This window comes from Chiloscyllium plagiosum, unplaced genomic scaffold (genome assembly GCF_037043375.1).
Source record: "Chiloscyllium plagiosum isolate Xiang-an unplaced genomic scaffold, Cpla_swu_hap1 HiC_scaffold_20, whole genome shotgun sequence".
Lineage (NCBI taxonomy): Eukaryota > Metazoa > Chordata > Chondrichthyes > Orectolobiformes > Hemiscylliidae > Chiloscyllium > Chiloscyllium plagiosum.
The window spans coordinates 59147866-59219954 of record NW_028270158.1 but is presented as its reverse complement, the minus strand read 5'-3'; the positions used below and the strand labels follow the sequence as shown (position 1 = coordinate 59219954).

The 72089-nt window shown below is 43.4% G+C and overlaps 2 protein-coding genes and 1 long non-coding RNA gene across 3 annotated transcripts; 2 read left to right on the top strand and 1 right to left on the bottom strand.

Moving 5' to 3' along the window:
* Positions 1-31636: 31636 nt before the first annotated feature.
* Positions 31637-52064, bottom strand: LOC148146635 (uncharacterized). The gene is made up of 3 exons (XR_015760603.1): positions 51717-52064; positions 50068-50158; positions 31637-31739 (listed from the first exon to the last, which is right to left on the bottom strand). It is a non-coding gene; the product is annotated as an uncharacterized LOC148146635 (long non-coding RNA).
* On the top strand, positions 36778-38291 carry LOC122539636 (hemoglobin subunit alpha-like). The gene is made up of 3 exons (XM_087998004.1): positions 36778-36936; positions 37429-37627; positions 37945-38291. The coding sequence occupies exons 1-3, from the start codon at positions 36833-36835 to the stop codon at positions 38068-38070; spliced, it is 429 nt and encodes a 142-aa protein (XP_087854130.1). The 5' UTR covers positions 36778-36832; the 3' UTR covers positions 38071-38291.
* Positions 52065-55811: 3747 nt separating the features above from the next.
* LOC148146634 (hemoglobin subunit beta-like) lies at positions 55812-57585 on the top strand. Its single transcript, XM_087998003.1, has 3 exons — positions 55812-55968; positions 56443-56635; positions 57220-57585. Exons 1-3 carry the CDS (start codon positions 55880-55882, stop codon positions 57346-57348), a joined length of 411 nt encoding a protein of 136 aa, XP_087854129.1. The 5' UTR covers positions 55812-55879; the 3' UTR covers positions 57349-57585.
* The last annotated feature ends 14504 nt before the right edge of the window (positions 57586-72089 follow it).

Here is a 72089-nt window from a genome sequence, read left to right as displayed (position 1 = left end):
CCATTCTCACCCGAAACCTGTGCCCTCTAGTTCCACACCAGGGAAAAACCTGTCTATTTACCCTATCTGTGCCCCTCATGATTTTATAAACCTCTATAAGGTCACCCCTTAGCCTGAGGAAAACAGCCCCAGCCTATTCAGTGTCTCTCAATAGCTCAAACTCTCCAACCCTGGCAACATCCTTGTAAATTATTTCTGACACTTTCAAGCTTAACAACATCCTTCATATACATAATTCTTGATTAGAACTGCACACAATATTCCAACAGTGGCCTAACCAATGTCCTGTACATCCACAACATGACTTCCCAACTCCTATACTCAATGCTCTGACCAATAAAGGAAAGCATAACAAAAGCAGGATTTATCCAATTAAAAGTAGGGCTTTAGATGATGTTCTTTATTAGATTAGATTACTTACAGTGTGGAAACAGGCCCTTCGGCCCAACAAGTCCACACCGCCCCGCCGAAGCGCAACCCACCCATACCCCGACATTTACCCCTTACCTAACACTACGGGCAATTTAGCATGGCCAATTCACCTGACCTGCACATCTTTGTGACTGTGGGAGGAAACCGGAGCACCCGGAGGAAACCCACGCAGACACGGGGAGAACGTGCAAACTCCACACAGTCAGTCGCCTGAGTCGGGATGTGAACCCGGGTCTCTAGCGCTGTGAGGCAGCAGTGCTAACCACTGTGCCACCGTGCCGTCATGTGAAATGTTGTGAAATGGAGAAACCTAGAGGTTCATACATATAATTCTTTGATGTTTGTGCATCAGACATCATGTAGACATAGTGATTAAGAAGGTGTTCAGCATGTTTGTCTTCATTGCTCAGAACTTTGAGTATGGGAATTGGGAATATCACATTAAGGTTGTACAGCATGTTGTGAGGCCTCTTCTGGAGTATTGTAGCCAGTTCTGGCCTCCTGTTATAGGGAGGATGTTATGAAGCTCGAGAGGTGCTCAGAATGAATTAAATAATTTACCAAAGTAATCATCTGTTTGCTTTCTCCAATGTAAAGGAAAGCATGTTATGTGTAAAGCAAAAATCATAATAACACATATTATACATGCTTTATCACAAAAACAGAGCAACTCCAATCTGATCAATCACTGCCTCACTGATCAACACAGGATCGTGAGCAAGCTGACAGAAGGGGTGGGGGGGGTGTCATCAAAGGTGCTATCAAGTGACACTTTTCAAGGAATAATCTGCTTATTAATGCTCAGTTTGGGTTATGGCTGGACTCACAGAGCTCCTGAACTCATAACATCTTTGAGCCAAGCATCAACAATAGAGCTAAATAACAGAGGTGAGAGTGACTGCCCTCAGCCTCAAAGCAGCAGTTGTCAGAATAAGGTACCAAAAACCCCGAGCAAAATTGAAGTTAATGGGAATCAGGGAAGAAATCCTCTGGGGTTTGGGGTCAGGCCTAGCTCATATTTATAGTTTATCCCTGATTGTCCTGTAGAAGGTGTGGTGAGCAGCCTTATTGAATAATGAGCTCTATGTTCACTCACAGTGCTGTCAGGAACAGAGTTCCAGAATTTCAATCCAGTGACAGTGATAGAGTAATAATTTTGTTCCAGTCAGGAATGATGTATGGCTTGGTAGGGAATCTGCATCGGTTTCTATGTCCTTTGCTATGTTCGAGGTTGTGGAAAGTGCTATCTTTGGTGGCCCGCAGAGCTACTGCAGTGCATCTTGAAGGCGCATACATTGCTACTAACGTACATCAGAACTCAGTCACAGAAGAGCGAATGAAGAAGACACTAAGGAGAGGTTTAGCTAAAGCCATTCAGCATATGTTCAAGATCTGTTGCCAAGTATGCTGATGGGACTCAGTACAACAATGAATGGATACACTGAATCAACTCCATCTGAGTTTATGGGCAATGAGATTGTCCAGGAACTTGTGACTGGTGGCGAGGAAGTGGGACCCACAAGTGAAAGAGGTAAATGAATATTAAAAAGCTGTGCATGCAGTCACAAGGACAGAGCCAAGATGTTGAGAATCAGCTGATCATACGCAATAGGGAAGTAGAGGCAAGAACATTTCCAGTGTAGGAAATAAGATTATGGTAAAGGCTACACTGTAAGGACGTTGTTTCACACTACATGGATAGTACATTGCAAAGTGATCACAATGAATGAGACTCCTATAAAGATTTGGAAGTGGAAGGCCATTGGAAGCAATGGTGTAGTCAGGCAAGCCACTGATCTATGTTTTCCAGAATACTTAGTCAAGAGAGTAGCTGAACCATGTTCACCCTGATGATAGTAACTACTTCCCCAATAACTTTTGAGGAGCTACCAACATGTGGTCATTTTGCATAAAATGGAACAACTCACTATCTGAACCAGGGTGGTACCTTGATCTGACAATGAATTACCTATGGTGACTGACTTTTCTGCTTTCTCCAGAGATGCCCCAAAAGGCAAGAGGAATTATCAGTGAAGTTGTGTTGTGTTTAAGGTTATGACATTGACGTGCAGCTTACGTGAACTGAAACTAGCAGGAACCTTTCAACACTAAAGCCAAGGATGGGCTGCATACTGAAGTCCCCAAGTGGCAAGGCCAGCAAGACCAGGAATGTTAATGGGAGTGCTCTGGATATATCCACAAGGTATTGGACTTACAAAAATGATGGCAATAAAATTGGTACACCCTCACCTCATAGTGCAGAAGAGGTTAGGGAATTCTAGAAAATGGACTAGACATGATGAAGGATAATGAATGTTTACATGATCGTGTATACTATAATCCAGTACCTGGTGTTCTAAACATCTCCAATATTGGTAGTGTTCAGGCATGACCTCAGCATTGTAGAAACATTAGTAAAATAGGAGAATGTTTAATGGTGAAGAATGATCAATGGTTGCAGTTGCCTGTCCAAGGGACAGGTCAACTGAAATGCAGTCTGGTCAATTGTGTCTTTATTAGGGAACTCAGGAGTAAATTTGAAGCAGCAGTGGGTCAAAAGTTTCAGACTTTAAGTACTCAAATTAGGTTCATGATAGACAGCTCTGTGGAGGCCAAGACCAGACCAAGGGAATTCAGAGCTTGATTATTCATGAGAGAATCATGTCTGGACCATTAATAAACTGTTCAAGATGCAGGACAATCTCCCAAATGATGTGATTAAAAATGATGTCTATGGATTATGGATACTTCAGCAGGTGAGGGAAAACCTGATGCACAATCATGAGGTTGAATAGTGCTGTGGATAACTAATTTGCAGTTGTTTAATCCAGCATGGCATAAGGAGGAAGGTCAGACTGGCTACAAGCCCGGGGTTTAACAAATGTTAAATCGTATCTAAAACTGATGTGGAATTTGTTATGCATGAGAGTATATTAGTTGGTATTAGTCCTGCTATTCCAGGATCAACACCCATTAAGAAATTAGAACAAAGAAAATTACAGCACAGAAACAGGTCCTTCAGCCCTCCAAGCCTGCACCAATCCAGACCCTCTATCTAAACCTGTCGCCTATTTTCTAACCCTTTTCTCCCTGTCCATTCATGTATCAAACAAAATACATCTTAAATGACGCTATCATGCCCACCTCTACCACCTCCTCTGGTAATGCATTCCAGGCACCCGTCACTCTCTGTGTAAAGAACTTTCCAAGCATATCTCCCTTAAACGTTTCCCCTCTCACTTTAATCTCGTGATCCCTAGTAATTGAGTCCCCCACTCTGGAAAAAGCTATCCACCTTGTCTATACCTCTCATGATTTTGTAGACCTCAATCAAGTCCCCCCTCAACCTTTGTCTTTCTAATGAAAATAATCCTAATCTACTCAACCTGTCCTCATAGCTAGCACCGTCCATACCAGGCAACATCCTTGTGAACCTCCCCTGCACCCTCTCCAGAGCGTCCATATCCTTTTGGTAATGTGGTGACCAGAATTGTATGCAGAATTCCAAATGTGGCCAAACCAAAGTCGTATACAACTGTAACATGGCCTGCCAACTCTTGTACTCAATACCCCATTTGATGAAGGATAGCATGCCGTATGCCTTCTTGACAATTCTATTGACCTGTGTAGCCACCTGCAGGGAACAATGGATCTGAACACCCAGATCTGTACATCAATTTTCTCCAGGGTTTTCCCATTTACTATTTAGTCGCTCTTGAACTGGATCTTCCAAAATGGGCGGCACTGTGACACAGTGGTTAGCACTGCTGCCTCATAGCGGCAGAGACCCGGGTTCAATCCCTGCCTCAGGCGACTGACTGTGTGGAGTTTGCACGTTCTCCCCGTGTCTGCGTGGGTTTGCTCCAGTTTCCTCCCATGTCCAAAAATGTGCAGGTCAGGTGAATTGGCCATGCTAAATTACCTGTAGTGTTAGGTGAAGGGGTAAATGTCGAGGAATGGGTCTGGGTGGTTTGCGGGTTAGTGTGGACTTGTTGGGCCAAAGGGCCTGTTTCCACACTGTAAGTAATCTATATCACAAACAATAGTGGTCCCAGCATGGATCCCTGTGGAACACCACTGGTCACAGGTCTTCATTTTGAGATGCTTCCTTCTGCTACTACTACTCTATGCCTCCTGTTGCCCAGCCAGTTCTCTATCCATCTATCTAGAACACCCTGGATCCCGTGTAATTTCACCTTCTCCATCAGCCTACCATGAGGAACCTTATCAAACACCTTACTAAAGTCCCTTCCCTCATCAATCAAATTTGTCATCTCCTCAAAGAATTCTATCAGATTTGTTAGACATGACCTGTCCTGCACAAAACCATGTTGCCTATCACTGATAAGTCTATTTTCTTCAAAATGGGAATCTTTCCTATCCCTCAGTATCTTTTCCAGCAGTTTCCCTACCACTAATGTCAAGCTCATCAGTCTATAATTACCTGGATTATCTCTGCTACTCTTCTTAAACAAGCGGACAACATTAGCAGTTCTCCAGTCCTCCGGGACCTCACCCATGTTCAAGGATGCTGCAAAGATATCTGTTAAACCTCCAGCTATTTGCTCTCTCGCTTCCCTCAATATTCTGGAATAGATCCCATCCGGACCTGGGGACTTGTCCACTGTCATGCCTTTTAGAATGCCCAACACTTCCTCCCTCCTTACACTGGCTTGATCTAGAGTAATCAAATATCTATCCCTAATCTCAACATCCATCACATTCCTCCCCTCAGTGAATACTGATGCAAAGTACTCATTAAGAATCTCACCCTCTCTCTTTGACTCCATGCATAACTCTCTTCCTTTGTCCTTGAGTGGGCCAACCTTTTCTCTGGTTACTCTCTTGCTGCTTATATATAAATAGAAGGCTTTGGATTTTCCTTAAGCCTGGTTGCTAAACATATTTCATGACCCTTTTTAGCCCTCTTACTTCATCGGTTCAGATTGGTCCTACAAATTCCAATATTCTTCCAAAGCTTTGTCAGTCTACAGTCGCCTAGACCTTATGTATGCTTCCTTTTTCCTCTTAGCTATTCTCTCAATTTCACCTGTCATCCATGGTTCCCTATTCTTGCCATTTCTAGCCCTCACTTTCACAGGAACATGTCTCTCCTGAAGTCTAATCAACCTTTCTTTTAAAGCCTTTCACATATTGAATGTGAATTTACCTTCAAATAGCTGCTCCCCATTCACATTCCCCAGCTCCTGCTGAATTTTGCTATAGTTGTCCTTCTCCAAATTTAGCACACTTCCTTCAGGACCGGTCTCATCTTTGTCCATGAGTATTCTAAAATTTATGGAATTGTAATCACTATTCCTAAAGTAATCCCCTACTGAAACTTCAACTACCTGGCCGGGCTCACTTCCCAACACCAGGTCCAGTATGGCCCCTTCCCAAGTTGGACTATGTATATACTGCTCTGGAAAGCTGTCCTGAATGCTCCTTACTAACATTGCTCCATCTCGACCTCTAACACCAAGCGAATCCCAGTCAATGCTAGGAAAACTAAAATCTCCTCTCACCACCTGTTGCTCCTTCATCTTTCCATAATCTGTTTACATATTTATATCTTTATCTCATGCTCGCTGTTGGGAGGCCTATAGCACAGCCTGAACATTGTTACCGCACCCTTCCTATTTCTGAGCTCTGTCCAAATTGCCTCATTGCTCGAGTCCTCCACAGTGCCCTCCTTTAGCACAGCTGTGATATTCGCTCTGACCAATACTGCAACTCCTCCAAGCTTTTTACCCCCTCTCTATCCCGCCTGAAGCAACAATATCCTGGGATATTTAGTTGTCAATTATACCCTTCCCTCAACCAAATCTCAGTAATAGCAGTAACATCATATTCCCAGGTACTAATCCAAGCCCTAAATTAATCTGCCTTACCTACTGCACTTCTTGCACTAAAACAAATGCACTTCAGACTACCAGTCCCTTCGCATTCATCATCTGCTCCCTGCCTACCTTTCCACTTAGTCATGGTGACATTCATTACCTAATTCTTTACAGGGTTTAGTTACTATATCCTTACACTTAACTAACCTCCTCATTTGGTTTCCATTCCCCGCCACATTAATTTAAACCCTTCCCAACAGCATTAGCAAAAGCACCCCCAAGGACATTGTTTTCAGTCTCGCCCAGGTGTAGACTGCCCAATTTATAACAGTTTCACCTCCCCCAGAACTGGTCCCAATGTTCCAAAATTCTGACCCCCTCTCTCCTGCACCATCTCTCAAGCCACGCATTCAACCTGCTTATTCTATCATTTCTACTCTGACTAACATGTGGCACTGGTGGCAATCCTGAGATTACTACCTCTGAGGTCCTACTTTTTAACGTGGTTCCTAACTCCTGAAATTCTGCCTGTGGGACCTCATCCTGTTTTTTATCTATATCATTGGTGCCTATTTGCACCACGGCAGCTGGCTATTCACCCACCCCTTCTGAATGTTCTGCAGCCAATCCAAGACATCCCTGACCCATGCACGTGGGAGGTAACACACCATTCAGGAGTCTCGTTTTTGACCACAGAACTGCCTATCTACTCCCCTTACAATTGAATCCCTTATGACTCTAACCCTTACACTCTTTTTCATGCCCTTCTGTGCAGCAGTACCAACCATGCTGCCATGAAACTGGCTACTGCTGCCCTCCCCTTGTGAATATCTCCCCCAACAGTATCCAAAATGGACACCTGCACTGCCTTCCTGCTGCTTCTCTCTAGATTATATTCTAGACAAGACAATACTGGGCAATTAGATGGGTCATTATTATGTCAGCTACCATAACATACTGCCAAAACAGAAAAGAGACCTTGTCCGATAGGTGAGCACAGTGTGGCTGGTCAACAGTACAATGGAAGCAATACGGGCTGCCAAGGAACCAACTCACCTGTATATCTGGGGACATATTCCACAATTTCTTCACAAAAGGAGCATCAATATGTAAACATATCATCTTGTCCCACTAGCAGCCACGTAGTGGATTTGTACCAAAGGTACCAGTTTGGGTGGAAAAAGTAGAATTGGTGAAAAAATACTGAACAGTATTTGAACCAGTTCCCCTTTGTAATCTAAAGATGCTAAAGGGTTTGACAATGTGGATGTAGAGTGGATATTTCCCTTGTAGGGCTATCAAGAGCAAAATATCATAGTTTTAAAATAAGAGATAGCAGATTAAAAGAAAAAGGGGCAGAGTTGTTTCTCTCAAATCATTGTGAATCTGTGAATTCATTGCCCCCAAATTTAGTGAATGACAGGACACTGAATACAGAGGAAACAGATTTTTGGTTAGCAAGAGCTTGAAGGGTTATGGAGAGTGGGCAGGAATGTGGATTTGAGGCTGAGGTGAGATCCACCGTTATCATATTAAATGATGGAATAGGCTGGATGAGTTGAATGGCCTACTGTTTGCAGAAACAAGCTTGACAATTGGCTGATGGTATCAATCAAACTGATGCTGCTCCTTGGTGTAAGAACCTATGAAATTGGAAATGGAATTTATAGATAGACAGAAACTCCAAATATAGGAACAGGACTGGGCCATTTGACCCCACAAGTTTGCTCCATTATCATGGCTCCCTGACTAATCCCATGCTCCTGTCATATCTCTTAATCCCATTAGCTGCAAGGGCTATATCTACCACTTTCTTGAAAACGCATGATATTTTGACCTCAATCACTTTCTGTGGTAGTGAATTTCCAGAGACTCATCACAGCCTAGATGAAGAAATTTCTCCTCATCTCAGTCTTAAAAGATGCACCCCTTATCGTATGACTCATCCACCATCAGGAGCATCTTTTTGCACATCATACTTCAGGTAAAGGCAAGAGATCAGAAAGGGGAATCCTTTATGGTAACCTCAGCTGGTGTAGGGCTTGAACCCACTACTGTTGATATCACTCTGTATTGCAGACCAATCGCCCTGCCAACAGAACTAACCAATCACCATGATATAGCAGTGCTTATAACCAAGCATTAAGATAGGTGGAAGAAATAATTTTAAAGAAATATTAAATAAGGAAGGAAAGGTGGCGAGGCAATGAGGACCAGTTCCAATTATCCTGCAAATAATGCTGAAGGGCAAGCTATCAGCTTGTAAAGTCACCCAAACATTGTAAACATCCCAGCTAAAACTCTATATACTAAAGCTAAAGAGATGAGAAAAAATGCTGAATGAACAAATACAAGAAATAAACAACAAAATATGTAAAGTTTATAAGTAAAATACAGAAAATAGAGTATAAGTTGGGGAGTTGCTGAGAGAATGTATGCCAGTTTTACACGCATGACATTGAGATAGACAAGTAGCTAATTTAGACAAGATAGACAAGATTTAATAAATTAACAGGACAGGAACAGGATCAAATAAAAACTAGCAATATTAAAAATTAAAATCAAAATCAATCCATCCATAGTCCTTGCATGTTCTGAGATCAAGGATATATAGGTCAGCAATTCCATGGGATTCAGAGTTTTTAGTTCCACATTAAATTATGTTGAATATTTTGTACCTTTCTTCATTTTCTGAATTATTTTAAAATATTCAACAGTTTTAACCACTTTTTGTTTTAATAAACAAATGAAATAATATAGGAACTGAAATGCATGAAATACAGCTTCATTTCTCAAAGAAAAACAAAATGTTTAACATTTTTGGAATTACAACATGGGGAGCACAATTGATTTAAGGACCCCATGTTTTTGCTGTGTCAGTGTATCTGTTGGCTTACGAGGTGTGAGATGGTGGATATCCAGTCGAGTTTTCCAGATTTGGTCGATTGCCAAGAGAAACAAACAGCTTAATATCTATTCAATTGACACAGTGAATGGTTATCCTATACAATGATCCAATAAATTTCAGCTCAACATTTACAGCTGAGTCATCTGACTCTAACAGATACAGGGTATCTCTGGAGGCTGACATGGTTTATCAGGCTCAAAGAGATGAACATACTCTTTAAAGTGTACGACATCTCATGGACACTGGATATACACAGGTCTGTGTGGAAAGATCTGAGCAAATTCACTTATCAATCACATTCACACCGTGTCAACTTGGCATCACTTGAGAACCATGTTTTAATACTTACACACAAGCTTTAACTGCAAACAAGAAACAATTTACAATGCAAGATTATTACATCTGTAGGCCTTTAACTTCAGTGTGAAACTTCGCTGTAATTTATACAGAAAGAATTGAGTAAAGTTTGTTATAAAATTTGAATATATTTCAAGGACTAAATGTTTCTACTGTAAACTAAACTTAAAAACTAATCAAATCAGAGTGCGGAGAAGGTGTTATCTCAAAATTTAGTGTTTTGGGGATAATTTTGAGTTTGGTGATAGTTTAACTGAGCAGCCTGCTTTCTATCTCTCCCCACTTTTACTTATATTGACAGGCTCTCTTCAAGGGAGGACAAAGAGTAATGGGCAGATGGTTGAGGTGATGTAGTTGGGTGGTAAGGAATAGCAATATAAACTCAACTGAAAGTAGTTGAAGGACCTGCAGGGATATAAAACTCAGAGATTGACGTGTTGAGTGAATATGCAAGTAAATAAAGCCATTTAAAGAAAACATGTTGAGTTTCAAAATCAGACTGACATCAAAAGAGCATGAAGGGACTGTCTCAGAAACGTTCCCAAGTTTTTCTTACATGTAATAAGGCTAGTCTAGGCAAATATGTTGAAGATTAAAGTTGCTAACAGGTTTGAAGAGGTTTTTGGAGTTGACTTCTCCCTAGGTCTGCAGATGTAGGGTCACATAAAGTACAAAATAACAAGAATAGACACTAAACAGAAGAACTTTTAACAATGCTGCACACCAGTTTCCATAAGAGGATATGAGGACTTGTGGAAAATATTGATTTAAGAAGCATCTGAAAAGAGGAGAGAGAAATGAAGAGCAGGTGCGTGAGCAGGAATTGGTCTGAGGAAGGTGGGTATGCATCTCAATAGGGTCTGTGGAGTTTGGATAACAGAGTGGGCAGGACTCCCTGTACTCAGGAGAAAAATAAACGGCTGGAAATGTTATACCATTCAATAATGAAGCCTTGTGGGAGAGGCCTCAGTCACCTGCTTTGGAGCAATAATAACAAGGGTTAATTTCCCACACTGGCTAAGATTATTATGAATGACACTCCTTTTACTCCTCTCCAATTGCTTGAGTTGTGGTGGCCCTAAGGCTAAACTTATCATCAGTCATTATCTCAAGTAAGGCAAAAGTGAGGACTGCAGATGCTGGAAACCAGAGTTTAGATCAGAGTGGTTCTGGAAAAGCACAGCAGGTCAGGCAGAATCTGAGGAGCAGGAAAATCGATGTTTTGGGCAAAAGCCCTTCATCAGGAATAGAAGCAGGAAGCCTCCAGAGTGGAGAGATAAATGGGTGTGAGTTGGGGGGGGGGGGGGGGGGGGGGTTGTTTGGGGAGGGTTGAGCAGATAGGTGGGAAGGGAGATTGGCAGGTAGGACTTGTCATGAGGACAGTGCTGAGCTGGAAGGTTGGGATGAGGAGATGACCTGGGGACTGCAGTGAGAGAGAGACTCATTGAGATTCTTGTGGAGAGAGGAGGACAAATTCTTCAAGGTAGGCATCCTCGCAAGAGGATTTGCAGCAAGGTTAAAATCAACTAGGCAAAAGTGAAGTCTCAAGTAAGACAACTGGCCTATGTTCCTTTGGGTCTATGCTGACTTTACCATCGTAAGCATATCAAAAAAAGGAACAATCATTACGAATACATTTTACATTCACATTGATTGGTTAATCAAGTTGGAAACTCTAACTATGACCGCAAATTTATAGGGTGCCTAAGGATAGTTTCCTTATGTCATGGAGCCATCATGGGAACAGGCTGTCGTGGGTCTGGTCATGGGTAATGAGACAAGGCTAACCAATGATCTCAGAGTAAAAGGTCCCCTTGGAAGCAGAGATTATAGCACAGTAGAATTTAATACTGGGTATAAGAATGAGAAACCTGGGTCAAAATCAACAATGTTTAACTTAGATAAAGGGTATTATAATGAAATTAGGATAAGAGTTAGTTAAAGTGGACTAAGTTGGATTAGCATGGTGGCTCGGTGGTTAGCATTATTGCCTCACAGCACCAGAAGCCTGTGTTTGATTGCACCCTGGGGTCACTGTCTGGAGTTTGAATGTTCTCCCCGTGTCTGACTGGATTTTCTCTGAGAGCTCTGGTTTCCTTCCAGGATCCAAAGATGTGCAGGCTCGGTGGATTGGCCATGCTAAATTGACCATAGTGTCAAGAGATGTGTAGGCTGAGTGAATTTGTCATGGGAAATGCAAGGTTACAAGGATAGGGTTCGGGGGGGTAATCTCGATGGGATGATCTCCAAAGGGTTGGCTTGGAGTCGACAGGGTGAATGGCCTGCTTCCACACTGTGGGGCTTCTATGTTTATGAATGACAATAAGCAAGCAGGGAAAGGCATTTACGGAGGTAATTCATGACTGTCAGTGAAAAGGCCTCCTAGTAAAGAGGAGAGATTATAAGTGAGGAATAAACCACCAGGTTCCTTTTCAGGTTGGGGGAGCTGTGACCAGTGGAATTCCCCAGGGATCAGTGTAACTGCTTACATTATATATTAATGACTTGGAGGAAGGAAATGAATATACTGCAGCCTAATTTGCAAACAGCACAAAAATAGATGAAAAGGTTAGTGCAAGAGGGATGCAGTTTACAGAGAGATAGTGATAGGTTAAGTAATAGGGCAAAAGGAGTACGATGTGGGAAAATGTGAAGTTGTTCATTTCAGAAGGGTGAACAAAAAAACAGAATATTGTTTCAATGGAGAGAAGTTGCAGAAAGATGCAGCACAATGGGACATTGGAGGTATTTGTGCATGAAATACAAAAATATAGCACAGGTAGCCAATGTTATTTCAAGGGGGTTGGAGTATAAGAGTTAGGAAACATAACTGCAACATTTCAAAGTACTGGGGAGTACTACATCTGGGTTTAAGGAAATACATTATTTCATTAGAGGCAGTTCAGAGAAGATTCATTAGGATGATCCCTGCTATGGAGAAATTTTTTTATGAGCAAAGGGTTACACAGGTCACAGCTCTCTTCATTAGAATATTGAATAATATAGTGATCTTGTTGAAACACCAAGGATTCTTAAGGGGCTTTGCAGGATATATATCAAGATTAGAGTGGTGCTGGAAAAGCACAGCCAGTCAGGTAGCATCTGAGGAGGAAGAAAATCAACGTTTCGGGCAGAAGCCCCGCAGCTCCTGCCCAAACTGTCCATTTTCCTGCTCCTCGGATGCTGCCTGACCTGCTGTGCTTTTCCAGTGCCACTCTAATCTTGACTTTGATCTCCAGCATCTGCAGTCCTCACTTTCGCCTTTGCAGGTTATATGCTGAGAGAGTGCTTCCCCTCATGGAAAAGTCTAGCACCAGAGGGCAAGGTCCCGGAATAAAGGGCACCAATTTAAAACTTAGATGAGAAGAAATGTCTTCTCTCAGAGCGCTGCGAGTCTTTGGAATTCTTTGATGAAAAGAGTTGTGGGGGCAGCATCCCTGTGATTTTTAAGGCTGAGAAAGATGCTATAGGTGAGTCAAGGATTAAGGGGAAGTGAATATGAGGAATGTCAGATCATCGACAGGTCAGTTGGACTTGTTGGGCCGAAGGGCCTGTTTCCACACTGTAATGTAATGTAATGTAATGTAATCTAATCCTATTGAATGATGAAGCAGGTTCAAGGTGCCTACTCCAGATCCCATTTCTTATGTGCTTATAGTTTCAGGTCAGGCTTCCTAATCCAAATGTTTTCAACTTAAACTTGCCCCTCACATTCAATCATGCACGTTACAGAGGTGTGGGAGTGATTCAGGGGCAAGAGAGATAATAATTGAGGACAATTAATCAATCATAATGAGATTGCAGCTGAAAAGAGATGTTATAAAATGATAACTGGGTTACTCGTATCATTCAGATAGAGAGTCTGTCACTGGTTGCTCAGACTGATGCATGTGGGATACCACTGCCACAACAGATTGGTTTCTATAGATGACTGTGAGGAAATTCGCGCGAAGATTCATATATAAAGAGTTGACTGCAATCAATTCACTGCAGGCCACCATTATGGGATCAGCATCTCAACCAGGGATTGACCTTGTCTGAAAATCTTTCCGGAGCTATTACTGAGAGCAATTAAGACACCACTGTCAGTGCCTGTCCTATGATGAGTAATAAAGATGTACTGGGGAGGAAATACGAAGCTTCAAGACAAACTTAAACAACTGGGCCTTTCACTCATGCTTTTTAAAAAGTCTGTTGCTGCATCTCCTACCTGTTTAAAGTGCAACACCAGAAATTTATGTGGTTATTTCTCATTCAATGCTGGCTTCTTGTTTTGCCCTGTAGTGATATACATTCGACAGTACTGCAGTTATACTTGGATATTTGTCTGTTACCTGCACTTTCTAGTCATATAAGTACAGAGATCGACTCTCTGGATTTTCAAAGCTATTGTTACATCTGCTGAAGCTCCTGCATCATTCTAAAATATGTTCTTCTGTAAAGCTGAAGCATATCAAGAAAATTGCCTAGATGTTTAAACTAAAGTGAATGAACCAGTTGTGTAATCTACTCTGGACTATTCTGTTTGATCAGTCCCGGGCCAGCTCATCACCTTCAATGACGCCTGTGCCACCATCCCTCTGCCACTACTTAGTCGGAGTCTCCACTGAACCTGACAACATTGAAATCGATGATGGTCAGGCGCCATCTTTGCTGCTGGGCTGATACTCCTTTGCTTCCCCCTGTGCTGGACAAACCCAATGAGTCATGTCTCTCGCTGCTGGATCCACCTCATCAATGTTGGCATGATGGACTGTGAATGTCAGGGTATTTCATTCTCATCCCTTTTTTTTGTTCTTCAACTATTATAAAGATTCCCATTTCAACCTGAGTATCATCCCAGTCCATTGTCTACTCTATTATTGAGTTTAAATCCTTAAAAAATCAATATCTCCATTTATCCTTTCCTTTGGGACTCTGGCATCAATTAGTTTAATTGGAGCTGGCTCTCATCCTTGACTGTGTCTCTCTACTGAGGCCAGCATTCTATTAAATGGTACCCGTCTTTCCCACATCAGTCCTACAGCCACAGATTTACCTTCCTAATCCTCTAATGCTTTCCATGTTTTATGAATAGGATAATAATCCAGAAATTACAATTTGGCTGCTTGCTTTTTTTTGTAATCACCATACGAAATTTCTAGACTACTCAGCTCTAAGTTCTTGGTCTCAACATGAATCTCAATAACTGGATCCTCCCAGTAACTCTTACAAGATCTTTTCAATATGGAATTAAAACTGAACATGCTGCAGATACTCAACTGGTAAGGCAGAATCTGAACAAAAAAAAATCAGGGATAACATTTCAAATCAAATGTAAGATCAATTTTAACAGAAATGAAATCAGAGATGGAAGAGGTTTACAAGTACGAAGTTTGGGAAAGGAGAGATGGAGGAAAAAACAGCTCCATTGACTTTGACTTTTCAACACAACGTCTCATTCTCATGCTAACATTCTGTTCTGGGGCTGCATAGTTCTCCAGTGAAGCCCAAATGAAGCTGGAGCATTAGCACCTCGTTTTGCACTTAGGCATTTTACTGCCTTCACACCTCAACATTAAGTTCAACAACTCCAGACATCTTCAAAAACGTTGTCTTCCACTTTAATTACTTCCCTTTACCTCCTCAACTGTTTACATAGCTTTGTTTTCAGTTGTGCTTACCTATTTTTTGTGTGGAACTGGACTGAATGTGGAATTGATGTTGGACTGGGGTGGACAAAGTTAAAATTCACACAACACCAGGCTATAGTCCAACAGGTTTATTTGGAAGCACTAGCTTTCAGAACGCTGCTCCTTCATCAGATGGTTGTGGAGAATAAGATCAGAAGACACAGATTTGGTAGCAAAAGATTACAATGTCATGCAACTGAAATGATATATTGAACAAACCTGAATTGTTGTAAAGGTTTTTGTCTTTAGAATGGGTTACAGGTTTCGGTTCATTAATATGTAAATCCCAGAACTTCTTTTAAGTCACATTCTCGAGATAACTTAAGGTTTTATTTTTTAAAAATGGTGACAGGTTAGAGTTTGTCTTTAACCCAATGTTGAGTCACACCAATTCTATTTCCAAACTGGAATTTACAAAATATTACATGGATTGACTGTCTGCATTGACTGTGTGCACATTGTGCATTTTTTGAGCAAAATAGAATGTATCTGCAAATATAATTCTGCAAATACAAGTTCACCTGTAGACTTATATGTATGCGCGTGTATGAGAGAGAGAGTGAGTGTGGGTGCATGTGCGAGAGTGTGTGTTTGCATGTATGCAAGCTGGGTAAAGTGTGTGTGTGAGTGTGATAGAGTACAAGCCCGTAAGTGGATGTGAGTGTAGGGGGTGCATGTGCACCTGCAACCCATTCTAAAAGATGAAAAACTTAACAAATTCTAGGTTTGTTCACTATATCATTTCAGTTGCATGACACTGTGATCTTTTGCTATCAATTCTGTGTATTATGGTCCTGCTCCACAACTACATGATGAACGAGCTGTGCTCCGAAAGCTAGTGCTTCCAAATAAACTGGTTGGACTATAATCTGGTATTGAGATTTTTAACTTTATTTATCTTTTGCTATTATCACCAATTATTAAATGCTACCTTTTATTGAAACACCTCTCTACTGTCATTAACATTCTCTTTGCCTTTTGCTCTGACTTTCCACCATCTATTCCACTTAATCTTTCTACTCCCTTTTTTAATACAACATGAGTTCCATGACTTTTCTGAAGAAGTCATATCAGACTTGAAACACTGGCTCTGCGCCTCTCTCAGAATCTGCTATATCTGCTGAGTTTTCCCAAAATTTTCTGTTTGTATCAAAGAGGAAAAAGAAATGTCCATGTCTTGACAGTAGGAGAGTTGACATGATAAACATTTAGACAATAGACAATAGACAATAGGTGCAGGAGTCGGCCATTTTGCCCTTTGAGCCTGCATCACCATTCAATATGATCATGGCTGATCATCCTCAATCAGTATCCTGTTCCTGCCTTATCCCCATAACCCTTGATTCCACAATCCTTGAGAGCTCTATCCAACTCTTTCTTAAATGAATCCAGAGACTGGGCTTCCACTGCCCTCTGGGGCAGAGCATTCCACACAGCCACCACTCTCTGGGTGAAGAAGTTTCTCCTCATCTCTGTCCTAAATGGTCTACCCCGTATTTTTAAGCTGTGTCCTCTGGTTCGGCACTCATCCATCAGCGGAAACATGTTTTTTTCCTGCCTCCAGAGTGTCCAATCCTTTAATAATCTTATATGTCTCAATCAGATCCCCTCTCAGCTTTCTAAACTCAAGGGTATACAAGTCCAGTCACTCCAGTCTTTCAGCGTAAGGTAGTCCCGCCATTCCAGGAATTGACCTCGTGAACCTACGCTGCACTCAATAGCCAGAATGTCTTTCCTCAAACGTAGAGACCAGAACTGCACACAGTACTCCAGGTGTGGTCTCACCAGGGCTCTGCACAGTTGCAGAAGAACCTCTTTGCTTCTATACTCAATCCCTCTTGTTATGAAGGCCAGCATGCTATTAGCCTTCTTCACTACCTGCTGTACCTGCATGCTTACCTTCATTGACTGGTGTACACGAACACCCAGATCTCTCTGTACTGCCCCTTTACCTAAATTGATTCCAGTTAGGTCGCAATCTGCCTTCCTGTTCTTGTCACCAAAGTGGATAATCAAGCCAGCAGATAGAGGAGGCGCAGTGGTAGTCTGGCGCACTGTCCGCTACACCGCTGAAGCCAAACGCCAACTTGAGGATACCTCTTCCTACCGCCCCTCGACTATGACCCCACCCCCCATCACCAAACCATCATCTCCCAGACCATACAGAACCTCATCACCTCAGGGGATCTCCCACCCACAGCTTCCAACCTCATAGTCCGGGAACCCCGCACTGCCCTGTTCTACCTCCTTCCCAAGATCCACAAGCCTGACCACCCTGGCTGACCCATTGTCTCAGCATGCTCCTGCCCCACTGAACTCATTTCTACCTACCTCGACACTGTCCTATCCCCCCAGTCCAGGAACTCTCCACATATGTTCGAGACACCACCCACGCCCTCCACCTCCTCCAAGACTTCTGTTTCCCCGGCCCCCAACGCCTCATCTTCACCATGGATATCCAATCCCTCTATATCTCCATCCGCCTCCAAGCCCTCCGTTTCTTCCTCTCCCGATGTCTCCAACTTTACCCTTCCACCGACACTCTCATTCGTTTGGCTGAACTGGTCTTCACCCTTAACAATTTCTCCTTCGAATCCTCCCATTTCCTCCAGACCAAAGGGGTAGCCATGGGCACCCGTATGGGCCCCAGCTATGCCTGTCTCTTTGTTGGCTACGTAGAACAGTTGATCTTCCATAATTACACCGGCACACTCCCCACCTCTTCCTCCGCATTGGTGCCACCTCGTGCTCTCGCGAGGAGGTTGAGCAATTCATCAACTTCACCAACACATTCCACCCTGACCTTAAATTTACTGGGACCATCTTTGACACCTCCCTCCCCTTCCTAGATGTCTCCATCTCCATTAATGACGACCGACTTGATACCGCCATTTTTTACAGCTACCTGGATTACACCTCTTCCCACCCCACCTCCTGCAAAAATGCCATCCCAAATTCCCAATTCCTCTGCCTCCACCATATCTGCTCCCAGGAGGACCAGTTCCACCGCAGAACACACTAGATAGCCTCCTTCTTTAGAGACAGTAATTTCCCTTCCACGTGGTGAAAGATGCTCTCCAACGCATCTGGTCCACATCCCGCACCCCTCAAATCGTAACAAGGACAGAATGCCCCTGGTGCTCACCTTCCACCCTACCAACCTTTGCTTAAACCAAATCATCCGCTGACATTTCCGCCACCTTCAAACAGACCCCACCACTAGGGATATATTTCCCTCCCCACCCCTTTCTGCCTTCCGCAAATACCGTTCACTCTGTGACTACATGGTCAGGTCCATGCGCCCCCTTCAACCCACCCTACCATCCTGGCACCTTCCCCTGCCACCGCAGGATTTGCAAAACCTGCTCCCACACCTCCTCCCTCACCTCCATCCAAGGCTCTAAAGGTTTCCTCATCCATCAAACTTTTACCTGCACATCCACCAATATCATTTATTGTATCCGTTGCTCCCGATGCAGTCTCCTCTACATTGGGGAGACTGGACACCTCCTAGCAGAGCGCTTTAGGGAACATCTCCGGGACTGCGCACCAATCAACCACTCCGCCCTGTGGCCCAACATTTCAACTCCCCCTCCTACTCTGCCGAGGACATGGAGGTCCTGGGCCTCCTTCACCACCGCTTCCTCACCACCAGACGCCTGGAGGAAGAATGCCTCATCTTCTGCCTTGGAACACATCAACCCCAGGGCACCAATGTGGACTTCAACAGTTTCCTTATTTCCCCTTCCCCCAACTCACTGCAGTTCCAAACTTCGAGCTCAGTACTGTCAACATGATTTGTCCTAACTTGTCCTACCTGCCTATTTTCTTTTCCACCTATCCACTACACCCTTCCCCCCCCGACCTATCACCTTCATCCCCTCCCCCACTCACCTATTGTACTCTATGCTAGTTTCTCCCCACCCCCACCCTCCTCTCACTTATCTCTCCACGCTTCAGGTTCTCTGCCTGTATTCCTGGTGAAGGGCTTTTGACGAAACATCAATTTTACTGCTCCTCGGATGCTGCCTGAACTGCTGTGTTCTTCCAGCACCACTCATCCAAAATACATTTATCCACATTAAACTGCATCTGCCATGCATCTGACCACTCACCTAACCTGTCCAGGTCACCCTGTAATCTCCTAACATCCTCCTCACATTTCATCCAGCTTAGTATCATCAGCAAATTTGCTAATGTTATTGCTAATACCATCTTCTATATCATTAAGATATGTTGTAAAAAGCTACGGTCCCAGCACTGATCCCTGCGGTACCCCACTGATCATGCCTGCCATTCTGAAATGGAGCCATTTATTACTACTCTTTGTTTCCTGTCAGCCAACCAACTTTCAATCCAAGTTAGTACTTTGCCCCCAATACCATGTGGCCTAATTTTGCTCACTAACCTCCTATGTGGGACTTTATCAAAAGCTTTCTGAAAGTCTAGGTACACTACATCTACTGGATCTCCCTCGTCCATCTTCAGAGTTACATCCTCAAAAAATTCCAGAAGATTAGTCGAACATGATTTTCCCTTCATAAATCCATGCTGACTCTGACCTATCCTGTTACTACTATCCAGATGTGTCATAATTTCATCCTTTATAATAGACTCCAGCATCTTCCCCACCACTGAGGTCAGACTAATTGGTCTACAATTTCCTGTTTTCTCTCTCCCGCCTTTCTTAAAAGGTGGTACAACATTAGCCACCCTCCAATCCGCAGGAACTGATCCCAAATCTATCGAACTCTGGAAAATAATCACCAACACATCCACGATTTCTCGAGCCACCTCCTTCAGTACCCTGGGATGTAGACCATCAGGCCCCGGGGACTTATCAACCTTCAGACCTAACAGTCTCTCCAACACCAATTCCTGGCAAATATAAATTCCCTTAAGTTCAGGTCCTTCAGCCACTGTTACCTCACGGAGATTACTTGTGTCTTCCCCAGTGAACACAGATCTGAAGTACCAAGTCAATTCTTCTGCCATTTCTTTGTTCCCCGTAATATATTCCCCTGTTTCTGTCTTCAAGGGCCCAATTTTAGTCTTAATTTGATGGCTGAAGGATGGCACAAACAAGAGAAGAAACAAAAATCTTATCTAGAGGACATAGTCACATGAAATTCACAATCATAACACACAGATGCCAGTCAAAAATGAATCAAATCAAATGAAATGAGACTGTGAGTTATGACTCTTTCATTATACAAATCAATCCAATGCAGCTTCATTCCAATCTCTCTGAGGTCATACGTCTTTCCCAATTTCCGGATTGTAAGTAGGAGCTTAGGGTTTAGATTTAAGTGTACTTAATGTTGTCAATATAGATACAGTGTTTAGCTTCATCACACTCCAGTGCCATCTTGGACTACTGACTGAATTGTAAAATACTTATTAAATTGATATTTAATAGAAATGACTGAAACAGTTCATTTTTCGCTTGGCATTGGCACAGGATCTTGCAACGGGCCCAATCGCCAACGCCGTCTCAGATTCCTTAATCTTTACTTCATTCCTTTGTAGTGAAAATATCATTTACTTTCCTAAAACTTTTCTGCCTCTGCATGATAACTTTCCAAGAATATAAATCCTTTGAAACTTTCAACAGCATTTAATGGAAATATGAACATGAGAATTGAAATCATAGAGCATAGAACAATATAGCATATGATATCCATCCTACCTATTCAAAGATATACATCCTATCGAAAAGATGGGTAAGTGGGCAGAGGGGGTGGGATTGCCTTATTAATAAGAAATTAGATTAAATCAACAGTAAGAAATGAAGTAGGGTCATATGGTGCAGAATCTCTGTGAGTAGAATTGAGGAACCGCAAATGTAAAATAACTAAGTTGGAGTTAAGTACAGGCCTCCAAACAATAGACAGGAGCTGGGACGTAAGATACACCATGAGGTAGAAAAGATGTGCAGGAAAGGCAAAGTTACAGTGGTCATGGGGGTTTTCAAAATGTAGGTGGACTGGGAAAATCAGATTGGTAGTGGTTCGCAAGAAAAGGAATTAGTGGAGTGTTTGCGAGATGGCTTTTTGGAACAGCCTGTATGGAGCCCACTAGGGAACAGGCAATAATGGATTTAGTGTTGTGCGAGGTGGCAGACTGATAAGGGAGCTAAAGAGAAGGCACCCTTAGGAGAAAGTTACCATAATATTATTGAATATACTGTGCAATTTGAGAGGGAGAAGTTAGAATCACAGGTAACAGTATTACAGCTGAAAAAAAGGCAACTATAGAAGCATGGGGAGTTGCTGGGTAAAATTGACTGGGACAGGAGCCTATGCAGGAAAGACAGTGGAACCGTAATGGCAGGAGCTTCTGGGAGTAATTCAGGAGACACAGCAGAGATTCATCATGAGTAAAAGGAAGCATGATATAGGGAAAATGACGTAACCATGGCTGACCAGGGAAGTCAGGGACAGCATAAAAGCAAAAGAGAAAGCATATAACGTGGCAAAGGGCTGTGGGAAGCCAAAGGTTTGGAAAGCCGACAAAGACCAACAGAAGGCAACAGAAAAGGAAATAAGGAGGGAGAAGATTAAATATGAGGGTACACTAACCATTAATATAAAGGAAAACTATAAGAGTTTCTTCTGATATATAAAGAGCAAAAAAGAGGCAAAGTAGACACTAGGCCATTGGAAAATGATGCTGGAGAGATAGTAGTGGGGCACAAGGAAATAGCTGAGGAACTGAATAATTACCTTTGCTTCAGTCTTCATGGTGGAGGACTCGAGCAATATCCTAAAAATTCAAGAGGGTAAAGGGGCAGAGCTGAGTATGGTGACCATCACCAAGGAGAAGATGCTGGAAAACCGAATGGCCTGAAGGTGGACAAATCACTTGGATCAGACAGATCACCACAGAGTTCAAAGGGAGATAGCTGAACACTTAATGGAGGTGCTAGTGGTGATTTTTCAAGAATTGCTAGAGTCAGGTAGGGTCTCAGAAGACTGGAAAATCACTAAAGCAACACCCGTGTTTAAAAAGGGAGTAAGGCAAAAGACAGGAAATTATAAGCCAATTAGCACAGTCTCGGTCATGGGTAAGATCCTGGAATCTATTATGAAGGATGAAATTTCTGAATAAATGGAAGTGTATGGTAAAATAGGGCAAAGTCAGAATGATTTCATCAAGGGGAGGTCACACCTGACAAATCTGCTAGAATTCTTTGAGGAAGTAATGAGCAAGTTAGACCAAGGAGACCCAATAGATGTTAGTTATCTAGACTTCCAGAAAGCCTTTGACAAGGTGTCACACAGGAGGCTACTGAGTAAGATAAGGGGCCATGGTGCTAGCATGGAAAGAAGTTGGCGGTCTGGAAGAGAACAGAGAGTGGGGATAAAAGGGCCCTTCTCAGGATGGCAGCCAGTGACAAGTGTTGTTCTGCAAGGCTCAATGTTGGGACTACAACTTTTCATTTCATATGTTAACAATCTAGATGAAGGAACCGGGGGCATTCTGGCTAAGTTTGCAGATGGTACAAAGATAGGTAGAGGGACAGGTAGCATTGAGGAGGTGGAGACACTGTAGAAGGATTTAAACAGGTTAGGAGAGTGGGCAAAGAAATGGCAGATGTTGTACAATGTGGGAAAGTGTGATGTCATGCACTTTGGAAGGAAGAATAGAGGCATGGGTAAATAGGGAGAAAATTCAGAAATCTGAAATGCAAAGAGATTTGGGAGTTCTAGTTCAGGATTCTCTCAGGGTAAACTTTCAGGTTGAGTCAGAGTTAGGAAGGCAAATGCAACGATGACACTTATTTTGAGAGGACTTGAATATCCGAGGCTCTATAAGGCTCTGGTTAAGCCACATTTGGAATATTGTGCACAGTTTTGGGCCCCATATCTCAGGAAGGATGTTTTAGATCCGTGATTTGGAGATGCCGGTGTTGGACTGGGGTGTACAAAATTAAAAATCACACAACACCAGGTTATAGTCCAACAGGTTTAATTGGAAGCACTAGCTTTTGGATCACGGCTCCTTCATGAAAGATAAGCAAGCCTTATGCCTTCTTTACCACCCTATTTAATTGTGTGGCCACTTTCAGAGAGCTATGGACTTGAACTTCAAGATTTCTCTGTATATCAATGCTGTTCAGGGTCCTGCCATTAACTGTATACTTTTCCTTAACATTTGATCTCCCAAAGTGCAGCACCTCATACTTATCCGGATTAATGCCCTCTGCCATTTCTCTGCCTGTATCTGCAACTGATCTATATCCCCCTGTATCCTTTGATGACCTTTTGAGCACTGCTGACTCTGACTATATTTTCCTGTCAGCCCTTGACTCCCTTGTCTATCAAAAATCAGCACTGAATAGCAGTGTCTTTCTGGGAAGAGAATTCCACAGTGTAATGATCTACTGAGAGATAAGATTTCTTCTCATCTTTGTCTCAAAAGGGAGATCTCTTAGTTTTAAATAAAGCAAATTACTGAAGATGTGGGGCATCTGTAATAAAAACAGAAGTGTTTGAGAAATTGAACAAGTCTGGTAGCAATTGTCATGCATAGTCTGAGTCAGAAACGATAATTTTTTGGTACTGAAGTACCTGGATTGATAGCATTTATGCTGTAGAAAAAAATTATGGATGGAGGGACAAGTGAAACAGATGTTTATTTATAAACTACCTCCCCAGGATCATAAGGAAACATACTCCCTCTAGAGCTTGTTAATTGAATAAGATACAGTATCTTCCAAACCTAAGATCACTTCCATCTAGAAGGCAAAGGTAACAGATAGATGGGAACCACCACCTGTAAGGTCTCCTTGAAGTCATTCACCATCCTGACTTGGACATATATTGCTGTTTCTTCACTGTCACTGGATCAAAATCCTGGAATTCCCTCCCTAAGTGCATGTGGGCACTAGGCATATGGACTGCAGAGGTTCTAGAAGGCAATTATACACCCCTTCTGAAGGGCAACTAGGATGAACAATAAATACTGCCCAGCCTGTGACACACACATCCCATCAATGAATTTTTAAGAAGGAGAACAGTTTAATGGTTTCTCATTTTTTAATATAGGTCATAAACAGTAAAACTTGAAAATGCTCATACTGGACTTCCATTTTAAGGTATACAAGTCAAAGTTAAAAATCACATACCACAAGGTTATAATCCAACAGGTTTATTTGGAAGCACCAGCTTTTGGCACATTGCTTCTTCATCAGGCGGTTGTGGAGGTTAAGATCATGCTCAGAGAATTTACAGTCAAAGGAATCCAGTATCATGGAGATATGATACAGTGAACAAACACAGATTAAAACTTTCATCTTTTATAATGGGATATGGTGGTTCCTGTTTTTTGACATGCAAATCCCAGAACTTCTTTTAAATTAAATTCGACAAGGTTCTCCATGGGAGATTGGTTAGTAAGGTTAAATCTCATGGAATACAGGGAGAACTAGCCATTTGGATACAGAACTAGCTCAAAGCTAGAAGACAGAGGGTGGTGGTGGAGGGTTGTTTTTCAGATTGGATGTCTGTGACCAGTGGAGTGCCACAAGGATCGATGCTGGGTCCTCTACTTTTCATCATGTATATAAATGATTTGGATGTGAGCATAAGAGATATAGTTGGTAACTTTGCAGATGACACCAAAATTGGAGGTGTAGTGGACAGCGAAGAAGGTTACCTCAGAGTACAATGGAATCTTGATCAGATGGGCCAATGGACTGAGAAGTAGCAGATGGAGTTTAATTTAGATAAATGCGAGGTGCTGCATTTTGGGAAAGCAAATCTTACCAGGACTTAATGGCAAGATCCTAGGGAGTGTTGATGTACAAAGCTATCTTGGTGTGCAGGTTCACAGCTCCTTGAAAATGGAGTTGCAGGTAGATAGGATAGTGAAGAAGGCGTTTGGTATGCTTTAGTCCGCCTTGGAGGATGGTCACCCGAAGATCCGAGGCTGAATGTCCCAAACCACATACGTATTCCTTGACTGAGAGGGAACACACCTGCCTGGTGATTGTTGTGCAGTGTCCATTCATCTGTTGTCATAATGTCTGCTTGGTCTCACTGATGTATCATACCTCAGGGCATCCTTGCCTGCAGCATATAAGATAGACAACGTTGGCCAAGTCAATTGAGTAATCGCCATGTACATGGTGGGTGATGTCCCCATGTCTGATCCATGACAATATTCTGACCCATCTTGCAGCGGCTGCTGTGACAAGGTTGTACAATGTTGTTGTTCTGAAGCTATGAATCATGATCTGTTTAAGGTTTGGTGGTTGTTTAAAGGTGAGAAGTGGAGGTGTAGGGAAGGTCTTGGCAGGGTGCTCATCCTCATTGATAATGTGTTGCAGTCAGCATAGAATATGGCATAGTCGTTCAGCTCACAGGAAGTACTGGACAATGAAAGGTTGTAGCCTGTGTCTGTCAGCTGAGAAGTTCATTACAATTTCTCACTGTGGCACGTTGAAACTGGCAGTCGATGAGTTGAGCATTGTATCCTATTCTTATGCGACCATCCTAGAGCACTTTCAAGTATCCGTCAAGTCACGTCAGTGAAGGACGCCCTGAAGCATGGTACATTGGCGAGACTGAGCAGATGCTACGATAACAGATGAATGGACACTGCACAACAATCAACAGGCAGGTGTGTTCCCTCCCAGTGAAAGAATACTTCAGCAGTCCGGGACATTCGGCCTCAGACTTTTGGATGATCATCCTCCAAAGGGGACTTTGGGACAAGCAACAATGCAGAGTGGCCGAGCAGAAGTGATAGCAAGGTTCGGTACCCGTCAGGATGGCCTCAACCGGGACACATGTACCTCTCACACATACTCCATCACACTCACACACACACTTAACCAAGCTTATACACACACTCTCTCACGCACACACACACATGCACACAATCACCTGATGAAGGAGAGTCGCTCCGAAAGCTAGTGTGCTTCCAGTTAAACCTGTTGGACTATAACCTGGTGTTGTGTGATTTTTAACTTTCCATAAATTATGGTTGCCAAGAGAAACAAACAGTTCAGGGTTCAGATAGGCATGATGAATGGTTATCGTCCTGTACAATGATTCAGCAAATTCCAACTTAAAACTTACTGTTGAATCATCTGAGTCCAACTGATATGGAGTATCTCTGGAGGCTGACATAGTTTATCAGGTTCAAAGTAATGAACATACACTTTAAGATTTAAAGCATTTCATGGATACTGGATGCACACAGGTCTGTGAGGGAATGTTCTGAGCAAATTCAAATATTAATCACATTCACACTGCGGCAGTTTGGCACAACATTTCATACTTACAAACAAGGTTTGACTGCAGGCTTTAGTTACATACTTCATAACAGCACAACAAATGTTAGAAATCAACAAACAACTCTGCACAGCCTCATTGTAAGAGGTAATTATTGTTTAAATGCTTTCAAATTATTATTGCTCCTCTTCAATTTCTCATTTGTACAATTTTACATCACAATTTTATTTCAGAATAATATTTAATTCTTCCCCTTGCAAAGGCATCAACAACATGAACATATGTTGCTCCAAGTGAGATACTGTTTCAATTGCTCCAAGACCTGAATCAGTAACAATAGGCAATCATGTTTATTCAACAAAGTTGCTCTTATTTGTTACTGAATCAGTTATCCCAATTCCTTACATACCCTTCCACTCCAGTGATAATTCACTGAGCAGTGTGCAGAAAAAAATCAAATAAAATTCATACTGACATTTTATTCAAATAATAGTGTCACAAAGGTTTATTTTCCTATCATTGCATGAAATATTAGATTCCCTAAGTATGGAAACAGGCCCTTCGGCCCAACAAGTCCACACCAACCCTCTGAAGAGTAACCCACCCAGACCCCTTCCCTAACTAATGCACCTAATACTATGGGCAATTTAGCGTGGCCAATTCACCTGAACAGCACATCTTTGGATTGTGGGAGGAAACCAGAGCACTCGGAGGAAACCCACACAGACACGGGGTGAATGTGCAAACCCCACATAGACAGTCACCTGAGGAGGACATTGAACCCAAGTCCCCAATGCTGTGAGGTAGCAGTGCTAACCACTCAGCCACCGTGCCATCCCAGGTGGATTTAAAGTGAAGGAAAATGGATTTTATTTTCTCAATTGTGTGAAAAATCTGACCTTTTATAATGTCAGAAGGTTATTGAGTCATACAACATGGAAACAGACCCTTCAGTTCAACCAGTCCATGACGAACACAATCCCAAACTAAACAAGTCCCACCTGCGTTTCCTGGCCTATTCCCCTCCATACCTTTCCTGTTCATATTCTTAACCAAATATCTTTTAAACATTATAACTCTGTCCACTTCCATCATGTCCTTAGGACATTCGTTCTCACATGAACACCCTCTATGTAAAAAATTTGCCTCTCATGTCTTTTTAAACCTCTCTCTGTAAAAATATGCCCCCAGTCTTGAAATCCCACATTCATGGAAAAAGACAACTACCATTAACGCTATCAGTACTCCTCATTATTTTGTAAACTTCTATAAGATTGCCTCACATCTCAGTGAAAAAGTTCCAGCCTATCCAACCTTTCTTTACAAATTAAACCTTTCATACTTGGCAACATCCTGGTAAATCTCTTCTGAACCCTCTCCAGTTTAATAATATCATTCCTGTAACTGGGCGACCAGAACTGGACACACTGCTCCAGAGAAGGCCTCACCAATGCCCTGTAAAACCTCCACATGACTTCCCAACTCCTATAGTGAAAGAACTCAGCAATGAAAACAAGCATCAAAAAGGAATGATGAAGAGCTTATGCTTGAAACATCCACTCTCCTGCTCCTAGGATGCTGCCTGACTGCCTGTGCTTTTCCAGCATCACACTTTTTGACTCTGATCTCCAGCATCTGCAGTCCTCACTTTCTCCTAATGAAAGCAAACGTGCTGAATGTCATTTTAACCATGAGGATTAACAGAATGTGCTCTGTTTCAGTTATATGATCAGAAAGCTGCATGTGGAGTTAATTGCTAACATGTTTGCTAATTTCACTTTTACTAACAGCTCACACAGGGACAAGGGAGCAGATTCATGCAAAGAAAATAGGCACAACAGGAAATTTGCTGTTAATAGCAGGAGGCTGTAGTGATGTCAGAGAGAAAGACATCCTTCAAGAATTCTGAAGACATGAGTTTAGGGAAGCAATATTAAGTAATAAATAACTTTGCAGTATATATTAAGGATTTTAGGGAGAGACATTACCAGTGGGAAAATGGAATCTCATAAATGCAAATGAAAGCTTTGAGAGTTAATAGGAAGCATATTATCAATAATGTGAAGAGGTACGGTTTGAGGAAGGCAATTTAAGAAAAGGTAACCATACACTAATTAGCTTAACATATGTCATTCTAAAAATGTTGGAATCTATTCTAAAAGATTTAGTTATAGAGTAGTTTGACACACATAACAAGGACAAGCAGTTACAGCATGGCTTCATGAAGGAGAAATCACTTCTGACAAACTTATCACAGTTCTTTGAGGAGGTAACAAGCAGGGTTGGTAAAGAGGAATCAATATTTGGATCTCCAAAATTCACTCGAAGTACTACACTGAAGACTACTTTATCAGATAACTGCCCATTGTGTTAAGATAAATATAATAGCATGGATAATGGATTAGCTAACTAACAGAATTAAGGTAAAGGAGCCGTTTTCAGGATTGCAACTTGTAACTAGTGGATCCCACAAGGGTCAATGCTGACAATATTGTTGTTCACAATATATATTAATGAGGTGGATTACTGAATTGAATGCACTATTGCCAGGATTATGGATTACATGAAAATATGGGGCAGCAAGTAGTGAGGATGAGCTATGAAACTTGCAGGGTACAAATAGGAGAACGTGAGGACTGTAGATGCTGGAGATCAAAGTCAAGAGTGTGTTGCTGGAAAAGCAGAGCAATGTCAGGCAGCATCCGAGGAGCAGGAGAAATAACAGTTCGGGCATAAGCCCTTCATCAGGAATGAAGCTTGTGGGTCGGGGTTAAGAGATAAATGGTAGGGCGGGGTGGGGTTGGGGGCAAAATAGCTGAGAAAGGATGAAGGTGAGGGAGAAGGTGATATCAGAGTGGGGAATGATGGACAGTTCTAATTTGGAGGCTTGGGACTGGGATAATGTTGGGGGAGGGGAAGTTAGGAAGCTGTTGAAATCCACATTTATCCTGTGTGGTTGCAGGGTCCCAAGGTGGAATATGAGGTATTCTTCCTCCAGGTGTTGGGTGGTAACGGTTTGGCAGTAGAGGAGGCCCAGCATGTCCTTGATGGAGTGGGAGGGGGAGTTGAAGTGTTCAGCAATGGGGTGGTGGGGTTGATGGGTGCAGGTGTCCCAGAGATGTTCTCTGAAATGATCGCAAGGAGGCGTTTTAATGGGTATGAGGTGGAGGTGGCGGAAGAAATGTTCAAGGTTGCAGCGTTTTCGCGGATCATTTCACAGAACAGCTGTGAAACTGGAACAAGCAACAAAAATGTGGTTTTAAATATTCAGTGAGCAATGAACTTTAAGAATAAATATATTACTTCAAGTAATATTTTTGCCTAGAATAATGATGAATATATGCACAGTCAAGAGTTTTGGGTCCATTTTGGAAAGTTGTGTGTCCATTAATTTTGTTTTAGAAAAGACAGTTACTAAGTGGCTTAAAAGAAGTCAGAGCAACATAGCTTGCATCCATGATCTGCTTGTTCTGTACAATGTGGGCAAATCACGGAAGCTTCCGTTCTCCTTTGTGACTATACATGCAGGAAGTATGTCCAGGCGTAGCTACTGGTAAACTGCATTTTGGAGCTGGAGCTACAGGTGAATTCATTGTGGAGCATCCACAATGATGAGCAAGTTCTGGACAGTACATTGAATGAGGTGATCGCAATACAGGCACTGACGAAACAGGCAGGAAGGCCATGGCTAACCAGGCAGAGCAGACGAATGCAGGTCATGTAAGGATCTCCTGTGGTATATACCATTCCGGATAGAGCCGGGGGGAGATGATTGTGCAGGTGAAAGCAGTGAGAGCCGTTGTCTAAAAAGCAGTATTTCAATCTTTGATCCAGATATTGACTGCCCCGGCTGACCCAGCCTGCTCCTGCACCACCAAACTCATCTCTGCATACCTCGACACGGTCCTGTCCCCCTTAATTCAAGAACTCCCCACCTACATTCAGGACACCACCCATGCCCTCCACCTCCTCCATGATTTTCGCTTCCCCGGCCCACAACACCTTATCTTCACCATGGACATCCAGTCCCTACACACCTCCATCCCCCATCACAACGGCCTCAAAGCCCTCTGCTTCTTCCTTTCCCGCCGACCCAACTAGTACCCTTCCACTGACACCCTCCTTCGACTGACTGAACTGGTCCTCACCCTGAACAACTTCTCTTTCCAATCCTCTCACTTCCTCCAAACCAACGGAGGTAGCCATGGGCACCTGCATGGGCCCCAGCTATGCCTGCCTCTTCGTCGGATATGTGGAACAGTCCATCTTCCACAGCTACACTGGTATCACACCCCAAATTTTCCTCTGCTATATCGATGACTGTATCGGTGCTACCTCATGCTCCCATGAGGAGGTTGAACAGTTCACCCACTTTACTAATACCTTCGTCACTTGAATCCTGCTCCTCCACTCTTGAATCCCGCCCCTCCAATCACCACTAGGACAGAACCCCACTGGTCCTCACCTAACACCCCACCAACTTCCAGATACATTGAATCATCCTTCGTCATTTCCGCCACCTCCAAACAGACCGCACCACCAAGGATATATTTCCCTCCCCTCCCCTATCACTGTTCCGGAAAGACCACTCCCTCCGCGACTCCCTCGTCAGGTCCACACCCCCCACCAACCCAATCTCCACTCCAGGCACCTTTCCCTGCAACCGCAAGAAATGCAAAACTTGCGCCCAATCCTCCCCCCTCACTTCCCTCCAAGGCCCCAAAGGATCCTTCCATATCCGCCACAAATTCACCTGCACCTCCACACACATCATTTACTGCATCCGCTGCACCCGATGTGGCCTCCTCTACTTTAACTCCCCCTCCCACTCCGCCAATGACATGCAGATCCTTGGCCTCCTCCACCGCCAGACCCTGACCACACGACGCCTGGAGGAAGAGCGCCTCATCTTCTGCCTAGGAACCCTCCAACCACAAGGGATGAATGCAGATTTCTCCAGCTTTCTAATTTCCCCTCCCCCCACCTTATCTCAGTCCCAACCCTCGGACTCAGCACCACCTTCTTGACCTGCAATCTTCTTCCCGACCTCTCCGCCCCACCCCCTCTCCAGCCTATCACCCTCACCTTAACCTCCTTCCACCTATTGCATTCCCAATGCTCCTCCCCCAAGTCCCTCCTCCCTACCTTTTATCTTGGCCTGCTTGGCACACCCTCCTCATTCCTGAAGAAGGGCTTATGCCCGAAACGTCGATTCTCCTGCTCCTTGGATGCTGCCTGACCTGCTGCGCTTTTCCAGCAACACATTTTTCAGCCCAGATATTACTCCCTTGCGTGGCAGACAAAAGACATGAAACCCACTCAGACTTGAATTAAATAAACCTGTCTTTATGTAACACTTTAAGTCCCAACACTTAATATAACGCATTCATTCACTGCAACATTTAAAAATTAAAGTAGGTCCTTGGTAGTGTTGTAGAACAGAGAAACCTAGGGGTTCCGGCAGATAATTGCTTGAAGTTTGTATCGCATGTAGATAAGGTGGTTAAGAAGCCGTTTAGCATGCTTAAGTTCTTTACTCAGAAATTTGAGTACATGAGTTGGGATTACTGTGTTACCCTGTTATAGGAGAGGATTCGGAAAAGATTTGCCAGGATGTTGCAAGGATTGTAGGGTTTGGGTTCCAAGGGTAGGCAAGATAGGCTGGATAGGCTAGAATGTTTTCACTGGAGTGTGGGAGGTTGAGAGGTGGCCTTATACAGATTTATAAAATCATGTGAGGTAAAGATAAGGTGAATGTCAAGTGTCTTTTCCCTGGAGTGGAGGATTTCAAGACTATAGGGCACATTTTTAAGGTTAGAAGAGAAAGATTTGAAAAGGACATGAGGGGCATGTTTTTTACACAGAGTTCATGTGTGGAATGAATTTCCAGATGAAGTGGCGGATGTGGATACAGTTACAACATTTACAATACTTTTATGTAAGTACATGAATAGGAAAGGTTTGGACAGATATGGGCCAAGTGCAGGCAGGTGGGACTAGTTTAGTTTGGGATTGTGGTTGGCATGGACCAGTTGGTCCAAAGTCTGTTTCCATGTTGTATGACTCTATGACTCTCTATTTATTTCCGACTTTATCTAACTGAACGTTAAGTTTAATTTACTTCATTTAACTTTACCTTTCCTTACTTAATCCACATTTATCCCTAATTCTTAAGGGGTGGGGGCTCCCTCTGCCACTTGTGAGCAGGTGGAGGCCATGGTCTGTGGTTCTTATTTTAACTCTAACAGTTTGACTTGAATCAAATACTACCCTGATTCGTGTGAAGTGGCCAGCTGTGTTCTCCCTATAGAAATAACCTCATGGTTCTTTGCTGTCTCTGAAAAATTACTTCAGGGCACGAATTTTTCCAATGTGGTTTGGAGGCTTCTTCTGAGAAAACTTATTTGGCCTGTAAAATGTGCTGTTTTCCAGAAAGATCCCTGGCACTCAATCAAGGAATGGCATTGTTCAATCCCAGACAATTGATTTCACTAGTAAACAACTCCCAAATATTTACACCAAATCATAAACAGTGACAATCTGTAATCCATATAAAGTAGTAGTGGTGCAAGCATGTTTAGAAACCACCATAACACTTGCCTTATTGGTTAACGCATGAAACTATAGGTCAGAACAAAACTAGCTTGACCAAAATTCCCAGCATGCTTGATTACAGCTCTTAAATAATTTCAATGTCCGTTCTCCTGCTGGCCACCTGATCACAGAGCCAATTTCATGTCACCATAGGTAGGTCTGCTGCACATTTAAGTAGGAAGAAGAACAGCAGAGCTATAATGATATGAATTCACTCATAAGGAGAGCAGACAATCATTTTAGTGCCTGCAAAACTGACTTCTAGTGCTAGGGTCAGGGATGTCACTGAGCAGCTGCTGGCATTATGAAGGGGGAGGGCAAAATGACAGATTGTAGCACATATTTGTACCTCTGATATAGGTGGAAAAAGGGTTGGGATCCTAAAAGCAGAACTTAGGGATCTTGGAATTAGATTCAAGATCAGGATCTAAATGGTAGTAATCTCTGGATTACTTCTGATGCCACATGAGAGTGAGTACAAAAATGAGAGGACGATCCAGGTGAATGCGTGGCAGGAAAGATGGTGCAGTGGGGACAGCTTTAGATTTCGAGGGAAGTTTTTGGGGTGGGGGGGAATGTCCAAGGCTTGCACCTGAACTGCAATGGGACCATCATCATTGCAGGGAAGCTCTCTTGTGCTTACCTTTAGGTAATGAAGCTAGCAAGCGTTGGAAATTTCAGTGGGGAGAATTTACAAACAGTAATCATAACTCAGTTAGATTCAAGGCTGTTACGGTAAAGGCAATAATGGACCTAAAATCAAAGTTCTAAACTGAAGAAAGACTGATTTTAATAAGATCAAACATGCTTAGACCAGAGTGGACTAAGAATAGATCCTTTTAGGTAAATCTGTCTTAGAACAGCGAGACAACATTCAGGAAGGCCCAACATGTTCCAATAAAGAAAAAGGGTGGGACCATCAAATTCTGTGAACCCTGGATAGCATGAGGTATACAGTATTGGATGAGGAGAAAAAGAAGGCTCTTAACAGATACCAAGGACTCAAAACAGTAGAAGCCCTGAAGGAGTATGGAATGTGAAAGAGAGAATTTAGGAGAGTAGGAGAGCTAAATGAGGAAATAAAATGATACTGGCAGCTAAGTTGTATTTCAGGTGCATTAAGGGTAAAAAGATAACAAGGAAAAGAGTAGGACCCATGAAGGACCTTAGTGGTAATTTGTGCGTGAAGCCAGAGGATACAGTTAGGTTTTAACTTCTTTGCATCAGTGTTCAGGAAAGAAGGGGACACTATGCGTATAAAAATCAGGTAGAAGGTTGGTGAAACAATTAAAGAAATTATCATAGACAGACGGGAATCGGAGTAATCTGGCAGACTTAAAATAGATCCAGGGCCAGATGAAATGCATCCTTGGTTGCTGAGTGAGGCAAAAGAGGAAATAATTGGGGAGCTTGCAAAACTTTTCAATTTCTCTGGCCATAGGAGAGGTGCCAAAAGATTGGAGTAGAGCTAATTTGGATATTCAAGAAGGCAACAAGGGGTAAGCTAGGAAACTACAGGCCAGTCAGTTTAACCACTGGAAACAATCCTGAGAGACAGAATCACTCAGCATTTGAAGAGGCAGGGATTAATCAAGAACATTCAGCATATTTTTGTCAGGGGAGATCACATCTGACCAACCAGATTGACTTTTTTCAAAGAGGTGACCGGGTGTGTAGATGAAGGCAATACTTTTGATGTTGTCTACTTAAATTGCAGCAAGGCTTTTGATAAGATTCGGCATGGGAGACTGATGACAAAGATAACAAGATCAAAAGAAATTTGGAAAATTAGACCAACAATTGGTTTAAGTGAATACAAGTCTGTGTCCAGTGGGAATCTGTAGAGGCCAGTGTAAGTCCCTTGCTGTTCACTTCAGGGTTTGGTGCTAGAATAGCCTTAAACTGCAGGAGAATATGGATGGGCTAGTCAGATGGGCTGATGAGTGGCAAATGGAATTCAATCTGGATAAATGTAAGGTAATGGGCAAATAATACAAGGGAATACATGATGAACAGTAGGACCTTGGGAAGCATGGAAGATCATAGGGACCTTGGTGTGAATGTACACTGATTTTTTAAGCATAGGATAGGTGGATAAAGTGGTTAAGAAGATGTGAGATATACTTCTCTTTATTAGACATGGCATAGAGTTTAAGATCAGGGATGTGATGCCAGAATTGTATAAAATCTTGGTTAGGCATTGTGTGCATTTCTGGAGCTCATTTTAGAGGGGAGAGGGTGCAGAGGAGATTTACTGGGATGTTGCCTGGGCTGGAGAAGTTTCAGTTATGAAGAGAGACTTGACAGACTGCGGTGCTTTCCTGATAGAATGGGAAATGGAGAGGGGACTTGATTTGAGAAACATAAAACTATGAGGGGCATAGATGCCTTGATGGAGGATGAATGAGTGGTGGCATTGATTTAAGGTAAGGGGCTGGAGGTTTAGAGGAGATATAAGGAAAAGCTTTTTCACCCAGAGAGTGATGGGAATCTGGAACGGATTATCTGTAAGGGTGGGAGAGCCAGAAGTCCTCAGTGCCTTTAAGATGTATTTAGGTATGCACTTGTGACTTCAAGGCATACAAGGATATGGGTCAAGTTATGGAGTCATAGGGATATACAGCACAGAAACAGACCATTCGGGCCAACTCATCAATACCAACCAGATATACAGTCATAGAGATGTACAGCATGGAAAGAGACCCTTCGGTCCAACCCATCCATGCCGACCAGATATCCCAACCCAATCTAGTCCCACCCGCCAACACCTGGTCCATATCCCTCCAAACCCTTTCTATTCATATACCCATCCAAATGCCTCTTAAATGTTGCAATTGTACCAGCCTCCACCACATCTTCTCGCAGCTCATTCCATACACGTACCACCTCTGCGTGAAAAAGTTGCCTCTTAGGTGTCTTTTATATCTTTCCCATCTCCCCTAAACATATGCCTTCTAGTTCTGAATTCTACCACCCCAGGGAACAGACTTTGCCTATTTAACCTATCCATGCACTCTCATGATTTTATAAACCTCTATAAGGTCACCTCAGCCCCTGATGTTCCAGGGAAAACAGCTCCAGCCTATTCAGCCTCTCCCTATAGCTCAAACCCTTCAACCCTGGCAACATTCTTGTAAATCTTTTCTGAACCCTTTCAAGTTTCACAACATCTTTCCAATAGAAGGGAACTCAGAATTGCAATTAGGATCGTTTGGAGATTTCTTTCGAACAGCAATGTTGCAATGTGCCCAAGGCTGTTCAATCAGTCCCTATGACTCCATTTTGTTTGAAATAATTGGTGATATTTTCACCATGCAATTGTGTTTCTGATAAATGTAGTCATTAATACTGAAAACACCACTAAAAGATTGGCCCAGGAATAATACATGGGGTGAAGAATATTAAAGTACATGGACATTGAGTAAAAAGCCGATATGTCCTATTTTGCAATAAGAGTTGGCAATCTATTACAGTCCCATTATTAACCCAACCATTTAAACCCAGTTAGAAATGAAATGTCCAGAAGGTTTACTTTGGTGTCATTTCTCAAACACGGGTTATCTTTGCTCACAGATGCAAATGAAACAGACGATTGGCTTTTCACTTGATGGTGTCGCTTATCATTGCAACTGCAATAAACAGAATTGGTACAGAGACCAGTAACCAATCAGACAAAGGGAGACAGGAGGGCGGGCCATGAAAAAAAATCAATAAAAAGAAACAAAATCTGTCGGTGGACAGCTCGAAACTGTTGAGGAGACTCGAAAAGTGACGAGAGCAGCAGCCATGGCACTTGAAACCATCACCGAAGCCGAAAAGGCAATCATAGAAGATATCGGCAAGTTCCTCGAAAAAGACCCTGCAACCTTTGGTGCGGAATCTTTGGCCAGGTAATTTAATCCCAGCTACATTCTGTCCAAAGTAGTTTGATAAAGTGAATCTGAAGGCAGAAGCAAACGTTGCTGGAGAAACTCAGCAGCTCTGGCAGCATCTGTACAGAGGGAAACAGTCTACATTTCGGGTCCAGTGACTCTTTATCTGAAGAACCCAACTGGACCCGAAATATCAGCTCTGCTTTCTGCCCACACATGTTCAGACCGACTGAGTTTCTCCAACAATACCCTTTTCGTTCCAAAATTGCAGCATCTGCCGGTCTTTGCTTCGTCAATGGAAAGGCAGCGCAATGAGGAAACGGTATTTTCTGCATTGAGCGGCTGCATGATCTCAAACAAATGACAGTCTGAATTCCAGTGTTCTCTCACGTTAGCTCCTCAGGATTTCCCAGTGACTTTTGTGTTCCAGAGGCGACTCCCGACATCGGCACCTGAATAATGAGGTTAGGTTGGGGGATCGGTGGTTTATTTTCTCCTTTGTTCCGGCAGGCTGTTTATCATTCATCCCGGAAGCAAGGCTTACTTTTCCTACGACGAGAATAACCAGGAGAAACTCCAAAACCATGGGAAGAAGGTCATTGAAGCCGTGGCCAACGCGGCAAACAACGTGAACAATCTGAAGTGCAACCTCGACAAGCTGGCTACAAAGCATGGGAAAGAGCTTTTGGTGGATCCTCAGAACTTCCCGGTAGGTATCTCCGCGGGAATCTTGAGATGCTCGGCACAGGGACCGGACATTCATTTGGAAGGGCGGGAAATGAAAAGCCAGCTGTGCTCGGAACTGAGTTTCCAATCACGGCATGGTGAGGCTGTGCACATCGTCAGGATCAGGGGAATGCGTTCACATCTCCCCTGTCCCTAAGGACTGGCCAAACAGGTCAATTCAAAATTGTCCGGCTTCACAACCGACTGAGTTCCTCCGGGTTCCTCTGATTTTTGTGGTTTCATGTTGACGGAATGCTGTTTCCGGATCGGTTTTCAAATGTATATTTCTTCCGCTTCCAGGTTTTCTCCACATGTATCCAAGTGAGTTTGGCCAATCACGTGAACAACTTCACCCCTTCAGTTCAACTCGCTGTGGACAAATTCCTTAAGGCCGTTAACGGGTATCTGTCCTCGAAGTACCGTTGAAAATGGAGCCAAGACTTTTCGGTAGAAAGCAGCCTCCGTCTCAACTTCCAAACCCCCGTGTGCCCCCGTTTGGTCAAACTGCCTGCCAATGAAAGCTTACTCTTTATAAACACTCTCCCATGTTTCTGTAGCCCGCGCTTTTCAAATTGATTGTAATTGTTAAACTGCTTCAACCGAACTTCTCCTTGAGACACAATAAACATTTCCTTTCATCAATACTGCACCATGTACTGTTCATGCTTTACACAAACACTTCATTTTTGGCTGTTCGTTGGTGGAAATGTTTAAAACTACCTGCTGGGGGGGAAGGCAACGCGAAACAGTCTCAAAAACTTACACTCTAAGTGACAATAGGGAAAATACTCTGTCATTTTGTTACAGCAACTATGGTGGTCATTATATGGTGGTATTCATATACAAATTGCAAAGAAACTGGGATTGTTAGCTGGGCTTCTTCCATTTCAGAACTAAGGGTACACACTATCTCCTTCATGTATACTATTTCCATTTACAATGTGAGTTACACATGATCATCAGAGTTAGGAGTGATAGGCCCAGGGACTCCTACAAACAGGATGATCTACATCTGAACCAGAGGGGTACCAAGACCCTGAGCAGGAGGGGGGGGGGGGGGAGGGGGGTGAATTTGCTAATGCTCTTCTGGAGGGTTTAAATTAATTCATCAGGGGGAATGGGAACCTGACTTGTAGCTGCAGTATACAGGAGCTTGAGAGGAGTGAGATCATGAATAAGGTTTCAAGGTCTCAGGGTGGCAGACAGGAAGCTGGTTTGAAGGGTGTCCACTTCAGCATCAGGAGCATCCAGAATAAGTTGGGTGAACTTGCAGCATCGGTTGGTACCTGAGACTTTGATATTCTGGCCATTTCTGAGACATGGATAGAGCAGGGTCAGGGGTGGTTGTTGTAGGTTCTCTGGGTTTAGTTGTTTCAGTAAGTTGAGGGAAGGTGGTAAAAGAGGGGGAGATGTGGCATCGTTAGTCAAGGACAGTATTATGGCAGCGGAAAAAGGACATTTGTTGAGGACTCATCTACTGGAGTAGTATTGGCTGCGGTTAGAAACGGGAAAGGAGAGGTCAGCCTGTTGGGAGTTCTCTATAAGCCCCTGAAAAGTTCCAGGGGTGTAGAGGAAAGGATTGCAGGGATGATTCTGGATAGGAGCGAGAGTAACAGGGTCATTATGGGGGCTTTAACTTTCCCAAATATTGACTGGAAATGCTATAGTTTGAGTACTTTAGATGGGTCATTTTTGTCTTAAATATGCATGAGGGTTTCCTAACACAGTATGTCGGTAAACCAACACATTGGATTTGCTGTTAGATTTGGAGGTAGGTGAGCACTTTGGTGATAGTGATCACAATTTGGTTACATTTATTTTAGCGATATATACCACAGGGCAAGAATTATAGCTGGGGAAAGGCAATTATGATGTAATTAGGCAAGATTTATCACGTGTGGGATGGGGAAGGAAGCTGCAGGGAATTGGCACAAATGAAATCCCCTTGATAAGTATGTACCTGTCAGGCAGGGAAGAAGTGGTCAAGTGAGGGAGCCGTGGTTTACTAAAGAAGTTGAATCGCTTGTCACGAGGAAGAAGAAGGCTTATATTAGGATGGTTTGGAGATGCTGGTGTTGGACTGAGGTGTACAAAGCTAACAATCACACAACACCAGGTTGTAGTCCAACAGGTTTATTTGGAAGCACTAGCGTTCAGAGTGCTGCTCCATCAGGTGATTGTGGAGTACATGTTTACAATTGTGTACTCCACAATCACCTGATGAAGGAGCAGTGCTCTGAAAGCTAGTACTTCCAATTAAACCTGTTGGACTATAATCTGGTGTTGTGTGATTGTTAACTTTGTTAGGATGAAATGTGAAGGCTCAGTTAGGGCGCTTGAGAGTTATAACTTAGCCAGGAAGGAACTAAAGAGTGAGCTAAGAAGAGATTTTCTGCGTAGGTAGGGAGGAGTTGCAGAACCTTTGGTCTTTATGTTGTCATTGTCTGCAGGAATAGTGCCTGAAGACTGGAGGATAGCAAATGTTGTCCCCTTCTTTAAGAAGTGGAGTAGAGACAATTATAGACCAGTGAACCTTACTTCAGTTGTGGATAAAGTGTTGGAAAAAATTATAAAAGATAGGATTTCTAATCATCTAGAAAGAAATCATTTGATTAGGGTTAGTCAACATGGATCTGTGAAGGCTAGGTTGTGCCTCAGGAACCTTATTGAGTTCTTTGAGAAAGTGACCAAACAGGTGGATGTGATGTAAATGGATTTCTGTAAAGCGTTTAATACTCTGTCAGGAAGTCAAGAGTCATGGCGATTGAGAGCACAGCAAAAGGCCGTTTGGTCCCTCACCTCCGTGCCTAACAAAATAATCACTGAACTAGTCTAATCCCATTTTACAGCCCTTGGCTCATAGCCTTGTGTGCCTTGGCATAGCAGGTGCACATCTAAATCTTTGCTCAATGTTATGAAGGTTTCTTCATCTACCAACCTTACAGGCATGAGTTCCAGGTACTCAGGTCATCGTTGATCTCACTGTGGTCTGAACTCCACTTTCCTGCCTGTCTGTCATAGCCTATAACTCTCTTACTGATAAAAACAAACTGCTTTATTATTGCAAGCATTGGTCTCAATGGAAGAGAATTGAAGTGAGTAAAGGCATGCTTCTTCATAAGACCGTAAGACCATAAGAAATAGGAGTGGAAGTAAGGCCATTCGGCCCATCGAGTCCACTCTGCCATTCAATCATGGCTGATGGGCATTTCAATGCCAGTTACCCGCATCTCTGCATTCAATTGGAAACTTATTGCTTTTAAACGGTGACACCCAAGTTCTAATTCTCCCCCATGAGAGGACACAGGTATTGACCACTGATCAGTCAAACTCCTTCAGAATCGCATATCTTGCAATTATTTCACCTCTCATTCTTCTAAACTCAAATAGGTGTAGGTCAAACTTTCCCTCACACCAGAATATCTTCTTCCCAGAATGACACTGGCAAATCTCCTTCGAACAAGTTTCAATGGAAGCGTATTGCTCTTTAGATAAAGGGACCAGGACAGTACTCCAGATACAATCTAAACATTTCCCAAGAAGGTTACTACAAGATTCCCCTGTGATTATATTCCAACCACCTAACCAGACAGGCAAACATCCCATTTGTCTTTCTAATCACACACTGCAGGTCTGTGCTGAAAATTTTGTCCCTGATGAATGAAGTCACCCAAGTCTCTCCATGCTGTAGCATATTATTTATATCGTTACAATGTTATTCTTCCTGTTAGTGAACAGATTGCCAGATTTTACTCACCATCCACCACAAAGCTTGTTTTCTGTTTGAAATTTGACTTTGGAAAACTGAAACTCAAACTGATAACTACAAAAGGCAGCCTTGAAATCAAATTTAAAATGCAAGGTCATTTGGATAAATGACTCTTCCTTTCAACATAACCGATGTCAGGTGGCAAAACAGAAATTTAATTACTGTATTGCATTGTTACCTCCTTGATTTTGTGTAAGAAAGCTGTCGCAATGTCCAATTGATTTCAGAGTGTCCTTTTCCAATCTCTGGGTATCCATGCCAGTGTTGAACATTGTGCAGAGAATATGGCAATATCGTTCCTAAAATTTCTTATTGAACTCAGAACATATCCCCCTTTTACCAGGCAAAATGTTTTCTTCTTGAAAGTGTGTTGAAATATGTAAGGCTTTTACATACATCTCACACCTCATTTTATATTAGCATTTCCTGTCAACAAAGTGAATTTTAAATCCAAGGAGCAACTTGTTCTTGCAGAGGCTGGTGCATGTATGGAAATGAGCTACCAGAGGAAGTGGTGGAGGCTGGTACAATACAATATTTAAAAGGGATTTGGATGGGTACATTAATAGGAAGGGTTTAGGGAGATATGGGCCAAGCGCTGGCAAATGGATCTAGATCAGTTTAGGATTTTTGGTCAGCAAGATCTGTTTCTGTACTGAATGACTCTGTGACTCTAGGTGGAGTCCAGGCGACCAATCATGTAGCACCAAATGCCAGAATTAGTGAAATTGTGCATATTATGAAGGCTTCCAGGTCTGGATAGCTAAGATAGTAAAATAGCTAAGTGTTGAGGCCAGGGGGCATTTGAAAACAAGGATTAGAATAATAAAATACAGCCTTTTAGCTGGGAGCCAACAGGGTCTAAACGTTGAAGATCTAAAATGGAGGAAGGCTAATTTTGACAGTATTAGGCAAGAATTTTCAAAAGCTGATTGGGAACAGATTTTGTAGGTAAAGGGATGGTTGGAAAGTGGAAAGCCTTCAGAAATGAGATAATGGGAGTCCAGAGACAGTACATTCCTGTCCTCACCTACCACCCCACCAATCTCCATGTACAGCGCATCATCCGCCGTCACTTCCGCCACCTCCAAACAGACCCCAGCACCAAGGATATATTTCCCTCCCCTCCCCTATCAGCTTTCCGTAGAGACCACTCCCTCCGCGACTTCCTTGTCAGATCCACACCCCCCACCGACCCAACCACCACTCCCGGCACCTTCCCTTGCAACCGCAGGAGGTGCAACACTTGCGCCCACACCTCCCCCCTCACTTCTCTCCAAGGCCCCAAAGGAAACTTCCATATCCGCCACAGATTCACCTGCACCTCCACCCACATCATCTACTGCATCCGCTGCAGCCGGTGTGGCCTCCTCTATATTGGGGAGACAGGCCGCCTACTTGCGGAGCGATTCAGAGAGCACCTCTGGGCCACCCGGACGAACCAACCCAACCAACCTGTAGCACAGCATTTCAACTCCCCCTCCCACTCCACCGAGGATATGCAGGTCATTGGACTCATCCACCGCCAAACCACAACAACCCGACGGTCGGAGGAGGAGCGTCTTATCTTCCGACTGGGAACCCTCCAACCGCAGGGGATGAACTTGGACTTCACCAGTTTCTTCATCCCCCCCTCCCTCCACCTTGTCTCAGCCGGATCCCTCCAGCCCGGCACCGCCTTCCTGACCTGCAGTCTTCTTCTTGACCTCTCCGCCTCCATCCTACTCCGACCTATCACCCTCACCTTGACCTCTTTCCACCTATCAAATTTCCAACGCCCCTCCTCCAAGTCCCTCCTCCCTACCTTTTATCTTCTCCTGCTGAACACTCTCTGCTCATTCCTGAAGAAGGGCCTGTGCCCGAAACGTCGAATCTCCTGTTCCCTGGATGCTGCCTGACCTGCTGTGCTGTTCCAGCAATAAAGTTTCAACTTTGATCTCCAGCATCTGCAGACCTCACTTTCTCCTATTCCTGTCAGGGTGAAAGGAAAGGCTGGTAGGTGTAGAGAATGCTGGATGACTAAAGAAATTGAGGTTTTGGTTCAGAAAAAGGAAGCATATGTCAGGTATAGGCATGATAGATCGAGTGAATCCTTAGAAGAGTATAAAGGCAGTAAGAGTATACTTAAGAGGGAAATCAGGAGGGCAATAGAGGGACATGAGATAGCTTTGACAAACAGGGTTAAGGAGAACCCAAATGGTTTTTACAAATACATTAAGGACAAAAGGGTAACGAGGGAGAGAAAAGGGACTCTCAAAGATCAGCAAGGCGGCCAATGTGTGGAGTTGCAGGCGATGGGGAAAATACTAAGAAAATATTTTGCATCAGTGTATACTGTGGCGAAGGGCATGGAAGATATGGGATGTGGGGAAATAGTTGGTGACATCTTAAAAATGTCCATATCACAGAGGAAGAGATGCTGGATGTCTTGAAATGCATAAAAGGTGATGAATCCCCAGGGTCTGATCAGGTGTATCCTAGAACTCTATGCGAGGCTAAGGAAGTGATTGTTGGGCCCCTTACTGAAATATTTGTATCATTGATAGTCACAGATGAGGTGCTGGAGGACTGGATGTTGGCTAACATGGTGCCACGAGTTAAGAAAGGTGGTGAGGAAAAGCCAGGGAACTATAGATGATGAGCCTGACATCAGTGGTGAGCTGGTTGTTGGAGGGATTCCTGAGGATTAGGATTGACATATATTTGAAAAGGCAAGGACTAAATTGGGATAGTCAGCATGGGTTTGTGCATGGGAAATCATGTCTCATGTACATGATTGAGTTTTTTGAAGAAGTAACAAAGAGGATTGATGAGGCCAGAGGCCATTGATGGACATGATCTACATGGACTTCAGTAAGGCGTTTGACAAGGTTCCTCTTGGGAGACTGGTTAGCAAGGTTAGACCTCATGGAATAAATGGTGGGTCCATGGTTTTTCATCCACATAGGAGGTATAGTTAGTAAGTTTGTGGATGACACCAAAATTGGATGTGCAGTGGACAGCGAAGAAGGTTGCCTCAGAGTACAATGGAATCTTGATCAGATGGACAAAAGTGCTGAGGAGTGGCAGATGGAATTTAATTTAGAGGTGCTGCATTTTGGAAAGGCAAATCAGAGCAGGACTTATACTTTAATTGTAAGCTCCTGGGAAGTGTTGCTGCACCTTGGAGTGCAGGTTCATAGTTCCTTGAAAGTAGATTTGCAGGGAGGTGGGATAGTGAAGAAGGTGTTTGGTATGCTTTCCTTTATTGGTCAGAGTATTAAGTATACGAGTTGGGAGGTCATGTTGTGGCTGTACAGGACATTGGTTAGGCCACTTTTGGTTATTGCAAGAAATTCTGGTCTCCTTCCTATTGGAAAGATGTTGTGAAACTTGAAAGTGTGAAGAAATGATTTACAAGGATGTTGCCAGGATTGGAGGATTTGAGCTGTAGGGAGAAGTTGAATAGGCGAGGCCTGTTTTCCCTGGAGTGTCAGAGACTAAGGGGTGACCTTATAGAGGTTTATAAAATCATGAGGGGCATGGATAGGGTAAATAGACAAGGTGTTTTCCATGGGGTGGGGGGGAGTCCAGAACTAGAGGGCATAGCTTTAGGATGAGAGGGGAAAGATATAGAAGGACCTAAGGGGCAACATTTTCACACAGAGGGTGGTGCATTTTTAGAATGGGCTGGCAGAGGAAGTGGTGGAGGTTGGTACAATTAAAGCATTTAAAAGACATCTGGATGGATATACAAATAGGGAGGGTTTAGAGGGATATGGGCCAAGTGCTGGTAAAGGTGTCGAGATTCGTTTAGGATATCTAGTCAGCATAGGCAAGTTGTTTCCATGCTGTACACCTCTATGACTGCATGACTCTGAATCAATGAAGACGGAAATGAGATTTGCGCCAAGTAGATGCAAGCAACAATCCTCCAGGCACTCATGGTAACAGCCGGGAAGTCAGTCAGCTAACAGTGGAATAGTCAGTGCTGTATTTACTAAAGTAAGGGTGTGCATAGCCAAGTATCAGAGGTGGGTAATATTAGTCAGGTGATATTACAGGTTAGAAAAAGGCAACTGTATAGTCTCACTTCTCACCCAACTACGAATCGCAAGTGAGACAACATGGGGATGGAAAAGCTATCCAGGGACAATTGGAAATGATGGCAATGCTGCAGTGAAGGCATATGGTACTGCAAATGATATCAGTCCTGACAGTTGCACTCATGACCTGTACTTCAGAACTAGCCATATCTCTGGAGAAGTGCTTCGAGATGATAACATTCACTTCATTCATTTCAAGTGATTTAAGAAGGAAAGATATCCTGTGCAATGTTAAAGAGCCTTGGTTGAGAAGTGCCTGGAGGATTCTATACATTCTTGGACAATGATCTACAAGTCAGTCCTCAGCTGATTTTCTGTCTATTGTTGCAATATTACTTATTGTTTATTCTTACTGTAGTTGCTTCAAATTTTTGAATCCAATCATGGAAGGTGTGGAATTTGAATTCAATAAATAGCGAAATAAGTATCTAATGATGGCCCTGAAATTACTGTCATTTATCAGACAACTCCATCTGGCTCACTATTATCTTCAGGGGCCTGGTCTTACCTATTGTACACCTACAGTAATGTGGTTAACTCTCAGCTGCCCTCTGAAACATGCTAGAAAGCCACTCAGTTGTTTCAATGATGACATTGTTCATACAAAGGAATAAAACTTGACAGAACACATGGCATTGACCAAAGCACCAGGAATAACAATCTCACCTTTGTCTAAGTACAAAGTCTGCCTTTTAAACACTTTTTTTTGGGAGGGGGTGGTGTGTCTTAAGTGCCACAATTGGGAGAACTATCTCACAGATTAATTAAGCAACAGCCTGATATGCTCATGCTCACAAAATCATACCCAACAGATAATGTCCCACACACCACCACCACCATCCCTGGATCTGCACTGTCCAATCAGCAGGAGAGACCCAGCAGAAGCAGGGGCACAGTGGTACACAGTCAGGAGAGACTTGCCCTGGGAGTCCTCAACATTGACTCCAGACCCTCAAGGCACCAGGTCAGACAAGGGAAAGGCAACTTCCTTACTGATTACCACCTCCCTTGTCTGGCAAACCACAATTTCTCCATGTTGAACAACACTTGGAGGAAGCATTGAGGATGGCAGGGATGCAAAAAGTACTCTGGGTGGGGGATATCAGTGATGGTCACCAGCAGTGGATTGGCAGCAGCACTACTTGATCAAGCTTGTTGGATGCTGAATGACATAGTTACAAGATGGACTTGCAGCTGGTGGTGAAGGAACCAATAAGAGGAAAAACACATGAAGGACATGGATGAGGTGAACAGACAATGTCTTTTCCCTGGGGAGAGGAGTCCAAACCTCGATAGCACAGGTTTAAGGTGAGAGGGGAAACATTGAAAGGAACCTAAAAGACAACGTTTTCTTGCAGAGAGTGTTGTGTATATGGAATGAGTTGCCAGAAGAGGTGGGGGAGTCTGGTACAATTACAACATTTAAAAGGCATCCGGATAGCAATATGAATAGGAAGGGTTTAGAGTGATGTGGGCCAAATGCTGGCAAATGGGACTGTTAGTTGAGGATATCTAGTTGGCTTGGATGAGTTGGACGGAAGGGTCTGTTTCTGTGCGGTATATCTCTATGACGCTATGATCTCATTCTCACTAATGAATTGGCTGCAGATGCATCTGTCCATGACAATATCAGTTAGAATGACCACCGCACAGTCCTTGTGGAGACAAAGTCCCACCTTCACGTTCAGAAAATCCGTCCTTCGCATTGTTCGCTGCTGTCACCGTGCTAAATGGGACAGACTTTTAATAGATTTGGGCATCCATAAGGTGCTGTGGGCCTTCAACAGCAACAGAATTGTACTTCAGCACAACCTGCAACCTCATGGCCAGGCACATCCTCTACTTAACCATTATCCTCAAGCCTGGTTCAATGGAGAATTCAGGAGTGCATACCAGGAACAACAACAGACATATCTAAAATGAAAGTGTCAACCTGGTGAAGATACTAAGCAGGACTTAATACATGTCAAACATTATAAGCAGCAAGCAATAGAACTAAGCGATCCCACAACCAACAGACCAGATCCAAGTTCTGTAGTCCTGCCTCATTCAGTCGTGAATTGTGGAGAACAATTAAACAATTCACTGGAAGACAATGATCCACAAATAACACCATTCACGGTGATGCAAAATTAAGGCTGAAGCATTTGCAACAATCTTCAACTAGAAGTGGATGATCTATCTTAGCTTCCACCAGTAACCCAAAGCAGCACAGAAACCGGTCTTCAGTCAATTCAATTAACTCCCCGTGATAGCAAGAAATGGTTGGAAGCACTGGCCGGTGCAAAGGCTCTGTGCCCCGTGAACATTCTGGATCTAGTACTGAAAACTTGTGCTCCCGAACTTGCTGCTCCACCAGCCAGACTGCTCCAGTACAGTTATAACACTGGCAATGATCTGACAACATGGAAAATTTCCCAGGATTTCCTGTACACTGTAGGGGAAGCAGTAATGCAGTGGTAAGATCATGAGGCCTAATGCAGAACCCTAAAGCAAGAGATCAACCCCCCCCGCCCCCCCCGCCCCCATTGACAGTTGGTGAAATGTGTATTCATTTTATATTTGGAATTTAAAAACTGATTTAATGGCAACTGTGAAATTACTGTAAATTGTCCTTAATCTCGTCTGGATCATTAATGTCCTTCAGGGAGGAAATCTGCCCTTCTTGTCCTGTCTGGCCTCCAAGTGACTCCAAAGCCACAGCAATGTGGTTGCCCCTTAAATTGCTGTCTGGGCATTTTGGAAAGGGAAAATAAATACTGGTCAAGCCAGGGATGTCCATATCCCACAAACGAATTTTCAAAAAGCAGGAAAAACCCAACCCAACCAATTACTGCCTCATCAATCTACTCTCCATCATCAGTAAAGTCATAAACTATAGACCGGTGAGCCTGACATCAGTGATGGGCAAATTGTTGGAGCAGAGCCTACTAGACAGGATTTGCATGTATTTGGAAAGGCAAGGACTGATTAGGGGTAACCAACATGGCTTGATGGGTGGGAAATCGTGTCTTATTAACTTAATTAAGTTTTTTTGAAGAAGTAACAAAGAGAATTGATGAAGGCAGAATGGTGGACGTCATCTATATGGATTTTAGTAAGGCGGTTAGCAAGGGTTCCACATGGTGGACTGGTTAACAAGGTTGGATCACATAGAGTACAGGGATCTAGCCATTTGGACAAAGAACTGGCTCGGAGGTAGGAGACAGAGGGTGGTAGTGGAGTGTTGCTTTCAGACTGGAGGGCTGTGACAAGTAGTGTATCACAGAGATCGGTGCTGGGTCCACTGCATTTTGACATTTATATAAATGATCTGGATATGAATATAGAAGGTATGGTTACTAAGTTTGCAGATGACATCAAAACTGAAGTGTAGTGGGCAGCCAAGAAAGTTATCTCAAAGTACAATGGGATGTTGATCAGATGGGCCAGTGGGCTGAGGAGTGGCAGATAGATTTTAATTTAGATAAATGTGAGGTGCAACATCTTGGAATGGGAAATGGTAGGGTCTTGGGGAATGTTGGTGAACAGGGAGACCTTGGATTCGGAGTTCACAGTTCCTTGAAAGTAGTGTCAGATGTAGACAGGATAGTGAAGAAGGCATTTGGTATGCTTGTCTTTACTGGTCAGTATAGGAGTTGGGTGGTCATGTATAGGACACTGGATAGGTTACTTTTGAAATACTGCATTCAATTCTGCTGAACCTGCTTTAGGAAGGATTTTGTGAAACTTGAGAGGTTTGAGAAAAGATTTATAAGGATGTTGCCAGGGTCGGAGGGTTTGAGCTATAGGGAGAGACTGAATAGGCTGGGGTTATTTTTTATGGAGAGGTTCATAAAATCATGAGGGGCATGGATAGGGTAAATAGGTCTTCTCCCAGGTTACTGAGTCCAGAAACCAGTAGGCATAGGTTTAAGCCGACCGGGAAAGATTTAAAACGGACCAAAGGAGCAACTTTTTCACGCAAAGGCTGGTGCATGTATGGAATAAGCCGCCAGAGGAAGTTCATTGCAACATTTAAAAGGTATCTGGATGAGTGTATGAACAGGAAAGTTTTAAACGGATATGGGCCAAATGTTAGCAAATATGTCCAAGATCAGTCTATGATGTGGACATGCCTGTTGGATGATAGCCAGGTGTCATGTGATTTTTGACGAGATCAGTTAAGATTATCTGGTCGGTATGGATCATTTGGATTGAAGGGGCCATTTCTGCGCTCTATTTCACCGTGACGATAAGTGGACTCAGGGCTCCCAATGGTGGGTCTGTTTCCGCGTTGCATAGCTCTATGACTCTTATGATGGAAGGTGTCATCAACAGTGCTATCAAGCAGCAGCTGCTCAATAATACCCTGCTCAAGATGAAGTAATACACACTACAGAAGCTGTGAAAATATTTTCTATCTGAAAAGCCAAAACTGAAAATATCTTTTTCCCTACAGGAGCGTTTGCCACCTCAGATAGAAGGCATTGATACAGTAACTCTAGAAAACCGTTCAATGGTAATGGTTTTCTTTTGAAGTGCGCTTGCTAACAGAACACCCAGTCTGATCCCACACGTGTCTAGTACCTGGTTACCTGCAACACCCCTTCCAGAACCCACATGAGCTCGAGGCAGCTGTTACACACTGGAAACCAAGCTGGATATTTCTCCACACCGCCTACAGGGACAGGACAGAGTTAAGTTTTCACATCTGAACTATTGTCCTGGGTAAGTTTATCAGGAAATAATGCACACAAGTATGAGGCAAATTTTTAAATTAAATGAAATACTGCTTTGCCAGAACAATTGGTCAATTAATTTTCCATTTCTCCTCATTGTCCAAAAAGCTCTTAAAACATTTAATTAGTACCCAATGTGTGTGTAAGAGATTTGAAGTTTAACAATTATCAGCGCGGCCAACTCCAGGAATATAATCAACATTCACCCTGAACCTTGGGTTGTTCATGGTGTTTGCAGAGATAAGATAATGATCCAAAGCATGAAAAGTTGTCTGTTGGAGCTCATTTCAAAACTGATGCTTTTTAAACAAAATTCAATAAGTAACATGTTGAGCTTCAATCAGCTCAACATAACAAAGATTTTGCAAATATATTAAAATAAAGTTTGCAGTAAAATCAAGCACAAAGGTTGTTGCTCACTGCAACTGAAGCAACAATACCCATGAATAATACCGGAAATGTGGTTCAAAGATAAATATTTAAAATAAACAAGACCATCACGAGCCCTTTCTCTCAGAATAATTTTCTTCAATTTAAGAATTGATCAAAACATCAATAAATGTCTCTGAGCATTTTATAATCTTTATTCCAGGTCATTCAATGCCTGGAGGAAGCCAGTGTAAGGTTACTTCCTTTCATTGCTGGGCCTTGTTGCTGGATCTAGATCATAAACCAGTCTTGCGGCAAGGCATAAAATACAATGCTGTTTAGAGGTAATAACTGTATAAATGCACCTGATCAACAAAAGACCAGCTTGTCCTTTGAGTGTGCGCGGCACTATTACATTGGATCTGAGTGGCAGACCTCCCATTGCCTGTTGCTTCCCCATCTCCAGGATGTACCTTGAACCATATGTTCAACAGTACCATGATAAAATGACCAGAAAAATAACTGTGATGTTCAAATGTTGGTGTAGTGTTGACTTCCCGCAAGAAGAATTCAACAATTCCCACATCCCCACCATTTCACCTATTCATCAAATACCCTTCAAGTATTTATCTGATTTCCTTTCAAAGCCACAACACAATCTGCAACAACAATTCTCTTGGCTGATTTCCTCTGTGTAAATGGCATTGTTTCTTTTGTCACCTTTGGATCTTTTGCTAATCATAATTTATCCATTGGTTTTAGCTCCTTCCCCCTCACACTTCACAATACTTCCTTCAGCTTTTGAGTCATCTGCAAGGTTTGAAATTGTACCCTGTATCAAAGATCAGTTACAGCGGGGGAGGCGGGGAAGGCCCTGTACTATAGATACAGGTGAACTGATAAACAAAGTGCTGAAGAAACTCAACAGAACTGGCAGCACTGGGGTTAATGGGGGGTGTGGAAAAGAAACAAAATTAATAACACAAGTGCCTTAACACTTCTATGGAAGTGGACAGGCCTATCAAATGATGGTTACAATAGCGTTGGGAGGTGGATTAGTCAGATAGATTGTGAGGTTGCTTCAAACAAAGAGGACTGATCTTGATGATAAATAAGTGTTAATGATACCTTTCGGACAGTCAAAAATAGTTTCATTTGCTCAGAGCAAACCCAAGTTAACAAATGGTGAAAGAAGAAGGAGAATCCAGTTCATGTCATTATGTGTCCATCAACCTTATTGATTTGTACCGTTCCTGCACAATGGGTCTTTGTTCCACATGCACGTGAATATCTATACACCTCTGCATCTTGGAATGTTGCAGGCAGCGTAGGTCATACAAGATATTTTGCATTGCTTTGACTGTTTCTGCCACATTATACTCCATCTGCCAGATTTTGCCAACTCATTCAAGCTGTTCATATCCATCAACAACTTCATTATGTTTCCTTGGAAATGTAGTTTCCGAACTACCTTGGTGTCATCTCTGAATTTAGATACCATGGATTTGCTCCCCTTAAATATTTGTTACTTTCACATCCAACAGCTTCTCCTGAATCTGGTAAGTTTTGGAAAATTAACACCAACGTGTGCACTAACACAGCAGTCTGAGGATAAGCTCCATTGGTACCTGAAAATTTGTCAGCCTGTATCTCCATCATTTCGGTCTCTATTCCTTCCCTCATGATTGTAATGTTGCTAAGAGCCTCTCTCTGTTCCATATCCTGATTTACAGTTTTGATTGGAAGAAGTTTTAAACCCTCCATAGCAATGAATGAATAAAAATATTAGTTCATTTCATCCATTATTTCTTTATATGTGGCATTTAACTCTGGATTCACACTGTCTCGAGGATTGACTTTATGTTTCACTTGACATACTGTTTTCTTTTTCGAGTTGCTGTTAAAATGCTTAATGTTCAATTTACATTCCTATTTAGTTTTTTCTCCAACTCTAGGGGAATAAGAATCAGGGCGCAATATTAGAAACGAGCTCCAGGAGCTGGTTATCAGGATTTGAATCCTTTCCCCACATTGAATCCTAGACATGTCTGCTCTCCACAAGTGAGGGATCAGCTGGAGATGGGGAGAGCATCTTCCACTGGAGAGCTGAGATGCTATCAGTGCCAGAGACCGATTTGGATCCACTCCATCTACTGACTGATAAAAGGGCATTTTCATCACCATCTTTATATGAATACCCTTCAAGAAAGTGGACGTTGGAATGGAAACTGTGAGAAAAGTCTTCAATGCATGGCAAACACCGGGTGGCATGGTGTCAAAAGTGTGGGTTCAGCTCCTACACTGGCTGAGGGCACTATCGAGATCCTGCCTACTCAACCTTACCCATTAACTAAAGTGTGGTAACTCTCAGGTTAAACGTATCACCAGGTTTTCACCAGTGGGACCAAGGTGACCTCTACTTTGCCTCTCTTAATGGTGCATGCACATGTTAAAGTTTTTAAAAATTCACTGGGGTCATGCTGTTTCCCCAGGGAGTGTTGGTTTAGTGTCACTTCTTGTTGCTTTAGTCACCAGGTTTGCTCTGTTTCTGTTGTTGAGATTGCTGTAGAGCCATGGGTCTGAAGGTTGGTGGTAAGTTTACCCTCTCCTGGTCAGCTGTCTGCAGTTGAGGAAAGCCTCTGCAGTTGGATGAACCCACTGACAGTTGTGAGCTATGTCTATTTCTTCACTTCCACCACATACAGTCAAGTTGATAACTGCTCCAGACAGGAATCAAATCATTTGTCCTGCCTTCTGTTGAGGATACTGAGGATTTGTACCATGACTGGCCTTAGAATGACTATTCCTAATTGCATTCTAGAAGGTGGTGATGTACTGCCTACTTGATCTGCTGCAGCTCATTTCACATGCCAATAGGAACGGTGATCCAGGATTTTGACTCAGCGGCACTGAAAGAATGGTGATATATTTCCAAGATTGGATGGTGAGTGATTTGATGGGGAATTGCATGTGTTGGTATTCCCAGGTATCTGCTGCCCTTATCCTTCAAGATGGAAGTGACCCAGGGTTTGCAAAATGCTGTTGGAGCAGCTGTGCTGAAATCTTGCAGATAGAACACATTACTGCTACTGAGTATCAGTGGTAGAGGGAGTGATTTTCATTGATGTAATGCCAATCAAGTTGGGTAACATTGAATGTCAAGTTGTGATGATTTGATTTTGTCCAGCTGCAAATGGTCATCGCCTGGCACTTGTGTGAAATGAATGATAATTGCCGCTTGTCAGCCCCAACGTGGATATTGTCAGGTTTTTCTGCATTTGAACATGGATTATTTCAGTGTCTGAGGAATCAAGAATGATGCTGAATATTGTACAATCATTGCAAACATCCACAGTTTTGACCTTATAAAGGAGGAAAGGTCATTGATGAGGCAGCTGAAGATGGTTGTACCTGGGACACTATGCTGAGGAACTTTTACAGAGATGTCCTTGAGATCAGATGACCAACCAGGAGCATCTTCATATGTACCAGGTATGACTCGAAGCAAACAAAGAGCTTTCCTTTGATTCCCATTGACTCCAGTTTTTCTAAGAATCCTTGATGCCACACTTAAACAAATGCAGCCTTGATGTCAAAGGGAAGTCTCTCCCACCTCACACCTGGAATTCTTGTCTCCATGTTTGAACCAAGGCTGTAATGAGGTCAGGGGCTGAGTGACCTGGTAGAACCTAAACTGAAAATCATGCAGCAGGTTTTTGCTGAGCATATATTACTTGATAGCACTGTTGATGGCTGCTTCCATTACTTTGCTGATGATCAAGAGTTGGCTGGTGGGAGTAGCATTTATTCAGGTTAGAACTACCCTGCATTTTGTGGATAGGACATACTTGGACAATATTCCACATTGTTAATAGAGGCTACTGTTGCAACTGGCCTACACTGGACCACAACAATGTCTTCAGATAGATAGGTTCTTGACTGGTAAGGGTTATGGGGAGATGTTAGGACAATGGAGTTGATAACTATATTGTCCATGATTGAATGGCGGAGCAGACTTAATGGGTCAAAGGGCCTAACTCTGCTCCAAAATCTTGTGGCCCCAACGAAGACTTTTCCCCTTTGACTTTTAGACAGGTTACTTAGAGAAGCATTGGAAAGGGTGCAGGGGAGATTTACCAGGATGTTGCCTGGTATGGAGGGAAGGTCTTATGTGGAAAGGCTGAGGGACTTGAGTCTGTTTTCATTAGAGAGAAAAAGGTTAAGAAGTGACTTAATAGAGACATACAAGATGATCAGAGGATTAGATATGGTGGACAGTGAGAACATTTTTCCATGGATGGTGATGGCTAGCATGAGGCACCTAGCTTTAAACTGAGGGGTGATTGATGTAGGACAGATGTCAGGGGTAGGATCTGTACTCAGAAAGTAGTATAGGTGTGGAATGGCCTGTCTGCAACATTGGTAGACTCGCAAACTTTAAGGCCATTTAAATAGTCATTGGATAAACATATGGATCAATGGAATATTCTAGGTTAGACGGGCTTCAGAACGGTTTCACAGGTCAGAGTAACATCGAGAGCCGAAGGGTCTGTATTGTTCTGTTCTAGGTTCGAGAATACTTGTTTGAAGAACATGTAGTGTGCTTGTCACAGAGGTAGTTATGTTGCTGACTGCCACAGACTCAATGGGCTGAAGGGCCTTTTCTCTGGGCTGTAGACATTGATGATTCTTAGAACAGAAGAAACTCACACACAGTGTGGAACAATGGAGCACAGCAACATTAACCAGCCACTTCACTGTTCAGTGCCCCCTACAGTGACAAGGTGCCAACTTCCCTCTCTGTAGGAACAAACAATACTGACCCCAGAGTCCAGGAGCCTCAGAGTGAGCTCAACAAGGGAGCTGTAAGAAATGAGACCCAGTGACTTGAGATGTTGATTTGGCGAGGCCGGTGGCTTGCTGGTGCCAACTTGTTCAGATGAAGTGGGCACAGGAGTGCATCCTTGGAGGGTCTTAACATCTTTCAATTGGTTGATTAAAACAACTATTATTCAGCAAAATACTATGACTACTCTTTGTATTGACTGGACAGAAGTGAGCCAGGAAGGACTGATTAATGTTCAACATGTGGTTATCTTAATGCTGAAACATAGAAGAGTGCTACCCAGAGATAGGACATTAGGGTCCCACCCAGCCCAAAAAGATTCAGCCTATGACATTGGGATTTAGCTTTGGGGAAGGGCCCTGTAACAGAGCATAAAAGGAGACAAACTTCAGGGACAACACAGCTTCTTCGTACAAGGGAAAGCAGTGACCTCTTAACAGACAAAATGGTGCATTGGACTGAGAAGGAGACAACTGAGATTGCAAAATGGAACACTTTGAATCGTGAAGATCTTGTTTGCAAAAGCCTGAAGAGGTACAGTTTTATTTTCATTTGAATGCTTCCTTTGGATTAGATTAGATTCCCTACAGTGTGGAAACAGGCCCTTCAGCCCAACAAGTCCACACCAACCATCTGAAGAGTAACTCACCCAGTCCCATTTCTCTCTGACTATTGCACCTTACACTATGGGCAATTTAGCGTGGCCAATCCACCTCACCTGCACATCTTTGGACTGTGGGAGGAAATCCACACAGGCAGTCACCCGAGTCTGGGATTAAACCTGGGACTTTGGTGCTGTGAGCCACCATGTTGCTTTACATTTACACAATTCTCTTGACATGCGCATGTGTTTGTGCAGGAAGTTCATATCAAAGGATTCATTGCAGTTTCAGTCACACTGCTGTAAAATGGAGCTACAGTGCAAAATATTCATTGATTAGCTTTGTGATGTAGAAATGCAATCTGGAACTTGGCATTAAATCGAATCATTGTGCTTTTCCTCTCCAGGATGTTTACTGTCTATCCTTGGACTTACCGTTACTTTGACAAAAGGGAAAATTTTACAGTTGAAGGCCATGCGAAAAAAGTGTCAGGCAAGATTATTGAAGCTGTCCTTGATCTTAATAACATCAAGGAAAATTTTGTAGATCTCAGCAAGTTCCATGCTGACGTTTTACACGTGGATTCTGGAAGCTTCCATGTACGTATCAAATTTTCTTCTTTATATATGTGTTCCAATTTCATTGAAATTGTGTTGTAACTGCAAACTAATCCTGGGTCAGCATTGACATGACACTCGGTCAACTGAGACTCCCGGGAAAAGGGGGTGTGTAGTTTCCAGCGAGAGACTTACTCTCCTCCTACTTTTGCTGCAAAGTCAATTTGGGGCATTACTCTGGAAATGGAGTGCACAGGTCAGTAAGCCTCAAACACTTCATTCTGACCAACTTGATCTGCTCGTTGGCTCATATAATGCTTTACACAGCAGCACAAGCTGATCTGAACGAGTACTTATTACTCACTGTTCCATAGACTTATTTGTAAAGTTCAGGGTCAGGATATGTGGTGATACACTTTAGTGGGAAGGTGGGACTTGAACTAGGATTTCTGTCTCAGAGGTGGCGATACTACCACAGAACCGCACCATTCTGAGGACACTGAGATCTTTCCTGTCATGATTAACATATTTTCTGCCAAAATGCTAAAGTGCAGTAAGTTTAAAGTTTAACCTATTGGTGCACACTTTATTTTCAATGAACTAAGGTTTTTTACTTCTCTTTCTAGCTGTTGACTGACTGCATTATCATCGAATTGTCTGCTCAGAACCGAGGAAATTTCAATGCAAAGGTCCATGGGATATGGCACAAATTTTTTGCTGTGCTGGTTGATGCTATTTCGAAGCAGTACCATTAAATCCACGATGATAAAATCCTGTCATCTTTTGTCAAGAAATGAAACTATCATAACCAAAAGCTCTCAGCTCTTAATTGTCTAGTAGCTCATGCTAAAATGTCGCTGATGATTTTGTTGAATACACTCCATTTTTTGAAAATGCACTCCTTCCAATATGCTAATTCTACACAATTTCTGAAACTTACCTCCCTGTATTTTCATCCTGTTGCTTAGAAATCCAATAAAGAATCAATGTTACCTTGCAATTGTCAGTTTCTTTATCCGACTTTTGTCCAAACATTAAACAAACATGAAATGACATAGTGAGGTGAACATTCAGGATCCATTTCTCAGTCAGTCCACTGATAGCTTAATAGTTAAAGTTTTCAATTTTAATCAACTTTTCACCAAGTATTATAACATTTTGAATGCTAGGAAAGTGACAACTACTTCGGGGAATTCAGTACGCATCAAATTTTCTTGGAAGCTGGACAGCATACATTAGTGAGGGGAAGAGTCGACATGTAATGATGATGAGGGATTTGGCACAGAGTTCTGCAACCACAACATGATTTCTGAGTGTTACATTGCCTCCCTGATACCAGGTTAGAAGATATCACCAAGCAAGAACAGGACATACTGCCTGGGAAAGGGAAGATCCAAAAATTGTTGTCTTTTTCAGAATTGATTGTGTGTTAATGAGAGACTGATTTAATATATCACAAACACAGTAATTGCTAATATAATAACTCTCAAAAATACAGTAAGCAGCCCACAAATATATCTGCTATAGTCATGTGATTGAATATGACAATCACCTTTCTGAACCCTCTCCAAAGTCAAATTCTTCCAGAGAGTCATGCCCCAGGTAATTCCTGATAGGTGTGGAATGCTTGTCATTGTTGTATAATCCTCAACAGAAACAGTTGTTTTCTTGGGAAACTCTTCAATAGGAACATTTCCAAGTCAGGATGGTTAGTGGTTTGCAGCTGGTAGCATTCCCACACCTCTGCTGGCCTTGTCCTTTTAGATGGAAGGAGTTGTGTGTTTGGAAGGTGCATCGTAGGGAGCTTTGGTGAATTTCTGCCGTGCAGATATGATCGATAGTACATACTGCGCATCAGTGGTGGAGGCAATGGAAGCTTGTGGTTGTAATGCCAATCAAGTGGGCTGCTTTGTCCTGAATGGTGTCAAGCTCCTTGAATGTTGTTGTAGCTGCATCCATCCAGGCAAGTGGGGAGCATTCTGCCATATTCTTGGCTTGTGGCCTGTAGATGGTGAACAGGTTTTGGGGAGTCGTGAAGTGAGTTACTTGCTGCAGGCTTCCTAGCGTCTGACTTGCTCTGTGGTCATATTAATTATATACCGAGTCCAGTTTAATTCAGCAGAATAAATAATGTCAGAGTAAACAATCCATTGTTAACAGTGGCTGTCCTCACCTATCATGCTACCAGTTTCCACATCCAACACACCATCCTTAAGCACTTCTGCCAACTTCAATTATACTCCAACAGCAAGAACATCACCCCCCTCCCCAGCTCCCTCTGCCTTCCACAAGGCCAATCCCTTCATCAATCCTTGGTTTGCGCCACTCTCCCCACCAACCTCACCCCAAACCCCTAGGTAACATCCCCTGCAAAACCTGTCGGTACATCACCCCCTCACCTGCCTGTTCTCCATCCTAGTTTACTGCATCAGGTGCTCCTGATGTGGTCTTCTCTACATCGGGGAGACCTAAACTAAACTTAGGGAATGGTTCACCAAGCATCTCAGCCGGGCCCGCAGGTGTGTGAACTATTCATTCAGCACTCTATCAATGTGCTTTGCCTCCACACAGAGATTTCCCCCTTCATCCCAAATGGGCCCTATTCATAGAGTTATAGCCATACAGCATGGAGACAGAGCCATTGGTCTAACAGGTCCATGTCAACCAGGTTTCCTAAACTGAATTAGGTCCATTTGCTTGCGCTTGGCTCATATCCCGCTAAACCTTTCCTATTCATTTACTGCATGTTGTTAGTTGAAAAATGGGAGGCTTCCTAAAGAGTTGAACAGAGAATAAGCTAGGTGCATAACCATTAGAAATACATATGAAGTATCCAGTGCTAGAGTAGATTTTATGATTAAGGATACTGATAAAAAAGTGAAGAAGATAAAGGATGCATACTGAAATAATAAGAGGTATAGGGATCAGGAAGAGTATTGACCCGTATCTCCCTAAACCTCTCCTATTCATTATACCCATCCAGACGCCTTTAAAATATTGCAATTGTACCAACCTCCATCACTGCCCGGTTCTACCACCTCCACTGGCAACACGATCCAGGCACTGACCACTCTCTGCGCAAAGAACTTTCCACACATACTTCCATTAAACCTTTCCCCCTTACCTTGAACTCCATTAAACCTTTCCCCTCTCACCTTGAACTCGTGACCCCTGGTAATTGAGTCCCCCACTCTGGGAAAAAAACTTCTTGCTATCCACTCTGTCTATACCTCTCATAATTTTGTAGACCTCAATAAGATCCCCCCTTCAATCTCCATCCTCCTAATGAAAATAATCCTAATCTACTCAACCTCTCCTCATAGCTAGCATCCTCTATACCACACAACATCCTGGTAAATCTTCTCTGTACCTTCTCCAAAGCATCCACATCCTTTTGGTAATATGGTGACTAGAACTGTGCGCAGTATACCAAATGCAGCTGAACTAAAGTCCTACTCAGATTACAACAGGATCTGGACCAGATTGGCCAATGGGCTGAGAAGTGGCAGATGGAGTTAATTCAGATAAACGCGAGGTGCTGCATTTTGGGAAAGCAAATCTTAGCAGGACTTATACACTTAATGGTAAGGTCCTAGGAGTTTGCTGAACAGAGAGAGACCTTGGAGTGCAGGCTCATAGCTCCTTGAAAGTGGAGTCGCAGGTTGATAGGATAGTGAAGAAGGCACTTGGTATGCTTTCCTTTATTGGTCAGAGTATTGAATACAGGAGTTGGGAGGTCATGTTGTGGCTGTACAGGACATTGGTTAGACCACTGTTGGAATATTGCGTGTAATTCTGGTCTCCTTTCTATTGGAAAGTTGTTGTGAAACATGAACGAGTTCAGAAAAAATTTACAAGAATGTTGCCAGGGTTGGAGGATTTGAGCAATAGGGAGAGGCTGAACAGGCTGGGGCTATTTTCCCAGAAGCGTCGGAGGCTCACGGGTGACCTTATAGAGTTTAAAATTTAAATAGGCAAAGTCTTTTCCCTGGGGTCAGGGAGTCCAGAACTAGAGGGCATAGGTTTAGGGTGAGAGGGGAAAGATATAAAAGAGACCTACGGGGCAACGTTTTCACGCAGAGGGTGGTACGTGTATGGAATGACCTGCCAGAGGAAGTGGTGGAGGCTGGTACAATTGCAACATTTAAGAGGCATTTGGATGGGTATATGAATAGGAAGGGTTTGGAGGGATACGGGCTGAGTGCTGGCAGGTGAGACTAGATTGGGTTGGGATATCTGGTCGGCATGGACGGGTTGGATGGAAGGGTCTGCTTCCATGCTGTACCTCTCTATGACTCTATGGCTCTATGACTATAACATGACCTGCCAACTCTTGTACGCAATACCACATTTGATGAAGGAAAGCATGCTGTATGCCACCTTGACCACTCTACTGACCTGTGCTGCCACCTTCAGGGAACAATGGACCTGAACACTCAGATCTCTATGTATTAATTTTCCCCAGGGGTCTTCCATTTACTGTATAGTTCACTCTTGAATTGGATCTTCCAAAATACATCACCACACATTTGCGCAGATTGAACTCCATCTACCATTTCTCTACCTATCTCTCCAATCTATGATCTACTGTTCTCTCTGACAGTCCCCTTCACTGTCTGCTACTGCACCAATTTTACTGTCATCTGCAAACTTTCTCATCAAACCACCCATACCTGCCTCCAGATCATCTATGTACACCACAAACAACAGTGATCCCAGCAGGGATCCCTGTGGAACACCACTGGACACAGGCCTCCATTTTGAGAAACTCCCTTCCACTACTACTTTCTGTCTCCTGCTGCCCAGCCAGTTCTCTATCCATTTAGCTAGTATACCCTGGACCCAATGCAACTTCACTTTCTCCATCAGCCTACTATGGGAACCTGATCAAACACCTTACTAATGTCCACGTAGATGACATCTCCATCCCTTCCCTCATCAATCAGCTTTGTCACTTCCTCAAAGAATTTTATTAAATTGGTAAGACATGACCTTCCCTCACAAAACCATGCTGTCTAACACTGATAAACCCATTTCCTTCCAAACGGGAATACATTCTATCCGTCAGTATCTTCTCCAGGAGCTTTCCTACCACTGACATCAGGCTTACCAGTTTATAATTACCTAGATTTTCCCTGCTACCCTTCTGAAACAAGGGGACATTAGCCGTTCTCCAGTCCTCTGGGACCTCACCCATGCTCAAGGATGCTGCAAAGATATCTGTTAAAACCCCAGCTATTTCCTCTCTCGCTTCCCTCAGTAAGCTCGGATAGATCCCATCTGGATCTGGGGACTTGTCCTCCTTAATGCCATTTTGAATATCCAACACTTCCTCCCTCCTTATGCCAACTGGAGTAATCAAATATCTATCCCTACCCTCAACATCCGTCATGTCCCTCTCCTTGTTAAATACCGATGCAAAGTACTCATTAAAAATCTCACCCATTCTCTCTGATTCCACACATACCTTTCATCCTTTGTCCTTGAGTGGGCCAACCCTTTCTCTAATTACCCTCTTGATCCTTACACATGAATAAAAGACTTTGGGATTTTCCTTAGCCTTGTTTGCTAAAGATATTTCATGACCACTTTTAGCCCTCATAATTCCTCGTTTCAGATGGGTCCTACTTTCCTGATAGTATTCCAAAGCTTTGTCTGTTTACAGTTACCTAGACCTTATGTATTCTTCCTTTTTCCTCTTAGCTAATCTCACAATTTCACCTGTCACCCATAGTTCTCTAATCTTGCCATTTCTATCCCTCATTTTCACAATGATATATCTGTCCTGCACTCTAATCAAGCTTTGTTTAAAAGCCTCCCACATATCAAATGCGGATTAACCTTCAAACAGTTGCTCCCAATCCACATTCCCCAGCTCCTGCCGAAGTTTGGTATTGTTGGCCTTCCCCAAGTTTATCCCTTTTCCTTTAGGACAATTCTTGTCTTTGTCCATGAGTATTCTAAACCTTATGGAATTGAGATCACTATTCCTAAAGTAATCCCCTACTGAAACTTCAACCATCTGGCTGGGCTCATTCCCCAACACCAGGCCTTTTCCCAAGTTGGACTATTTACATACTGGGCAGCATCTGAGGAGCAGGAGAATCGACGTTTCGGGCATAAGCCCTTCTTCAGAAATGAGGCTGGTGTGCTATTCCTGAAGAAGGGCTTATGCCCGAAATGTCGATTCTCCTGCTCCTCGGATGCTGCCTGGCCTGCTGTGTTTTGTCAACACCACATTTTTCAACTCTGGTACTCCAGCATCTGCAGTCCTCACTTTCGCCTATTTACATACTGCTCTAGAAAATCACCTGAATGCTCCTTACAAATTCTGCTCCATCTAGACTTCTAACAATAAGCAATTCCCAGCCAATGTTGGGAAAATTAAAATCTCCTATCACCACCACCCTCTTGCTCCTACATCTTTCCATAATCTATTTACATATTTATACATCTATCTTATACTTGGTATTGCGAGGCCTTTAATACAGCCCCTATTTTGCTACCATACTCTTCCTATTTCTGTGCACTGCCCATATTGCCTCACTGCTCAAGTCCTCCACAGTGCCCTCCTTCAACACAGCTGTGATATCCTCTTTGACCAGTAATGCAACTCCTCCACCCCTTTTACCTTCCTCTCTATCCCACCTGAAGCATCGATATCTTGGGATATTTAGTTGCCAATCATGCCGTTCCCTCAACCAAGTCTCAGTAATAGCAATAACATCATGCTCCCAGTACTAATTCAAGCCCTAAGTACATCTGCCTTACCTACTATACTTCTCGCATTAAAACAAATGTACCTCAGGCTACCTGTCCCTTTGTGTTCATTACCTGCTTTAGTTACTACCTCCTTCCTGTCTACTAACCTCCTCATTTGGTTCCCATTCCCCCTCCCCAACAGCATTAGCAAAAGTGTCCCCTAGGACATGGGTTCCAGTCTGGCCCAGGAGTAGACAGTCCAACTTGTAATAGTCCCACCTCCCCCAGAACCAGTCCCAATGTCCCAAAAATCTGAACCCCTCCCTCCTGCAATATCTCTCGAGCCAAGTGCAAAGCCTCAAGCAATGACCATCTCCAATAAGAGTGAATCTAACCCTCGCCCCTTGATATTTAACGGCATTACCATGGCTAAATGTCCCAATGTCAATATCCTTAAGTTTTCTATTCAGCAGAAACTGAAATGCATCGTCCATATAATTACAATAGCAGGTCAGTGGCTGGTCTTTTTGTGGCAAATATCTCACCTCTGGGTTCTCCAGTTCCTGACCATTGTCTACAAGTTGAGACGCAATATAACAATCTCCCCTTGCCTTGGTTGATCTAACAATGTGAAAAGGTACTGGGACAGCAGAGACTTGAGAACACCATATACTGCAAGTTCCCATCCAAAGCACCCACCATTCTGACTTAGAGATGTATTGCCTTTCCTTCACTGTCACTGGGTAAATATCTTCAACTCCATTCCCAGCAGCACTGCGGGTATCTCTGTATTCCAATGACTGGAACAGGTTAAGAAGGCAGCTTTTCAAAGCCGTTATAAATGTGCAATATGTGCAGGCCTAGCCAGGGACATCCACATCCCAAAAACAAATAATATAAATTGTTTGGAGATCATGGGTGCAATGCAAACCATCACCCTAATCTCAGCTTTAAGATCCTGATCCCACAATTAGCATTCTGCACTCATTGCTGACAGCTACATTGGTCTGTACTTTGGAGTGTGTTTTGCAGATCACCCACTAGCGTGACCCTGAGTGTGGACACTCCAATTTGCTTCAATGTGGACCTTTCAGTTTGCAGTCAGCTGCAGTGAAGCTCAACGCGAGCTTCAGGAACAGCACCGTAACTTTTGAGTCAAATCTCTTCAGCATTCTGGATGCAAAATCAAAATCAACAATGAGAGATCATAACTTCAGCTTCCCATTTTGTTCTGCGTGCTTTTCTTTTGTGTGTTTCTTTGTGTTGCTCTGGGGTGTGGGAACGGAGCCATTCTTAGTGCAGCTTATGCTTTTTCACTATCTGTTAAGGTATATTTTACAAACTTTAGTAAAATAAATGCTAAAATATCCATTAAGCTTTGTTTGGGCAAAGGTGAGGTTCTTTGTGTGTATCTGCTTTGACACAAGGCACTGTAGACCAGATGGTAGGAAGTAAGGAAAACAGCCATGACTCTGTTAAACCAAGCAATAATTTAGAATTTAGAATTCCTACAGTGTGGGAACAGGCCCTTCAGCCCAACAAATCCACACCGAATCTCCAAAGATTCTCTCCCACTCATTACTCTATATTTATCCCTGACTAATGCACCTAATCTACACATCCCTGAACACTATGGACATTTTAGCATTGCCAGTTCACCTTTGGATTGTGGGAGGAAACCAGTGCACCCAGAGGAAACCCACACAGACATGGGGAAAATGTGCAAACTCCACACAGACTGGAATCGAACCCAGGTCCCTGGCGCTGTGAGGCAGCAGTGCCAACCACTGAGCCACCATGTTGCCCTCCATGTTATTTCTCTCCATAATGCAGGTACAGGTAGACAGGGTGTGCTCCCAGGATCTTAGTAACATTGTTGCCACTGTTCCTCCTGCCCCTGTTATGATCCACAGTCTGGGGGCTCCCTCTATGCTGGATGACAACTCAGGCATTGGTTTCGAACATCACCAATTGTGATGATATGGGCAGTGCTATCTTTGTTCCTGGCAGCTGCAGCTTTCATCACTTCGAGGTGAAGTAACCTTGCATGTTCAGTGGCACTGGTGTTGACAATAAATGCAGATATCTACATCGTCATCTCTTTGGCTTTTGCATCTTCGATGAATGTTGCCAGTTCATTTCTCCTGCCCTATCAGAGTCCCCTCTTGTTCCTTTGCCACCTTACCCTCCTCAGGGCTCTTTTGCTGGCTTAAAAACATTGATATTTCCACCATCCTCCAGTTCTGAAGAAAGGTCATTGACTTGAGACGTTAACTCAGCTGCCTGACCTGCTGAGTTTAGATTCAGGCCTTAATACTCCTGCAAGTCTTCTCCAACATTATAATCCATTTCCATCATTAATAAGGACAGGAAAAAGGCCAACTGACCCTTTCAAGCCTGCTCTAATAATCTGTAAGATTATGGCTGATCTGATTGTGGCCTGTTCTCCACATTGATGCTAAAGTTTCTCAACCCACCCATCCCCATGACGTCTGACACCGGAAAGAGCAAATGTCTACTTCACCCTTGAATATCATCAATGGCTCAGCGGCCGTTACTCCCCAAAGGAGAGAATTACATGGCTCAACAATCAGTCTTGTCATTGCCATTTATAATGTAGGAGCGCCCCTATTTGTAAACTGTGCCCCCTGTCTCTAGATTCTATCACAAAGGGAACAACTAACCTGTCAAGCCTGTTCAGAATATTATTTAATTCACTATGTGTGCCTCTCATTCTTCTAATCTTGGTCAAGCATCGGTCCAAAATGTTCAACCTTTCTTCATAAAACAAGCTTTTTACAGAGGAAACCACCTAGTGAAACCTCTCCAATATCCTTCTCGTACACTTCTACCCCTCCTTAAGTAAGGGAACCAAAACCATCCCCGGGTCTCTATGTGAAGCCTTTCTTTACTTTTATCCTCCATCCTTCCTGCAAAAAATGCCAACATTCCAGAGCCCGTACTTAACCACTTGCTGTGTTTGTCTGCGAACTTGTTGTAATCCATGCACTAGGACACCCTAGTCTCTCTGTACTGCTATATCCTGCCAACATTTAAACAACTTTTCCAGCCAAGCCAATAGCCTCATATTTTCCAACGATCCACCTCCTGCCAAATGTGGCCCAATCATTTATCCTGTCTGTATCCCCTTACAAACTATGCAGAGCCTGCTTTATGACCCATCATTGCTAAGAGCTAATGTTGCTGCTGTTGTTGACCAGAGAAAATTGAAGTGACACCCAATTTTCATGTTTACTTGTTTTTGCATGTATATCGAAACACCCAGCTCTGCCTAACTGCTCTCACATCTGACTATTCAACTGCCTTGAAATTGTTACACTGCTTATTAATTATCCAGTCATGCTTGGGATTGAACCTGACTGTTCGCAACAATGACATTGCAAAGAGCTACCTCGTATTATTAAGATATCCTAAATCCTCCGGCATGACATGACCAGCTCAGCCACACTGTCTCCAAAATATACCAGCCTTTGTCATCACTAGCCTTGATAACACTCGCTTGACATAGAACCCTACTATGTGGAAGCAGGCCATTCAACTCTTCGGGTCCGCTCTGACCCTCAGAACAGCATCCCATCCATAGACAATCGCCTACCCCATCCCTGCAAACCCTGCATTTTCCATGGCTAATCCATCTAGCCTGCACGTCCCTGGACAACTTAACACGGCCAATCCACCTGACCTGCACCTCTTTGAACTGTGGGAGGAAACCTGCACAGACATGGGGGGGTGTTGGGGAGGTGACGGGATAGCGGGGGAAGGGGTTGGGGGGTGTGAATACGCAAACTCCACACAGACAGTCACCCAAGGATGGGATTAAACCTGGGTCCCTGGTGCTGCTAGCACTGAGGCACTGTGCTGCCCATCTCACAGTGTACAATGTGGAAACTTGAAGTCAATCAAATTTTTGCTGCTCATGTTGTTAACACAACAAGTCCTGTTCACCATCACCCAGATAGGGTGTTTTTATTTTTAAATTCTCAACTGGTTTCTAAATCCTTGCACCTTAAAAATCTACCTTATGTTGCAGTTTTACAGGATGTTGGTGAGGCTGCACTTGGAGAATTGTGTTCAGTTTTGGTCACCTTGCTATCTGTTATTAAACTGGAAAGGATCCAGAAGAAATGTACAAGGATGTTGCCTGCACTCAACAGCCTGAGTCATAGGGAGAGGTTGGACAAGCTAGGACCTTTTTTCTTTAGAGTGTAGGAGATTGAGGTGTATAAGATCATGAGAGGCATAGATAGGGTGAATGCAATCAGTCTTTTCCCCAGGGTGGGGAAAGGTTAGACGGGAAAGGATAAAAGGGAACCTGAGGGGCAACTTTCTTATACAGAGGGTGGTACACATATGGAATTAGCTGCCAGCGGAAGTGATTGAGGCAGGTACATTTACGACATTTAAAAGGCATTTGGACAAATACATGGACAGGAAAGGATGAGAAGGATATGGGGCAAGTTCAGGGAAATGGGGTTTTGGTCAGCATGGAGCAGTTTGGGTCATAGGGCCAGTCTCTGTGGTATAAGACTCTATGATTCATTGACTAAACTTATCCTTCTATTTCTCCATGTTGTCTGGTATAACGTTTGATTGGTACCACTCCTGTCAAATACCTCAGGTCATTGTTGTGGTTCTGTTCGCCGAGCTAAAAATTTTTGTTGCAAACATTTCGTCCCCTGTCTAGGTGCTTGGGAGCCTCCAGTGAAGCGCTTCGGTGGTGTTTCCTCCGGCATTTATAGTGGCCTGTCCCTGCCGCTTCCGGTTGTCAGTTTCAGCTGTCTGCTGTAGTGGCCGGTATATTGGGTCCAGGTCGATGTGTTGTTGATGGAGTTTGTGGACGAGTGCCATGCTTCTAGGAATTCCCTGGCTGTTCTTTGTTTCGCTTGTCCTATAATGGTAGTGTTGTCCCAGTCGAATTCATGTTGCTTGTCAGGTGCTAAGCAGGAGAGGTTTGTGCAAGGCCATTACTATATCGTAAGCAGGCCATGGCTCACAAAGGTGAGGTGGCACCCAACTACAGTCAGAACTAAAAGAATACCTGACCAACATAGTGGCTCAGTGGTTAGCACTGCTGTCTCACAGCACCAGGGATCTGGGTTCGATTCTAATCTTGAATGACTGTTGAATGTGAAGTTTGCACATTCTCCCTGTGCCTGTGAGGGTTTCCTCCCACAGTCCAAAGATGTGCAGGCTAGGTGGATTGAGCATGTTCAATTTGCCCTCATAGCGTCCAGGAATGTGCAGGCTATGTGGGAATCGTGATGGGAAATGCAACGTTACAGGGTTGGGGAGGAGTGGGCATTGACTCTGACTGGGATGATCTTTGGAGGGTCAATGGAGAATCGATAGGCAGAATGACCTCTTTCCTTTACAATCGGGGTCCTATGAGAGCGTGTGACTTAGTAAATAGTTGGATTGCATATTGTTTAGTGCAGGAAGTGACTGCGAGAGATACTGACTCATTCAGTTCAGTGGGATAAGCAGTGAGGGAGTGGAATGGTCACAGTGGATCAAAGGCTGAGAAGGTGGGCACTGTGCCATGAGAAATTCCCTGACTTCACTCTCTGAGTTTGGTGAAGAGGGAGTGGATACCAGAGCCCCCTGCTGCTTCTCAGTGAGCTGTTGATTTTAACGCGCTTAGCATAGAAGGTGAAAGCTCATTGGCCTATCTCTGTTTGACTACGGCTGCACTTGCCTTCCTGCTCCCTGGAGGAGAAGAGGAAGGGAGCAGGGGGAGACAGAAATCAGGTCCTAGGGTTAAGGGGACATTGGGACAACTGGGTCACAGGACTGCGGGGGTCTCAGGATCACGGAAGTAGAGGGGAGTCTCGAGTCCCAGGAAGTGGTGTCAGATTCTGAGGGGAGAGAGGGGTGTGTCAGGTCTGGGTCTGAGTTCTGAGAGAGCCGTAGGGGTCTGGGGAAGATGAGGTGGGAGGTAAGTCAGGGACTCAACTGAATAGTTTCTCAAGAGTTAGACTATCAATTCAATCGTAATTTTTGCTGAGTAACTATTTACTTAACTGCACTGGAGTCCTTCAAACACTCTGCCTTGAACAGATATTTCCAGAACCTTTCAGGTGAAGGAAAAATTGTTGAATGGAATCTTAAATTTCCCAGGCAGTTTGCCCGGACTTTGCTGCAATGGGGATTGCACAGGGTCTCATACGTTACTCCCAGCCACACTGCAGCAAGTTAAACATCACACACAGCTCCAGGTTATAGTATAATAGGTTTATTTGGAAGCACTAGCTCTCAGAGCACTGCTCCCTCTGAAAGCCAGTGCTTCCAGATAAACCTGTTGGACTATAACCTGGTGTTGTGTGATTTTTAACTTTGGATTAGAGTGGTGCTGGAAAAGCACAGCAGGTCAGGAAGCATCCAAGGACAGTCCTTGTTTTTACCTAATTGATTTTTAACCTTGTCCACCCCAGTCCAACACCGGCACCTCCACATCAACACTGCGGAAATGACTGCAATTCAAGCCCAAATTTAAACACAGATGTTGGTAGCCCATTCCCATCGACATCCACATACCCTCCCTTAAGTTAAAGCCCTCGCGATATGCCTGATGCATCTATCCTTAGTGTTATATCCAGTCTTTTGGGTGAGGGAAAGCCAGTAAAACTTGCAAAGGCTCACACTTCTCCCAACTTGTCTGACACACTGCTCACAGCAGACTCTCTGTACAACAGTACATTCATTTTCAGGTGTGGCTTTTTTAAAAAAAGGCATTTCCCTGAATAGAAATAAAAGCCATGGGTGATGAAAACCAGGTGCTGCATTTTGGAAAGGCAAATCAGGGTAGGACTTACACACTTAATGGTAAGGTCCTCGGGAGTGTTGCTGAACAAAGAGACCTTGGAGCGCAGGTTCATAGTCACAGGTAGTGAAGAAGGTATTTGGCATGCTTGTCTTTATTGGTCAGAGCATTGAGCATAGGAATTGGGAGATCATGTTGCAGCTGTACAGGACACTGGTTCGGCCACTTTTGGAATATTGCATTCACTTTTGTACTCCAGGAAGGATGTTGTGAAACTTGAAAGGGTTTAGAAAAGATTTACAAGGATGTTGCCAGGGTTGGAGGTTTGACCTATGGGGAGAGGCTGAACAGGCTGGGACTGTTTTCCCTGGAACATCGGAGGCTGAGGGGTGGCCTTATAGAGGTTTATAAAATCATGAGGGACATGGATAGGGTAAATAGGCAAAGTCTTTTCCCTGGGGTTGAGGAGGACAACAACTGGAAGGCATAGATTTAGGGTGAGAGGGGAAAGATATCACGGGCAACTTTTTCATGCAGAGGGTGGTGCGTGTATGGAATGAGCTGCCAGAGGAAGTGGTGGAGGCTGGTACAGTTACAACATTTAAAAAGCATCTGGATGGGTATATGAATAGGAAGGGTTTGGAGGGATATGGGCCAAATGCTGGCAATGGGACTAGATTAATATTGGATATCTGGTCAGCATGGGTGAGTTGGACCAAAGGGTCTGTTTCTGTGCTGTACATCTCTCTGACTCTGTAACGCACTACAAATTACTACACAAATTACTCCCATTAACCAGGGATTTCTCAACAATGACTGCACTTTGTTTAAAGCACATCGAATCCTTACGGTGTGGGCACCTTGAGTCTAGGCCAACCCACACCCCCAAAAGCAGGGGAAACCAGACCTATCCCTGCATTCCCCATCACTAGCCCACCAGACCTGCACATCCCTGGACACAATGGGGCTATTTAGTACAGTCAATCCACCCTAACCTGCACACCTTTGGACTGTGGGAGGAAAGCGGAGCACTCGGAGGAAACTCACACAGACACGGGAAGAATGGGCAAACTCCACACAGACAGTCACCCAAGGCTGGAATCGAACCCAGGTCCCTGACGCCGTGAGGCAGCAGTGCTAACCACTGAGCCTAACCATGATGCTCCAATTTCAACAACATTTCCAGCAAAAGTGCTGGGAAAATTACCAATCAGTTGCCCAACGGATGGGTTCCTGGACAATGCAGACGGGTGGGTTCCTAGCGAGATAGCAGGCTGCACTTTCCATGCAGTATCTGGGCTCCCAATGCTGAGCCGTTCCTAATGAAGAAATGGCTTCCACAGTCATTATTAACAATGGCTAGTGACTGCACAGTGTGGGGCAGCGCCAGGTGGGGGGAGACAGAACTGGTTGAGGCTCATGGGGGATCCTCAAAAATGCAGGTTCCGTCTGATGGCTGCAGAACATTAAATAAAGTAATGAAGGCCCACACTGCAAGAGCCATCAGTGTGGCCCAGGGCTGACCATGCTGCAATTTTGACCTTTTTTTATCCTGGTGTATCCTTTATTATCATCTTTTTCTTCCTTTGGTGTGAGGTGAACATGACAGAAAAAATACTGCTTTTATTGCTTACTTTCAATGAAGTGCTTGTTATTACTGACTGAAATACCTCTGACAAGGCAAGATCAGAGAAGTTACATCAAAACAAGCCACACCGACTTGTATTAAAGGTGTCGAGATGAAAATGTTAAAACAGCAAAGAGAGAAATTTGGCGTCAGTCAGTTCACACAATAATGTCACTCCCTGCAATGCGGGCCCTCACAACCTCAATCCATGGCCCTACACATTTCAAGACACAGCTCTCCAGCACCTTCTCAAGGGCAATTAGTGATGGACAATAAATGCTGATCTGACCCATATCTCTTGCAGAAATACAACAGGACTACCACACAATGGTCTGTGTGACAGCTATTCTTTCTGCAGCTGCAAGAAACACTGTCAGGATTGAATG

Coding starts and splice junctions, on each gene's coding strand:
- LOC148146634 (XM_087998003.1), top strand. CDS start 55,880: ATGGTGCATTGGACTGAGAAGGAGACAACTGAGATTGCAAAATGGAAC. Junction 55,969..56,442: donor GTTTGCAAAAGCCTGAAGAG/GTACAGTTTTAT, acceptor TTTCCTCTCCAG/GATGTTTACTGTCTATCCTT. Junction 56,636..57,219: donor TGGATTCTGGAAGCTTCCAT/GTACGTATCAAA, acceptor TTCTCTTTCTAG/CTGTTGACTGACTGCATTAT.
- LOC122539636 (XM_087998004.1), top strand. CDS start 36,833: ATGGCACTTGAAACCATCACCGAAGCCGAAAAGGCAATCATAGAAGAT. Junction 36,937..37,428: donor GGTGCGGAATCTTTGGCCAG/GTAATTTAATCC, acceptor TTGTTCCGGCAG/GCTGTTTATCATTCATCCCG. Junction 37,628..37,944: donor TGGATCCTCAGAACTTCCCG/GTAGGTATCTCC, acceptor TTCCGCTTCCAG/GTTTTCTCCACATGTATCCA.